We start from the raw sequence: 72089 nt of genomic DNA, 5'->3' as shown, positions 1-72089 counted from the left end.
GCGAAGTGGAAGAGGAGGACGTTGTTGGAACCGTGGAGACTGGATCCGATTCCACTTGGAGATGTATTCGGTTACGCGACCTTTATTTGATTCAACAAAGGTATTCGATTACAGCCTCTTGTATGCAGTTTTACTATGTGGTATTCGGTTCCACCATGTGGTATTCGATTCCCACATGCGTTAATAATAATAATAACAACAACAACAATAATAATAACAATAATAATAATAATAATAATAATAATAATAATAATAATAATAATAAATACTAATAATAATAATAATACAATTTTTTCATGTTAAAAATTAATTTTTATTTTTTCTCTCCTTATAATAATATTTACAAATATAAATAATATTAACAATTATCATTTTTTGTTACTTATACTAGTAAGGGTATTTTGGTAATCTTTAAATTCTACCAATTAAACTATTTTCACAAACTTTAGTTCTGAATCTATTCTCACCCACCTAGTACAAAAACAACGTACAACGTCGAATATTTTTGGCCTTTCACGTCCAATTCGAGAATGACGTCATATCGGAAGACGTTAAATTGACGTCAAATTTAAAAAATTTGACGTTAATTTAACGTCAAATTGTGTCAATATATGACGTTAACTTTACGTCGAATTTTGTCAATATACGACTTTAATTAATTGTAATCATTTTTTACAACTCTACGAGACCTGAAAAGCATAACTATAAACAGTAATATAGGATTAACAACAAATAACAATAACAAACAATAAACAAGTTCAATCAAACAACAACAAACAAGTTCAACCAAACAACAACAAACAAGTTAAATAAAAAAAAAACAACAAACAAGTTCAACAAATAAGTTCTTCAAAACGAAAACGAAAACGAAAACTAACCTTTAAAAGGTGGGTTCATCGGAATAAAGTATTGCCACCAGTGAGAGAGAAAGCAGAATGCGCTTATGAAGAACAAGAACACGAAAAAAATTGGTGAAAACAAATGAAAATCATACTTAAAGTAGTTAATTAACATGCATTTGTATCAAATGAAAGAAAGATTACATGTGATGGTCGTCAAACTTCGTTTGAAAAAAGTTTGAGCAGAGAAGATGGTCTCGCGCGCTAAGATATAGTGAATGAATTTTCAATCTCCCGCTCAATTTTTTATTGAATTCACTAACCTTTTGAAGTCTAACGCTGAGGCATTCAACGTTTTATATCATTTTACGTTGAATTATAATTCTAAACGACATTTAATAATTGCATTTAACATTACATATTATTACTCCATCTCATACCATTTACTTTATTTTAGGTTATGAAATGAAACAATAAACTATTTAAGAAAAATTGTCAGTTATGAGGTCAAAGTTCCCACATGCAGTTTTGTGGATAGATCAAATACTGCAAGAAAAGTGGACTCCAATATTTGATGGAGGTAAGAGGTGTATACATATGAATTAATGTTGTTAAAAGAATGAACTTTATTTTAAAGGGAACATTTTCGTTACCAATTGCCATGTGTATAATTTACAAAACATTTACAAGTCTTACAAGCTTTAATTTTATCTTGTCTCAAATCATGATTATTGGTCTATCTATACAAGTTCCAACATTATTCTAGACCATCAAATGCATCATAAAATATCAGAAAGACCAATTGCTACTCATATCCATAATAAAATGGATCAATTAACACAAAGTAAGAAAAAAAATGTTTTTATTATTGTAACAAAAGTCACAATCGAGAAAATTGTCTATATAAGCAATGATGTATCATTTTGTAATTTTTGTTTCCCCATTTTTTGTTTCCCCATTTTCGTTACCAATTGCCACTCTTGTTAAAATGATATTTGAAAGAACAAATATTGGTTCGTTAAATGAAGAATAAAGACATATTGTTTGTTGCGAGAAAGACATCGATACCTTAAAGATATCACAACATTATTCAAGAAAAATGAACAAAGATTGACCATGTACAATTATATGATCGATAAGGCTTTGTGTATGATGCTCAGGTGATAGTGACTCCCTAACTACGTCGACGACCAATGTCATACATGGTTAAGTGACATGTGAAATTATTATGGGGAGTTTCAAGCTCTAAGATCGTCATGTTTTCATGTTATTGTTGTTTATTCTTTTTGTCACTTATAACTGGTACCATTTATTGACCATGTGTATAATTTACAAAACATTTACAAGTCTTACAAGCTTTAATTTTATCTTGTCTGAAATCATGATTATTGGTCTATCTATACAAGTTCCAACATTATTCTAGACCATCAAATGCATCATAAAATATCAGAAAGACCAATTGCTACTCATATCCATAATAAAATGGATCAATTAACACAAAGTAAGAAAAAAAATGTTTTTATTATTGTAACAAAAGTCACAATCGAGAAAATTGTCTATATAAGCAATGATGTATCATTTTGTAATTTTTGTTTCCCCATTTTATTAATTTATTTTTTATTATTTCAAAATTATAAAATTTATTATAGTCTTATTATATTAAAATTTTCAGTTATACATTCTATTAATATAAATGACTCCATTCAACTAAATTAATTAAAATCTCAAAAATAAAATTACAACATTATATTATAAGAAAGTATTTGTTAAAAATATTCAATTAAATCAAATTTTAAATATCAAATCATTTTATAAAAATAAAAAATTTATATTATTTTTATAAAATTTTAAACATAAAAATATCAAAGAAAAAATGTGCTAGGTGCACAACTTTAGCAAAAAAAAATTTAAAAATGAAAATCATGAAAATAAGCATCACTTCATAGAAAAAAAATAGCTTATACTAAAATTGTTATCATGAGCATGATGGCAAAAAATATAAGCAACCACGACTTTACAATAAAAAGTAAAAGAAAAATATCATATGAAAATGAAGTCGTGTTAGTGAACACCATCTCAATTATGATAAAAAAATTTCTTCCAAACAAAAATCTTGACACATAATATGATTTTACTAAAAAAAATTCAAATAAACTAAAGTCTGCAATCCTTTACAACTTAGATAAACACATTTACAATTTCATTCTTTTAAAGTTGTGCGATCTCATACAACTCCACCACTAGTAATTTTCTACAAATTTGTCTTCTTAAGTAAATGCAAATGAAAATTATTCCCTTTCACGACATACCGCATCATCACGAAGTAAGAGCAATTCCAATATCACAAAAATTATTGTACCCACAGAATGATTTTTAATAATAGTTATACACACTTAAAACTAAAAAAAAAAAACACTTCTAGTCCACGACGTAATAATTTTTCATTGTGGTGTAATTTTTTCAATCTTGTTGTTTTTACGAAATGTTGTCTTTTTACCATCATGTTTTTTATTGTCTTTATTTTAGTTATATGTATTATCTGTATTAACCTTTTATAAATAATTAAATGTGCTTATTTTTTTCGATTATTTATATTTATAAATTTTGAAAGTAAGAATTCAAAATTAAACTAATAATTTTATTTTTATAAAAAAATAAAAAAATGTAAGTGATGTGTAAGTTCCTTGGAAAAATGTTCCATAGGTGCTGAGTTTTTTTCCCTTTTTGTTTCATATATGTTTACCCATTTTGTAATATGTCCATTAGAGAAATGATATTTTGATATATAAACAAATTTTTTTATTTGATATTATCTTTTTTTACTCTTTCATTTTTTTAAAATATAAAATTTTATTTTTTATGATAATTTTATCATTGTAACATGTAACAATGTAAATATTTATAAAAGTACCATTACTCTTACTATTATTGTTTATCCCGTTGTTAGGATACAATTTAGTTTCCGAAGAATATTTTATTTTCCATGTATTTTCCTCGACAAGAAGATATAATCTTTGTTTCTTATAGCGTTTTGTTGCCATTCACCATAATACATTACGTCAAAACAAGCACTACTAATCAAACCAACACAGCTAACACACAGTATCACTTTCATTCTCATAACATTGAAATGGATTTTGCAGATTCCAGTTAATAGAGAGCGACGTGGTGAAGCCAAAAGTTAAAACTAACTTTTAAGAAAGACAATAGATAAATTATTAAACCTTATGTGACTTTTCATCAACTATATTTGAAAAAAAAAAGACAAAAAATCATCTAATGACCTTAGCCATTCAAAAAGATGAAGGGGAAAACACTATTTTCTAGGATAATATACCACCCAAAGTTTGTATTGATGCAGAAAACAGTGTTATGAAATATATATACTAAAGTACTGCATATGTTTATCAAAATTGATCTCTTAAAGCAGAGTTAGGGGTGCATAAGCTACCTACCCAAATTTTGAAATTGCTACTAACGAGGGTGTGCTTGCAAATAACAAGAAGGAATCACATTTAGGCTGCTGATCCATCAAGTAAAAGGCAAAAAACAACAGGTAACACTAAAGAAGAAAGCAACATTACAGTATTTAATGGATAAACTATGTGACCTTAGGTGGCGAAGTAAACAAAACCCACCTTGATCACTCAGACTTTAACATATAAAATTTACATATTGTTCTTCACACCAGAATGTTTTTCCAAAGGGCCAAACCCAATAATGAACTAAGAGATATAATAATAAGTATTTGGAAACGCAACTTTCTCATAATACATAGAGAACAAGGAGGGGAAATAAAATAGAAAACAATGGAAAGGCATCCAGCAGCATTACAATTTTATACTCATTCTTGTGGCAACAAACATCCATATATAATACTATCACCATACGTCAGGATTCTTAATTAAAAACAAAAGTCACCATTTAAGAACAAAGTGGCCTTTACAATGATAATGACATGCAGAAAGAAGACAGAGATCGGTTATCAGGCTTTTAACTTGCACAACTGTGAGTTGTTGAATAGAGACGCCGAATAGAACAAGTCACCATTGTTTTTTACAGCACCACTTGGCACTTTCTCAGTAATTTAAGCCGGCCCTTCATACATACATACATAATCCATGCATATATACATATACCCTTTCTTTCCCATTACACCTTCCTCAAAATCCTTCACCTTCATGGCTTTTCCTTCTCCTTCAGAACAGTGATCGATCAGAAAGAGTGAGTGAGAACTGTAAAACAGAAGCATGGACAGGCTAATAAAAGTAGACCCGACGAACACTGTTTCGATAAGGATGGAGCCAGGCCAAAAATGCCATGGCAAAATCACCTTACGCAATGTTATGTACACGATGCCTGTGGCCTTCAGAATTCAACCGTTGATCAAAACGCGTTACACTGTCAAGCCTCAATCTGGGATCATATCCCCGTTAGCCTCGGTAACCGTAGAAATCCTCTACCATCTCCCACAAGGCTCCACTCTCCCTCACTCCGAAGACTCCTTCCTCCTCCACAGCGTCGTGGTTCCCGGCGCCACCATCAAAGAACCCTCCTCCATGTTCGAGTCCGTTCCCTCCGATTGGTTCACGGCCAAGAAGAAACAAGTCTTCATCGACAGCGGCATCAAGATCATCTTCGTCGGCTCGCTCATTCTCGCTCAGCTAGTCCACGACGGCTCCATTGACGAAATCAGAGAAGCTCTCGAACACAGTGAAGCTTCATGGAAAGCCGTTGACTCCGTTGACTCAAACGGCGACACGCTCCTCCACGTGGCGATTTCCAAGAGCAGACCCGACCTAGTTCAATTACTCCTCGAGTTCAACGCAGACATCGAAGCAAAAGATCGTTCTGGCATGACCCCTCTGGAAAAAGCCTGCTCTTTGGGCGAAGAACTGACCGTTGAGCTTCTGTTAGCTCACAAGGCCACCACAGAGAGAACGGAAACCTCGTCTTTGGGTGCGATTCATTTGGCGGCGCGAGAAGGGCACGTGGAGGTTCTGCGGCTGCTGTTACTCAAAGGCGCGAATGTTGACTCGTTGACCAAAGACGGCGAAACCGCGCTGCACCTTGCAGTGAAGCATGGCGAGAGAGATTTCGTGAGGATGTTGCTGGCGAACGACGCGCGAACCGACGTTCGCGACTCGCGAGAGGGTGATACGTGTCTGCACGTGGCGGCGGGTGTGGGCGACGAGGAGATGGTGAAGCTGTTGCTGAAGAAAGGGGCGAACAAGGACGTGAGGAACTTCGCGAGTAGGACAGCGTACGACGTGGCGGCGGAGAACGGGCATGCGGGCGTGTTTGACGCGCTGGGGCTCGGGGACGGGCTGTGCTCGGCGGCGAGGAGGGGGGAGGTGAGGAGCATCAAGCGGCTGATCGAGGGCGGCGCGGTGGTGAACGGAAGGGACCAGCACGGGTGGACGGCGCTCCACAGGGCTTGTTTCAAGGGGAGGGTGGAGGCTGTTAGGGTTTTGTTGGAGAGAGGCAGCGACGTGGACGCGAGGGATGAGGAGGGGTACAGTGCGCTGCACTGCGCAGTGGAGTCGGGGCATGCTGACGTGGCGGAGGTGCTGGTGAAGAAGGGGGCGGATGTTGAGGCGAGGACTAACAAGGGCGTGACGGCGCTGCAGATCGCGGAGGCGTTGGGTTACGTTGGGATTACGAGGGTGCTGGTTAGCGGCGGTGCGGAGAGCTTGGGACACGTGGCACATGGAGAAGAACTTGTGGAGGTGAAGACGAAGAAGAAGAAAATGGGAAGAAGGAGGGAGCGATCGATTCGGGGGAGCTTTGATCGGTCAATGCCTTTGGCTGTGCTCTAGTTATGGTTTGTGCACAAAAATTGTAGATTTCTTCAACATCTTCTTTCCTTATTATAATCATTCAATGCCATCACCATCACCATCACCCAGGTGAATGACACTGCTATATATCTTTTTCACTATTCTTTGTTTTTGCATGCTCACAACTACATATTATGAATTGTAAGAATTAAATCCCACTTCTTAGGCTTCATGGTCACAGAAAATTTACAAAATTCATGTATTTTCTTCAACTGAAATGTATAACTTCTAAATACCACTGTGACAAAGTTGCGTCTAGTTGCCACGACTTTATTGTAAATAAATAATGAATTCCCAAAATAAAATCCGATTGAGACATGACTTTGATTAGTTTAATCCAATTTCCTTTTTCTTTTCGGATTTATAATAAAGTCATGTAACTTCAGAATGACTTTAAGGTGTGGTTAAAGGTGAAGTCTTGGAGGATGCACAATTTAAGTGAATTTTCAAAATGACATTTTAGCTTTCGTAAAGTAATTTTTGGATTATCTGTTGTATAAAATCTTCCAAAAACACACTTTCTATAATTTTTGGAATATGATTCCGAAACAGTAGTTTTGAAATGGAATTTCTGGAATAAGATTTCCGTAACAAACATTTTATATATAATACAATCAGTTTTCTACAATAAACTTTCTAGAACACATGAAATGTGTTAATAAAAGAATTTTCCGAAATGAGCTTTTTTTTTTCACAATGAATTCTCTCTCTTCTTTCTCTGTATCATTCTTCCTCTCTTCTTCTTTTTCTGCAGTGTGGCAATGATAGAAGCTGCGGTGATTGGTTCAATGAGAAAGAGTATCTTAATATTTGTTGTTAGTATGGGGTGCATTTAATAATGGTGGGGTGCACGAGCAAAAGCCTTTAGAAGAATACTTTGATTTGTGTAGTTCGGCCAACGAAAACAGACTGCATCTATGTTACAGAATCACTTTCATTTATTGGGCCCTGTGACATTCCGAAAAATTCATGAAAATAACATCCAAAATTTCAAACAAGGTCTTAAATACTTGTTTCTAATTATCTCAAATAAGTTAGAGACCAAGAATTTTACTAACATTTGCCTTTTTAAACAAGTATAATTTCTCTGCTTTGCAAAAAATTCTCTCATTTTTAGCCTTCAATTTTCTCCATTTAACTTTTGGATCTAACTCTACAAAATGCAATATATTTTTTACATAGAAAAACGTATATAAAGTCATATTTTATTTTAAATGGATTGTCTCGTTGTAGCTATATTGCTTTTAAAAATAATTTTGTATCACTTTTTAAAACAATCAATTTATATTTACGTATAATTTTTGCTAAAATAATAAAGTCGTGCAACAACTGATACTTTTATAATTTTTATTTGTATTTTAATTTAAAAATTATTTAAATGATGAAAATAGTATTACAATGAAAATGGTATTGAAATATTATTTTTTATTATTATTAAAATTCAAGAATTTACTTTTAAGATATTTTACATTCATGACATTATGTACGATAGTTTTTTTCATTTCTATAGTCTTGACTCTTAAGTCGAACTCACCATTGAGTTTGTTACTCCTAAATGATGGAACTTTAGGTTGATTATTGGTATTTATATGGATATATTTCATTGAGAGCTGAATAAAAGAATCATAGATTGAATTTATTAGCATATGACTCTGACTTTTGCAATGAATATGGGAAAAGACAAAAATAGCAGGAAGATAAGAGAAGATGAAAAGTCTAATATTATATGCATGTAGTAATAAACTGAAGATTTGTGCATGAAGTGGACATTTGTTGGTTGTAGTAGTAAAACGTAACACTCAGCGGTTGGTACGAAACATGAAGAAGAAAACGAGAGCATGAGAAGTAGACGATTACCAACCACGCTATGCAAATTTTTATTCAAAAGTTGGGTTGGTGATCACTTAGACACACCATGTTGTGTGGAATGTAAACCAACACTTTGAAATTTTAACTTAGATTTTTTTTTTCCACGTACCTACTCTCCAGTCACCATTCAACTTTTTCTTGGCCTACAAGTCACAACTAAATGGAACTTCCAAATAAACCTAAGTCATGATCAATGAAATCATGGTTGGTTGCATGACATAAGCCTGCAGCACCTTGTTATTTTGGTGACTTTCCTTTTAACTCAAAGGTTTATATTAGGGATCACCAAACAAAATAAAATCTGCCGGAAGAGCTATTCGGTATTTATTATCCGCGGATATTTATTATCTGCTGATAATGGATAGCTGTTATTTTAATATCTGTTTCTAAACGGATCGGATGCAAGTATTAAACTATTTGTCCTGCAAATATCCATTATTCGCAAAAACTAAAAATAAAAATATTAATTTTTATTTTTTAAATTAAATTTAATTAAAGTAAAATTAATTTATATTTTATTAGGTTAAATTTAATTAAAATTAAATTTTAATTTATATTTAATTCATTTATATTATATTATATTTATTTTTTGTAATTTTATTTAAAAATGTATAAAATATATTTTTTTAACTTTTTGCGAGTACCCGCGAATTTTAAAATACTCGCAGGTATTTTCTAAGCAGATACCCGTGCGGGTAATGGACGGATTGCGGGTTAGATTTTTTTTTACGAGTCGAGTTGTGGGTAGGCACTATCCGTATCCGACCCGACCCGTTGTCATCCCTAGTTTATATATGGTTTAAACCCTCGTTTGGTCCTCGTATTTGTGTGCCAATCTCAAGTGGGTCATCGTTTTTTTTTTCGGTCTCAATCGGGTCCATAAACTTGTAAAAATGAGTCAATTAAGCCATCTCCGTTAAGTTATCACTGACGACGTCTAACTGTGATGACGTGGTGCACACATATGCATACATCTTATACTACGTGGAATTTTTTATTTAATTTATTATTAAGTCTTGTACAACTGTCCAAACGCCGCCTCATAGCCCTTGGCGAAAAACCTTGCACCAATCAGCTTCTTGTTACAGTTTGATGGGTTGAAGTTCTTATACATCCGGCAGCAAGAAGATCACACTGTTATGCCCAATTACACAGGAAATCAAACTATACCCATTTATAGTACATAGAATCATTAAGAAAATAAAAGGAAAATGACAAGAAAAAAGAAAGAACAAATCTGTTTGTTTCCAATCCCTTAATAACCCAGCAAATCTTTCAAATTGAATGATGAATTCACTCATGGAGTTCTCCTGCTTTAGAGCCAACAACGATTCAAAAGGCATCAGAGGGAGGAAGAGAGACATTGTTGAGTTGCTCGAGTACCAAAATCAGAGCCTGAGTACCCAAATATCCTTCACCATGAGCCTTAAGCGACAAATCAAGCTGTTGAGCAAGAGCCAAACCAGGCAAAGCAATCCTCATATTCTGACATTCCTTCAGACAAATCCCCAAATCTTTAACAAAGTGGTTCACGAAAAACCCCGCTTCAAAATCCCTCTTTAAGATCCTCTTTTCGTACAAGTCCAGCGACTTCGAACCGGTCGTGCCGGTGGAAATCGCCTCCAGGTACAACCCTACATCCAACCCCGCCTTGTGCGCGTACACCATTCCCTCCACGAGCCCCACCATCGTCGACGCTATCGTCACCTGATTCGCCAATTTCGCGAATTGCCCCTTCCCACTCCCTCCCATGTAGTTCACTTTCCCCATCACTGAAAACAAGGGTTCCAGATTCTTCACTGTCGATTCCTTCCCGCCGACGAAAATCGCTAGGGTTCCGTTCTTCGCGACTCGGTCGCCGCCGGAGACGTGGGTGTCGACAGAGTGACAGTCTTTGCCCGCGGCTGGTTGCTCTGCTGTTGTTCACTTTCAGTCTTGGAAGGTTTACAGCAGTTAATAAGTAAATTGGGCACCAGCTCCTTCTCCAGAGAGGACATGTACACTAAGACAGCAACATCGAGAAAAATCAGATGATAAAATTCTTCAACTGGTTCGTGTTCTTCATAAGTTTGGGGACTCTGACAGCAGTTACCGTTCTGGTTTACATTCAAGATCACATAGGGAGACGACGGTTGTCGGAATCAGGGCCTAAGGGGATCGACGCAGGAAGAAGAAACTAATTAGGTTTTCATTTTTACACAAACAAGCGTCAAAACCGGTGTCGTTTAATAGCTCATTTAAAATGGTAGGTGTCATACAATTAAATAGTATAACATAAAGACCACGTCATATAACACTTATACAAAACATAATAATAAGTTAAATATCAAATTCCATGTAATATAACATGTAAGCAAAGTTAGACGGCGTCAATAATAATTTAACGGAGAGAGCTTAATTGACTCATTTTTACAAGTTTATGGATCCGATTGAGACCGGAAAAAAAACTATGACTTACTTGAGATTGACACACAAATACGATGATCAAAAAATGATTTAAACCTTTATATATCAAATCCTATACAAAAGAAAAACAAATCTATAGACAGAATCAAAGGTAAAAACACTTTGACTTCACGAGAAAAAAAAACATACTTAAATGTTCTACATAAAAAATTTAAAATTCTTAAAAAAATAAATAGTACGATGTACTTTTGTTTCTAGTGTTTGAATCAGCTTTGTAGTTTTCATTAAGTACCCCACATTAATCACAGTTTCTTTATAGTATATTCCACCACTTTTGTTCCAAATTATAGCTTCAGGCAAATGCATGTGTTCCAACAACATTGAGATCTAAGAGTGCAAATTCTTCATCCTCCGTTGAAACTTGCTTAAGAAAAAAAAAATGCACACTCTGTTACTGTAACGTGCACCAACTATTTCCCTGTAGGAGCACCTAACTACAACCAACCATATGAGTAAGAGGGTTTGTTGAACGTCCATTTTCATATTTATATTATCATTCATGGAATTATAAATTACTATATAATAAAATACAATATTGTTGTTCAAATATTGTCCTAAGGATGTACTTCCACTTTACTAATCCCCTCAAAAATAAGTTATAAAATTTGTTGATTAGGCTATGATTTGGACTACTAAATTTTACTATTATTACGATCCTAATTTCTTTGGAAGCACTAATCAACCTAATATTTGTTTGCTAGAATTTTTCACACAAATAGCATCCTCTCATTTTTTTCCTATATAACACAATGTACGGTTTATTTATGTATATAGCACACTTTTATTTCGTTAATTCAAGATTTGGTTTTCAAACAATAGATTTTTGAACATGTTTTTTTACAATATAACCCTACATGTAGGTGCTGAACACTTGAATCATAAGCAGGAACTACGAAGTTGTCGGCTCTGGTTACAACACCACAATTACGAATAAACACACGCTTGCTTAGCCAAGTTTGTTGTCAAGATCTAAGAAATAGTGTATACAAGTCAACCAAACATTAAAATTAAGATTATCAGCCTCAGATTATTTTTGTAATGAATATTATTGAACGATTAGACCACAAGATAAGAAATAATGTATACAGGTCAACCAAACATTGAAATTAAGATTATAAGCCTCAGATTATTTTTGTAATGAAAATTATTCAATGATTAGACTACAACTAGGTGTGTCAAAAAGTAAAAATATATTAAGGTACTATAAATTAGAGCTGTCAAAATGGGTCATAACCCGCGAGCCAACCCGGCCCACCACGGATTTAAGCCGGGTTGGGTTAGAAAAAATTGTATTTTTTTTATGCGGGTCAGATTTCAACCCGGCTCGTTTAAACCCGGCTCATGCGGGTTGAACCCGCGGTGGACTAGGTTGACCCACCAACCCACCTACCTAATTTTATTTTATTAAATTTTAATTTTATAAAAAAATATTTATTATTTTGTTTTTGCTTGAAAAAATTATTTAAGTTCCTTATTTTCAAAATTAATTAAACACCCAGGTTGGGAGTGAAATTTGTTTAGATTTGTATTATAGAAAGTTTGTAATTTTTTTTATTTAAAAAAAATTATAATTAAGGGAACTAGTGAGCCAACCCGTTTACCCACCAACCCGTGGTGGGTTGAGCCGGGTTCGAATTTTTTTGGCTCGCTAATAAATGAGTCGGATTAGGTTGGCTCACTAAGTGACCAACTCGTGATGGGTCGGATCGGATTGGACCGGATGACCCGTTTTGACAACTCTACTATAAACAGAGAGTCCATATAAGATAGTTGAGATCTTTTTATCTAACTCAATGCTGATTTGAGTGTTAGAATACCTTGTGCATATCCAATTCATGAAGACAACAAATATTAAGGACATTAGATTGATAGAAAAAATCAATAAAATAAGAATGAACTAGAGAATCAATACTTAACCTTGATTTTGTAACAAAATTTTTATATATTTGATAAAAAAAAGTCAAAATATGATAGTTAAAATAAATTCAGAATTCGATATTTTTAAGAATGGAATTCAGAACTATCACAACAAAAATATATTATTTATATTAATTAAACTTACCATTTGTTGTTTAGAGAAAAAGTAAATGAAAGAATGTGCTATGGGAAAATTCTTGTTTCATAACGTCTCCAATCAATTACAATTTCCTCTCACAAATTTTGCACCTATTACGTCACCTTCCTCCATGCCTAATGCGGAATTTTATGGTTAATCTCTAGTAAACTTTTTTTTCTTTGTAAGTTTCTTTAACTCAAGCAACTATGTCATAAAAAAAGTACACATTTTCAACGCCAGAAAATCCACAAAAATGGGCATGAATCAAGGAAAAAAATAATGACATTTTTTTATATTAAAATTAGATGAACTATTATCATCACTGAGAAAACAATACAAAATTTTTATTATTCTTAAGAATAAAAATTTCACCAAATATTATTCATCACATTAATTTTCTTTATAATATCAATCGCATTTAAAATATATATATATATATATATATATATATATATATATATATATATATATATATATATATATATATATATATATATATATTTCTAAAAAACTCTACATATATCATGTTTGTTTTTAAATTCTCTAGTGATGAGGATTTAGGACTAATGTTCCCAACTAAGTCATGTCAAGGTTAACTTCACTAGTCTCTATGTATGATATCTTTCGTATCATATTGTCTGTCATATGGAGCCTCTTTATCCTCACACCACCTAGAGGTGTCATACTCTATGTAAGTGAGACACTAGTTGAGTCAGGATAATTTGATCCTCGAAGTCTCCTTCAATACACTTTGACATCCTAAGCATATTTTTCCAAAAAAAAATAGTTATTGGAACTCAACCATACATCATACTTCAAACAAGGTTCTAAAATTAATGATTTACAAAAGTTTAAGTTAGAATTGTTGCCCAATGCTCCAAAATAGAAAGCTTCTTATAAGGTTTTCGAGTTAGTGCGCCAATGCATTGCCCAATGCGATTGAGTGCAAAAGTTGTGTCCAATGCCATCTAGGCACCATCCGACGCCAGCTGCACTAGAGCTTTCTATCAAGAATTTTAAACATTTCGTCTAACACATAGGAGGGTCGCCCAACATCAAACCCATTAGAGCTCTTTGTGAAAACGTTATTCACTGTCACTCAACGGTGGGTTTATGCATCCAACGGTATATACACTAGTAGGAAAAATACCAATGCAAATATAATATTTTAGCACCCAAGACAATCACTTACCTACATTTCTCAATCCTCATACATCTTTTATTGCACTAATTGTTAACAATTTTCTCCTTTCATTAAACATATATCATTACTCATAACAAAACATTCAAAAGTAACACATAAAAATCCACACCAGCATAACACAAAACAATTATTTTCTTCCATCATCTCAAAAACTCAAACCAAATAAGTTATGTTCTCAAATTTCAATTGCATAATTTCTATTCATTTTTCTACAATTTCTACAAACTCAAACTTCAAGTTTGAAAAACACAATAGTCCCTCTTTGCACAACAATACATTAGTTATCATCCTCATCGTCTCTTTCCAGTTTTTGCATGATAACATTTATTCACAAAAAATTTCATCATGAACTATTATAGTTCACATTTATAGGTCATTACATAGTTCATCCACAACATTTCACTGCCCGCACTAATACAATAAAAGGAAACGATAGCAGTTATTTTCGCTTATACGCAGCAATTCCGCAACCGAGGCATATGCAGGCGAGGCAAAAAGGTGTGTGTTTTTGCCTTAGTTCAAATCCAACCGAGGCAATAGAGGAGTTTTTTCTTCTTCTTTTTGGTGTTTTTTTTTTGTTTTCACATAACCAAAACCGAAACCCTAATATCGCAGAACCAAAACCCCAAATCATAGTGTCATTTTTTATGTTGTCATCGCCGGATACTCAACCATTCTCCCTCGTCATCGTCACTAAAGGTCACTCGTGACGCGTTGTCGTCGTCTTCTCTTGCCACCGCGACGCCGTTCGCACATAGGCTCGATCAGAACTTAACCCATGTTTGCTTCGAAGGAGGAAAGCTTCCGCGATCCCACCACCACGAGAACGCCCACTTAGACGCCGGAAAAAGAAAACCCTCCTTGCGACGCTTGAACTAGGACGAAAGAAAAAGAGGAAAAGGGGAATTAGAGAGTGGCGTTATCTCCTCTTACATTGCAAGCCAGAAAAGAAAGGGGAAAGGAGAAGGTCGACCCGTGCAACGAAGGATCCTGGAAGTCCACCGCGAGCTACCATCGAAGGCGAGAACACGCTCTAGTCGTGCTTCTACAGTGTCGCTATTCTCGCCACTGTGAGGCCATGGTCTCTGCTCGAGACGCAGAATGTTTCTCGTTAACTGGAAAAGAGAATAGAATGGGGAAGAGTTTTCATTGTGCGACCCTAAAGCAGGGTTTTCTTAGTGAAATCTGATTAGTGCTACGATCTCGGTTCTATAAAGAACCGATGCATAAACCCTCTAAACAAATCAGCTATTTTATGCCTCGGTTCTTTAAACAATCGAGGTAATAAACCTTTGCAATAATTACAAACATGCCACCACGCCAGTTTTAGGCATCGGTTCTTTCTGAACTGAGGCATATAGGTTTGTGATAATTAAAAAAATGTCACCGCGCCAGTTTTAGGCATCAGTTCTTTTTGAACCGAGACATATATGTTTGAGATAATTACAAAAATGTCACCGCGCCATTTTTTTGCTTCGGTTACAACTAAACCGATGTCAAATGCGCGAGTTAAAATCTTTTTTTAGTAGTGTCGCACTATGTTTCATCCACACTTCTCACGTTCATCAATAGTCTAAATTCATCATAGTTTCATAACATTCATAAACATACAGTATATCATTTAAGGTTAACGTCATTTCTCTCTCTTCATATATTCGTAATGTTAAAGGATTAACATCACAATTCACCAAACATTACTAAATTTCTAATATCATTGATCAATCCACCCATACTCGTATCAAAACATACTCCAAAACATAGAAACTCCAAATTTAATTTCAAAATAAAGACTCAACCGTTCAAGATAATTAACAATTCATTAAAATTAATTGTTAAGAAAAACTTCTAAGTAATCAGCTCCATTTACCTTAATGTAAGTTCCTAAAATATAACTTCTTTTTTTATTTTATCATTCTATACATGCAATGTGGCCCAAACAAATATTAGAATGTAATTCTAAGATTGCATACGGATAAAATATTCTCTAGAAGGTAGAAAAACATAATGTAACCCAAAAAAAGGCTACATGAAAAGTGAAAAGCAAATTAATTTAAAGAAAAGTGGTAGAAATAAACATATACTCAAAAGAGAAAACTAATTAATTCAAAATGCTCCTTGGAACTTCAATTTCTACATGGTGCTATTTTATTTTTGAAATGGATGAAAATAGAAGATGAATTTGAAAGTAGAATAAAGAGGAGGGAGAGTTTAAGAAAGGGAAAATTGGAGAAACAAAATATGAGGAGGTTGTAGTTTGTTTTCTTTCTCTCTTTGACTACTTATTATATTTATCTATTAATATTTATTTTAGGAATTTGTCAAAGTTAAGAAATATTTATTGATTAAAGGAATGTTCTTATTACTATCATTGATGTATGTGACAAAGAGGTCTATTGTCATCCAACATGTTTAAAAGTCAGTTGTCATTTTGTAACAATCGGATCATCGTTTTGTATATTAATCATAAATAATTAGCATTTCTAATGCATCTTATAATGTCTAATTATATATATTTTTATTCGTACAATTTTTTTTTAATTTTCTATACTTTCATATAATACTAATAATAATACACAATTCTACTAACAATTCATTTATAATAAATATTTAATATTTCATTAAATTATAATTCCCGGCTTGATATAAGAGATTCCCATATTCAAAAAAACCAATCCTTGTATTATTATTGTAAAAACCTAAAAATCAACCAAAAATAGAAGCAAACTCTTACAAATGAAACATAAAATTTTATTATTAAAATATAAAGATTATAGGAAAAACAATCAATTTTTCGAATTTTGTTTTAAAATGATCATTATTTCTCTAAAAAACAATTATTTCACTACTGTGTAAGATTCTATAAAAAAAATGTAAAACACTAAAAATAGAATATAAGTATATTCTAAGAATAAAACATATTTAAATTTAAAACTATATTATAATTAAAATTCAAAAAACAAATAAATACTTTAAATATAAAATTTCTTTTTAGTTGAAACATACGAAGGATAAAGAAAATAAATTATGCAAACAAAAAATGCTTGTGTATAATGTCTTCGACAGAAGAAAAAACATATAGAAAAAGAATTTGTTTATGGGCAGCATTAAATGAGCTTATTCAATACATAAATATACTTGTATAACTAACTATCGATACGATCACCGACTGCTTGTTACTTGGAGTGGGCCCCACGTCACGTGAGTGGTGAGCACCTCAAATTGCCTAGGGTACCACCGACATTAATATGGTACCGACACCACAGAATATTAAACTGCAACTGAATCTACCCACATTTCCGTCACCAATTACATCGTATATACTTTCCCATTATATATTAACATATAAAGAATTAGTAAATATTTTATTTATTATTATGTGACCTTAGTTTAGGGTTGATCCAACATTATCCATCATATACATATAAAATTTTATACTTTCTCAAAATTTAGTTAGAATTATTAGTGGCCGGTTATCATAATACAATTTTATTTGCTTAATTTCACAATAACTTAAATTTTTGAAGAAGTTGTTTAATTCACGCAAGTGGTTAAAGTGGTAGATTTATATTCAACTTTTACACTGGATTGAGTAATAAGATTTTATTCTTGTTTTTCACATGAAATATCTCCAATGAATACACATGGTGTATCTTTTCTAAAAATGATAACCAACTAATTTGTATAGTAATATATTATAATTTAAGTATTTATCTTATTTTTTACCATAGTTTTGTCTTGAACCATATTTGATAAATTATAGAATGTAAATTACAACACTTCAATAGTTAATGTTAATAGGAAGACCATGCATATAGTGAAATAAATGAGTCGTTTACTATAGTCTCCTAAAAAATTCTAGATCTAAAAAGGTTTACAATGATCCGTCATTAATTTTTGACTTGAGTCAATAGGATTACAATTAATATATATTGCTAATTATGCCTATACTAGAATATTATGAGCATATTTTGTAAATTAATAATACCTTTTGGTTGATTAAGTCATTTCAACATTCAAAAATTTTCACAGTCAAGATCTTTGATCTAAAAAAGTTGAATAAATGCTCTTTCAATTAATAAATTCTAGTATCATCATATTCTATAATAAACATATAATTAACATAGATTATTACATAAACACGCTTCCTAGGAGAAAAATTGAATATCTGTCTTAATTTATTTTAATCCAAAAATATATAACATATTTACCAAACCAAGCTTAGGTTGACGGATCTAGTCTATAAAAAGTAATGTAATTTATTCATTATACCATTCCCTAAACAACAAATCTAGAAAGTTTCTTCATGTTAATTTTTTCCTTGAAATTGCCATATAATTAAAAGCATTTTTATTGTCAAGATGATAAGATGTCCAATTGCAAATAACATCCATAAGAAGGAAAAGCCTAATTGTATGAAATTTGCCCAAGGGATAAAAAATATCACAATGGTTAAATCCATAAATTTTGATATATTGTTTGGTCACTAAGCAAATTTTAAAGCGGACAACTTTAGTGCTAGACCTAACTTTAACAACATAGACTCATTTATAGTATACATTTATATTTTGTACTATAAAATATATAACTTAGTGATTTATGAAATTTATATTTTATGACTTACTTTCGTATAATTTTATAATATATATGTGTGTTATGTATAAGTTTAAGAATCAAATAGAATGACATTTTATTTTAGTATTATAAAAGTATGATATTATATACTATTTAATTATTATTTGTTTAAATCAATCCAATTATAATTCGACCATTAAATCTTGCTAGGATAATTTAACAAAGTTTAATAGCAGGTTTTGTTTTTAAAATATTTAGTTAGAGATAATACTATAAACCAACCCAAAGATTATTGTCATAACCGTCTAAAAATTTTATACACATCCTTTCTTATATACACTAGGAATCATGACACATAACACATTCCTTTATTTGAGAGGGTACATGTGGCAAATTTTCGTGTTGGTAAGAAAATAAATGACCTCTTTCACGTGTTATAAATATTTTCTTATACGTTTTCTGAAAATAATTTTCTTATATAATGAAATATTAGACATAAAAATATATAATATCTAATAAAATTCCTTGTGCCATGTGACACGTGTAATGGATGAAGGCATTTTCGTACCAAAAAACGAAGGAGGTTTCTTGCCACATGTACCACTGAATCAGTCAAATAAAGGCATATGTTCTCTATCTGCAGTATTAATGTCATGTATCATGCTTGTTGCATACAGGTTTGAAATTTATACTAAAAATAAGAGAAATTCATTTTTTTTTGTGTTGACAACAATTGTTATTAAAAATATAATCCTTAGTAGTTAATTAATTACATTTGTGAACCATCTTTGTGTTTTAATTAAAATCTCAATTACTTACGTAATTAAATGTAATTAGAAATAAAAGCTGAGATACAAATACTTGGTTGGAGGTAATGACTTTTATTGTTATTAATTAATTCAAAGTGCTTGATTTTATTATTTATATTTTAAAATAAATCTTATTCTCAAATTGGAAACTTACTTTATTCAAAGAGCTATGGTGAAAAAAAAGTACATGAAAAAGAATGGTTGAATTATTTGAAACTTTTAAAGTTTCTTATTTAAAAAAAGAAAGAAAAAATAGTGTTTAATGAAAGCCAATAAACGAGTTTTAACTTAGATGTATTGGCAAAAAAAATTCTTAAGATCAACATAGGATGAAAATAGTCAAAATTGATATATGCATTGTAAAAACACTTTCGTAAATCTTGATTTATGAAAAAAAAAGTACTTTATTTTGTTAAAGGAAAATCAACAACTCTTGCAATTTAAGATATTTAAGAAGAGAAAAAAAAATTATTTTGATATATTAAGTAGTTTTTGTTAAACACTGTTAATTCTTACAAATAATTGGTTATTTGTGCAGGGAATTTTCTAGTGATGCACCACCTGGAGACCTCTCACCTTTACAAGGTGGGATGAGATTCGTACGCCTACTCAAAAAAAGGGTTGGTCTAGGATTAGGCTAAAAGAATTGACAACTACTTGTAACTTTGATTGTAGGTTGTCTATCCACTTGAATATGTATATCTTTAAACCCTTGGGAGAAAATAACACGAAATTCATTAGTTAAGTGGTTTTCCTTGGTAAAAGCAAGACATTCATTATTTGTTATGATTGTGACCATGTTCCAAAGATTATGAAGAACTAGATACGACAAAGTATTATGATATAAAATCTTAACTTATAAATTTATCGTCAATATATATAATTGATATTTAACGTGTCATTGAATCTTATTGTACAGGTCACATATGACGTCTTGAACATTAACGTGTTGAGGACGAAATGGATTTCATATGTTGGGGAACGATGAAATAATTTCAAGACTATGCTTACAAGTCATTATATTTATGTTTCCAAAGGTGATAAAAGCCCTTGTGAAAAGTATCAATTTCTTGATGAGGAAACATGGCAAACCTTTAAGGAGAAGCGATTAGATCTTACCTTTCAAGCAAATTCATTTTATATGATAGTTTAACTATTTATATTAACATATTGCTAACATAAGTCATTCTTTATAGACTTATGTCATAAGCTAAGAGGAGAGCTACACAAGAGATTACAAAGAAAAATCACCACCCCCACAAATTGTCTCATGGGTATTATGAGAAATTGGAGCAAAAGATAATGAAATGAGTAGTTGTCTCTAATCTTAATAGGGCCTCCGATACGAGTATTATAACTCGTCCTTCTCGCCATGATACATGGAAGAGAGCTCGCTAAAGACCATAAAGGGAATACACATATGGGGAACCAACAGGCATAGATCGGCACATTGTAAGTACCTAAATTAGAAACATATGATCTTCCATATTTGGTTAACTTAGCTTCAAATTTTTGGTTTGGGATGAGTTGTTGGAGTAGAGCAGATAGGTTACCTTCACTCTAGAGGACCATGAGAACATATTGATGGTTGTCATTAGTCATCTAGAGTATCTTGGACATGTTCGAGATACTGTAAAATTTGTTGGCATCCGTTAATTCTTTGGTCCTCCATCAAATCATCATATAAAGCCCATGTCACTAAGGAGGTCCTTAGGAGTATTAAAGAAGAAACCAGATAGGAGATGATGAGGAGATCAATGAGATGAAAAATGAGTATGGTGATATGCAGGCTCAATTGAAGGAGTACTCTAATATGCAGCCACAATTGTTAGTAAGAGTGTGAGTAGAGTTAGTTTGTCCCTTAAGCCATCCTAGGAATCCCCTTCAACCTTCTCCTCTTTGTATAATCACAAAGGGGAGTTGTGATGCTTCCCCTCGATAGGCTTCTCCCAATGTTGATGCATATAAGTTATTTAGTGATTATGCCCTACAATGCTTGGTGGCCTTAGATAATTTATCTAATTATATCGTCTAGATGTAGTTTTTTTGTTGAATTATATTCTTTGATATATTTTACAAATATTATTTGGTTAACTTAGGTAAAATGTATACATTAGGGTTAACCATACACCATGAAACCATCACAGTTGATATGATGAGGGTGATGGTTTTAGACATTCAAGATGTTATTGCTTGAGCCACTGTGCCCACTCAGGAGGTTCAGACAATGGGGCAGGCCCCTGAAAATTTTATCCTTTGGCAAGTTAGATTATCAAAACCAATTTTAAATGAGGTAATTATTTTAATTACGCACTTTGTTGTTTTTATTGGTAATTATGTACTAATCTTATATAAGTTTTTAAATATATATCAGGTTGGAGCACAAGGGGAAGAAGATGTGAATGAATCACTTCCACAACTGTCACAATCGCCACAACAAATAATTCTATAATAACTTGGTGTGTTGGAAGCGAAGATCTCCCTTTCTCCTATAAAGTTACAAATGCCTCCTGAAGTCACAAACCAGACAACTTCCCTCTCTTTTTTTATATGCCAGTGGGAATGTTTTTGAAGTTATATTTGACACTAATATGTTATGTATTTTAGTCTTATAACTTTGGTTATTGTAAGTAAATTTTTACTTTTATGAAGTATAAATATATTCAATATGTTATTCTAACATTATTCATTTTCAATGTTTAAGGTATTTATATCGGTTGAAAATTGAGAGGAAAAATGATCACATTTATGGATTTATTAACCCTATTGTCATTCAAGGATTTGGAAATAAAGGTGAAGACTTTCAAAAGAACCTCTTAGAGACCTTTAAAAAGGAAAAAAAATTCTTAGCACCTTATTTTCAACCGTAAGTATGTTTTTTATTAATAAAACTTTATTTGTGTAAATCTTATTTAACATATTACTTTTTGAATCTACAGGGGGTCACTAGAAATTGCTAGTAATTCTTCTTCAACAGTCTCTTGTGGTTCTCTTGTGTTGATGACACAAGAAACATCGCACTTTGGCAATTAAAAGCACACTAATATAGTAAGTGTTTTGATAATTTATTTGTAATGTACACATAATTTAATTTTAGTAAGTTGCATACTATGCATCATTTCAATGTACATTTAACTTTTACAAAGTAATTAAGACTTATTTGAGGTTGCAAGCAACACATATCGCCTCTAGAAAGAAGTTACAGTTCATTGTAACAATTATAAGTCATTAATCTTTCAAACTATTGATTATAATTATATAATTTATGATTCTTTATGAATTTGACTTATAGTGTTCGTGTCAACCAGGGCACTTTGAGTGCAGAGTCACAAGACACATGTAGAAAATCATATCTATAAATGTTGTTGACTTATAGAATTTGATAACATGAACATTTTATAACTAACACATTAAGCAAATATCATTATAAGTTGACTCAAATTGTTCCTTATGTAGATATTCAATAATGCGTCTCCGATGGAGCAAGAGGTCCTAAAGGATGTTCAAGAGTAGTGAGTTGCATTTCTTTTAAGTGTTTACAAATGATGTTAGATAAATATTAGATGTATTCATTATACATTGAAGTTAGGAACTATTATTTTATGAATAAATAGTAAGAAGTATATCTAGATTGTATTTTTGGATTTAATTTTATGCAAGTCTGTATGTAGATTGTAGCAAATACAAATTTGGTATTGAGAAAAAAATGTCACATTTTATACTAGTTCATGCAAACACCGGTATGAAAAGTGACTTTGTATACCAGTTGTAATGATAACCGGTATAAAATTTTTGCGTTTTTTATACCTGTTAAAGTCGTAAATGATATAAAAACTCTAGATCATATACAGATTTATCCCTCCTCTAGCAAACTTTTTATACCGATTTTGAAACCATTGTAGAAAGTCGAATACTTTCTATAATCCCTCCTTCTAATAGGTTCAAAAAGAGTATAAAAAACTTCTTTTAAGAAAAAAAAAAGACTTTTTTGACATAGTTTTTGGATGTAATATTAATTTTTTTTAGATATATAAGTATATTCTTAATTTAAATACTAAAAGAAAGAAGAATTAAAATATAAATTTTTAATTATAAAGTAGTATATAATAAAATTTATAATTTATGATAATTATCTTAATTTTAAATTGATAAAATGTATGAAAATTGGAAAAAAGTTATAGTAAAATATGAAAGAAAAAAAATTGAGGGAATAAATGTGTGAAATAACGGTAATGGAGTTGTAAAATGTTTAATTAAGTTTTTTGTTGCAATTTAAATGTAATATTATTCAATATGAATTAATTTTTAGATATTATATATTCAAAGTAAAAAAAAAAACTATTTAGTACCTCTAAATGCAAAGAGAAAAAATCGTTAAAAAAATAATTATCATTTATTATTTTTTTATTGAAATGGACTGAGAAAAGTTAGCATTATTTAGATATGAAATCTATGTATAAAATAAAATAACACTGTTTTATATATAAAAAAAAACTTTAAAACTTAATCTTTATGAATTTTTACTATATTACTCAGTTTTTATTTCTCATTTGTAGTCTGTACTCTCAACTTTCCTTAAAACATCAGAGTTAAAAAAGTGTGCAGTATTAATTATGAGATTTTATTGGTGTAATGACACTTATATTGCTTTTGTAATTACACCAACCCTCACACGTACATGACAAAACAAAGGCACATTAATAAAATAATAATAATAATAAAAATAAAAAAACCTTACTCACCTACCCAGTGTTGAAGCCGCGATTTTTGCAAGAAATGCAGGGCAAATTGGGTATTCCACCTAGAGTTGGCCAACTAAATAATAATTACCATCATTTTTAAAATTCAATCTTAAAAAAAAAATCGTGCAAAGAGGTTCTAATTGTGGGGCTCACCACCAATTCTCCACCAACCCCCCTCCTCCCCCACTCACTTCCCAAATACTCATTCCTACATTAATTAATTTACACAACTTAATTTACCATTAATCAAACATTTCTTTTCATTTTCACATGTCTTTTATTACTATAATAGTCATAATAAAGTTGTTAAAACAAGATTACTCATAAAATATTGTGATAGAAAACATGTAGAGATGAAATGAAATACCCCATGTTTTTATTTTTCTTGAATAAAATTCTCAAGTCATAGTGATGGTATGAAATTATTTAGAAATGAAATATTTGATTATTGTGCATGATTTTGTTGTGGAGAGAATGAGGGAAGTGTGTGTTGGTGGTTAATGAAGGTGTGGCAGAGCAGTGATAGATAAAAGAAAATGAAGTGTTGTGGAATGAGTATGACCACACTTGTCACTCACATGTGGGTAGCGGATGAACTAAGAAAGAAAGAAAGTGCATGCGTTATGGTTGAGTCTTGTGTAACAAATGAATGACAAAAATACATGTCAGCCACCAGTATTATTCTGTTGCTAATCAACAACATAGTCTTCAATTGTAATGAATTAAAGTGTCCGCTAGGACCGATCCACGTACATCTAGGGAGATAATGAACTTTTAACATGTAAATATAATATTACAAAAGTTAAACTTATTCTTTATTTTAATTACAATTATATAGAAGTATTTGTCGTATGTCATATATAATATATAAATAAAAAAGTACCACTTTATATATGTATACATGATGATCATGATTTGTAAATTTCAAAATTTACTCTTGATCTAATCCAAAACTAATAAAAGAGAATGATCTATAATTCAAATTTATTTTAATTAGATTAATTGATTTTTTTTAATTTAATTTAAATTACTTTAAATTCATTGAATTAATTAGATTAAATTTAATGAACAATTAACCTAATAAATACAATATGAGATTAATCTTACTTAGTTTAATATGATCCTAATTTAATCTAAGCATGATGTATATATTGAACAGAAACCCAACATGATTAATCTTTGGTCCTAGTCGACTCGACTAGACATAGGTCATGGTCAACTCGAGCAAACTTAAGACTAGATGACTCAATTAGTCCTTGACTTAGGTTGGCTCACCTCTACCTAGGTTTAGGTTGTCTCAACTCGATATAAGTTTGAGTCATCTCGATTCATCCTAGACTCGAGCTGACCTGCTAGACTACGGCCCGACTGACTTGGCTCAACTCCAACCTACTAACATTGGATTCAATTCGACCGACTCACCTCAATGTTGTCTAAGGTTAACTCAACTCCTCCTTAGCCCATATCGACTTGTCTCAATTTTGAACCTAAACTTAGGTGTGGGTCGACTCAACTAGACCTAGGACTGTGACAACTACTAACTCATCTCAACTTGGACTTGGGTTGTCTCAACTCGATCTAAGCTTGAACCCTCTTTATTCAACCTAAACCTAGGCTGAACACTAGTACAAAAACAACGTATAACGTCACGCGTTCAACGTCCAACCACTGAATAGCCAACGTTAAAAATGAGCGGTGACATTTTTGTAAATAAATACAATTATTAAACATCGTTTAGAATTGTAATTCGACGTAAAAAAGATATAAAACGTCAAATGCCCTTTAAATTTGACGTCAAAAGGTTGGTGAATTCAATAAAAATTTGAGCGGGATATTGAAAATTCATTCACTTTATATTAGCGCACAATACCCTCTTCTCTTCTCAAACTTTTCTCGAACGAAGTTTGACGAACATCACATGTAATCTTTCTTTCATTTGATACAAATGCATGTTAATTAACTACTTTATGTATGATTTTTGTTTGTTTTAACCGATTATTTTCGTGTTCTTGTCCTTCATAGGCGCATTTTGTTTTCTCTCTCACTGGTGACGAAACTTTATTCCTATGAACTAACCTTTTAAAGGTTAGTTTTCATTTTAGTTTTGAAGAACTTATGTGTTGAACTTGTTTGTTGTTTTTTTTTTTGTTGAACTTGTTTGTTGTTGTTGTTTGGTTGAACTTGTTTGTTGTTGGTTATTATTGTTTATTGTTGATACTACACTACACGTTCATAGTTCATGCTTTATAAAATACCAAAAACTGAAATTTGTTGTTTTTCTGCTTTTCAGGTTTCGTAGAGTTGTAAAAAAGAATCACAATTAATTAAAAAAAGTTTATTAACGTCGAATATTGACAAAATTTGACGTTAACGTTAACGTCATATATTGAGAAAATTCGATGTTAATTTAACGTCGAATTTTTTAAATTTGACGTCAATTTAACGTCTTCTAATATGACGTCGTTCGCGGTTTTGCTGTTAAAAGCTCAAAATATTCGACGTTGTACGCGATTTTTGTACTAGTGGAATCAACCTAACTTGGGTCTGAATTGACTATACTCGATTTTTGACATTAATTGACTCAATTCAACCATTGTCTTGTGTCAAATAAGGTTGACCTAATATAGTTTGACTTCACCTCACCTAGGTTTAGACCAACATGACCCAATGTTTAAGTAGGACAAACTCATTAACCTTTGGCCTGGGCGATTAGGCTCGACCTAGACCCTGGCCCACTCAATCAGACATGGATGCAGGCTAACTCAACTAAACTTAAGTTAATATTGACTTCGCTCTATTTCCCATAACCCTTGCTTAGGTTGGCTCGCCTCAACTTGGACCATGGTTGAATTGTCTTGACCTTTAACTTGGGCCTACTCGATTGGACCTGGTCGTAGGTCGACTCGATTCGACCTTTGACTTGGGCCCACTAGGTTGAACATTTGGCTTGGATTAACTTTGCTCGATGTTAGATCCAATTGACTCGTATCAACCTTTGACTTAGGATGACTTGGATGAACCTAAGATTGAGGTGACTTGACTCAACCTGGATGTAATTTGGATTTTGATTTTCAAAATTCAAAATGTTATCCAACCTACATTTGACGTAAAATCCAAAAATATGATTTTAAATTTAAAAGTAATACATTTAAATATACTTAAAATAACATGGATTTAGATAATTATAAATTTGATTTCAATTTTTTTTATCATTATATGCATATTCAATATCCAATGTCATCTTGCATTAACATAACCAATGTCATTATTGCATTAACATGTATGCTCAATTGACAAGTTACGTAGCTCAAGTGATGACTTGAGCGAAAAGGGATCTATACAATTCTCTCTTTTTTGGAGTGAGTGATGTCAAACTACAAGAGGTCGCTCTTGAGCATTGAGTCATGACAATTGTGCATGGTTTTTGAAACATGAGAGATCATGCATCTATGATTTATTGCTCAAGCGACAGTATAATGGCTCAAGCATTGATCAAATGATGGAAATGAAAATTTTGAAACTTGTTAAAAATCACAACAATTAACATTGCCCAATCTTCGAGATGGTGTCATTATATACATATTCAATATCCAATGTCATCTTGCATTAACATAACCAATGTCATTATTGCATTAACATGTATGCTCAATTGACAAGTTACGTAGCTCAAGTGATGACTTGAGCGAAAAGGGATCTATACAATTCTCTCTTTTTTGGAGTGAGTGATGTCAAACTACAAGAGGTCGCTCTTAAGCATTGAGTCATGACAATTGTGCATGGTTTTTGAAACATGAGAGATCATGCATCTATGATTTATTGCTCAAGCGATAGTATAATGGCTCAAGCATTGATCAAATGATAGAAATGACAATTTTGAAACTTGTTAAAAATCACAACAATTAACATTGCCCAATCTTCGAGATGGTGTCCAACTAATGGTTGCTTAAGCAATAATTAAATGTTTCAGTGAGGGAGAGGCATAAAATTATGTAAGGTTATTGAAGTAAGGAACTCTTCCTTTCTTTAACGAGCCAGAGTCTTTTAAGGAAAAAGTTTCTGGTGCCTCTATTACTACATCTGCCGCTGCCGGCGATGACGCTATCTACTACCGTCGGCGGTGCCATCGTCTACTGCTGCCACTATCAGAGTTTAAGTTTTGACCGACGATCACATGGTTTTGATCATCTCGGTTAGACGACCACCATGTCATCAACGACGCCTTCATCGGAGCTCCTACGCGCTCTTAGCGCCTTTTGAAGTTGTGGATCTGCTTCCTTTTTTCGTCATGCATGGTAGCATATCTAGTAGGTATTCAGAGCATAGAGGTTGCTCTTTTCCTTTTTTTTCAGGTGCCTTGATTGGAGAATTTTGGATTTTTTTATAGTTTCTCTCTTGTTCATCCATGGCTTCTTCCGCTAGTGTCTCTTCTAACCTTATTTTTTTGTCACCATTGTATTTGACCCGTCTATATATGGTTTTTTTCCCATGGAAAAGATGGTTTTTATTAGTTTATTTATAGCCGTGGTGACTCTCCAACAATTAGCTCTTTATCCACTGGTGGCATTCTTCAACGGCGATTTGCAAGAAGAGATTTACATGAAGCAACCTCCCAGATTTGTTGCTCAGGGGGAGTCTTTTGGGTTGGTATTTCGTCTTCTATGTCGTATTGCAAATCATTAGCGATTTGGTGTCACTCGAGTACAGAAGTAGACATTTTCACTAAGTCTTTATGGATTATATTAGTAACAAGCTTGGTACATACAATTTGTATGCACCAGCTTGAGGGGAGTGTTAGATATATTATCTTTATTTTATATTTATCTTTTATTTTTAGTTAGTTTGTTATTATTATTTATTTGTATTTTGAGCTTAGCCTATATTTCTTCTATTATAAATAGAGGACCCTATGTGTATATCTAACACAAGGGAGATTAATCTCAAATATAGTTTTTCACTATATTCAACAATTTTATTAATAATAATATCACTGAAATGATAATAAGAAAATAATAATAATAATAATAATATTAACATTAAAAAATTGTATTTCAAACAGAAAAATTACACTTAAATAAAATATTATTTCAATTTTTTTATTAGTTTTTAATTTTTTTACAACTTCAAATAGTTTTTGTCAATATTATTTAAAAACATTATTTGCTATTATTACTAAGGATAATTTAGTAATCTTTATTTTTTATTATAAAAACATTTTATTTATCTATCACATTGGTTAAATCTTACTCAAACTTTACTTTCAAATCCATTTTCAATCACTTCTAAATCTTTTCAAAAAAACAACATACAATTTATTCTTAAATTCCTTCAAATTTATCCATTCTCTTTCTCTCAAATCCACTCTCGCATGTGAAGACCCTTTAGAGAACACACCAAATCCCAATGTACAAAATTTATAAAAGTACTTGGAGAAGATACTACAAAATAATATTTTTAAAAAGTTAATTTAATTATATCTCAAGGATTTTTCCGATGGACATTCACTTCTTAGTTTTTGTATAGAATAATTATCACATGAAAAAGTAAACCTTACAAAATCACAAAACTAATCGTGACGGTGATGGGTAAAGAAGAAAAGATAAAGAAAAAGGGAAAATGATAGAAATAGTTTCATATTTTAGCTTGCATGCCAGAGTAATGTGACTTTTTCTTTTAATAAAGTACCCAGCATATTCCGTGTATTTAATTTGAACTATTTTGTAAATCTTGTAAAAAAACCTATTTTTAGATCAACTTAACCAAAAAATTAAATGTACCAAAAATGAAAAACTTTTCTAAATCAACTTATACTGATTAAGAAATGGCTGTTTGCTTATTCTTTTTCTTATAAAGTTTTAATTTGACTTTTATTTCGAGACAATTTGTGATACAAAATATATAATTTTATAATATAACGCAGTTGAAATTAATGTCTTTTTTCTAAAACGAATTGTTTAAATAGTAACGAGTCTAATTTCTTTAAACCAAATTTTGAATAGTGAATAAAAAAAGCGATTTCAACTTGATTATTCAGAACAATTGTCCTTAGTGTACTTGAGGATATAACCACAAATAATATAATCATCGATTCAATAGTCTAATTTTACAATATTTTTGAAATAAAATTTATTTTGACATTATTAATTGATTTAACTATAATTTAATGAATTAGATATTTATATATGACAAGAGTTTAGTGTTTTCAAACACACTCATTATTAAGATTAATTGGAATTTATTGAAAACTATTATTTGAGTTTCACTCCAAAAAGCCAGATTACCTAACCAGAAACGTTTAATTTAATTATATCAATAAATCCATCTTAAGTTTATATATAATTCAAAAAAATCATTATCTTATTTATGTTTTATAATGTCTGTCTTAATTAATATTAATTACTACTATCACTTAATTTTTTGTTTTAAATAATAACATAAGAGAGGTAAAATTACCATAAAGGTTTACAGTAAGACGAAAGATCCATGATTGTTTAAAACTTTCAACAAATTCTCCTTAATAGAAAATGTGTGGGAAAGTGCGTTTGTGGCTTTTCTGGCAAGTTCACAAGACTGCACAGTGATATGTGCATCTATCACGTTTTCACTAGCTGCTGATAGCCACAAAAGCGCTTAGATATAGAATCGTTTCTCACCCACAAATTCTTCACCATTCAGCATGTAACAAACGCAACACAGAAAGAAAATATATATATATATATATTACCTTTCAAAATGAATTTTATTAATTGATAATTAATAATAAAAATAATTAACACGGAGAGAGAAGAAAATGTGAATAGAAAAGGAAGCGACTCAGATCTGGCTTGAAACGCCTATAAATAAACCCGTAAACCATTGCTTATACCTCGCACTCTGTTCTCGGCTTCAACTTGCTCCATAGAAGCTAAGAAGAAGCCACAGAGAGAACCGGTCTCCTACACTCATTCTCAAGGTACGAGACTCTCTCCCTCTTAAGCCATGCTATGCCATGCCTTCTTATCACTCTCTGTTTCAATTCTCCTTTTCTGTTACTCTGTTTTCTTCTTTCAACCACTTCAATTTTGCTTCCTAATTCTCCTCAGATCTGCGCATAAACGTAATGCTCTGTTTCTTTCAATGCTTGTGCTAGTACTAGATCTGCAGCTATTTCTTCTCCTAATGCCTAGATCTACTGGATCTGAATCCATTTTGCTATGATTTCTCGCTTTTGTTGTCACTCTGTCCAAATCTGCTACTTCATTGCATGGAAACCGTTGTTGTTCTACTAAATCGTGAGGTGTTTTCATGCTAGTTGAACTTCTCTTAAGTTGCTCAAACTCATGTGTGTTATAACGTGCTTCCGGGGAATGGGTTTGAAATGATGTCTATAGGGAATGAGAGTCTTGCTTTATAGTCGTCCACGATACCGTCTTATTGTCAGCTTGTTATGATCTACGAGTGTGGTTGTATGTGTCATTATGGAAATGCTTGCACGCACACACATACACACTCATACACTAACTAATGTTTTCTGTTATTGACCGAAATTTAGTGTAAATCATGAATTTCTATGTGTTTTATTTCTTATATGATGAATTTTGCTTATAATTTTGTGTTTTTCAGTAAATTTTTTAAGAACTTTTAGTGAAGAGTGTTGTTATAGGCAGTGTGGTTCTAGCATTTGATATGAGAAATTATAGCTATGATCTATAAATATTGCAAAATGTGTTATTACGGATATTAGTGCAATGATCTTTGGGTATTGTTGCATGCGTGTGGTGTTATCGGTTTTGGAGTGTGTAGAAGTAAGAGCTGATTTGGGATTTGATCTGTTCCGACAGAACAATGGCATCTCATATCGTCGGATACCCCCGCATGGGTCCCAAGAGAGAGCTCAAGTTCGCTCTCGAGTCTTTCTGGGATGGCAAAAGCAGCGCCGAGGATTTGCAGAAGGTTGCTGCTGATCTCAGGGCATCCATCTGGAAGCAGATGGCTAATGCCGGGATCAAGTACATCCCCAGCAACACTTTCTCTTACTATGATCAGGTGCTTGATGCCACCGCCACCCTCGGCGCCGTCCCACAAAGGTATGGCTGGACCGGTGGTGAGATTGGTTTTGACACCTACTTCTCCATGGCCAGAGGTAATGCTACCGTGCCTGCTATGGAGATGACCAAGTGGTTCGACACCAACTAGTAAGTGATGATGCCGACTGATAGCGACTGTTGTGATATTAATGTTGTGTTTTAATAATCCGATTACTGAACTGTTGTGGTATTGATCCAGCCACTTTATTGTCCCTGAATTGGGACCTGATGTGAACTTCACCTATTCTTCTCACAAGGCTGTTGACGAATACAAGGAGGCCAAGGCGGTATGTGTTAAAATAAAAGGCCATTTGCTTTATTTTATCATAGCGAAACACTGCTTTTTATGAGATGTTATTTAGATCAGGGTAAAATATGAGAAATGACTATTAATTTTCCTTGTTTTTGAGTTTCTCGTTCATAGTAGCCAAGCCATTTTCCCTTTTATATATTTGTCTATATCAACATTATCATCGAATATTTGTTTGTCTTTCAGCTTGGAGTGGATTCCGTTCCTGTCCTCGTTGGCCCAGTCACATACTTGTTACTCTCCAAGCCTGCCAAGGGTGTGGAGAAAACTTTTAATCTCCTTTCTCTCCTTCCCAAAGTTCTTGCTGTCTACAAGTAAGAGTTTTAATTGGTCGGGTGTTATTATTTTCTGTGTAAATTCATGCTATATATCTAACTTGCTTATATGAATAATAAAACAGGGAAGTTATTGCTGACCTTAAGGCAGCCGGTGCTTCATGGATTCAATTTGATGAGCCTACCCTTGTCTTGGACCTTGAGTCTCACAAGTTGCAAGCATTTACCGATGCATATGCAGAACTTGCACCTGCTTTGTCTGGTTTGAATGTTCTTATTGAGACCTACTTTGCTGACGTCCCAGCTGAGGCATACAAGACTCTCACATCTCTGAACGGCGTCACTGCATATGGATTTGATTTAGTCCGTGGAACCAAGACTCTTGATTTGATCAAGGGTGGATTTCCTAGTGGAAAATACCTCTTTGCTGGAGTGGTTGATGGAAGGAACATCTGGGCTAATGACCTTGCTTCTTCTCTGGCTACATTACAGGGTCTTGAGGGCGTTGTGGGCAAAGGTATAGATTCGGCATACATTTCACTGTGAGTTTTGGTATGCTTTTACGGTCAATGTAGTTGTTTGATATATCTATTGTTTAAACTGTATGCAGATAAGCTTGTTGTATCTACCTCCTCTTCCCTTCTTCACACTGCTGTTGATCTTGTTAATGAGACCAAGTTGGATGATGAGATCAAGTCATGGCTAGCTTTTGCTGCCCAAAAAATTGTTGAAGTTAACGCATTGGCTAAGGCCTTGTCTGGCAACAAGGATGAGGTAATATTCATCTTACATTTACGAAATATATATATTTTATTAATATTATGTGATTACGTTTGTTTACTGAGAAATGCACTGTTATTTAGTGTGGCCAAACATTTTAACATGCAATCAGGAGGTTTTCGTTATAAATATGAAGTTAAAATAAAATCATATTTTATTAAAATAAGTAAATATTATATGATTTTATATATAGTTTAGTAGGATTTATTATTATTTCGAAAACAATTGAAAGAGCGGATCTAGCATTACAATTAAATAAAGAGAAAAGAAAGGTATGTATTACGTGCATTATAATTACTTAAGAAAATTCCATTATTGGGTACCTTAATTTCTGTAAATAGAAACAGCATACAATTGTGTGTAATGTGCAGTGCCAGTGGCAGGCCAAATGTCTAGCACTCGTCATGATTAATTTTGGAAACACACAAAATATTGTTTCATCACACAATAAACTAATATCAAATATCTCATGGTTTCATTTTCAGGCGTTCTTCTCTGCTAATGCTGCAGCTCAGGCTTCAAGAAAGTCCTCTCCAAGAGTGACTAATGAGGCTGTTCAGAAGGCTGTGAGTGCTTGTTCTCTTTGTTAATATAGATATGTTGTAAGATGTATTCTGCTGTTACTCATGGCTTCTAATTTTCTTTCCTCTCAGGCTGCTGCATTGAAGGGCTCAGATCATCGTCGTGCAACAAATGTCAGTGCCAGACTGGATGCTCAACAAAAGAAGCTTAACCTTCCAATCCTTCCAACCACCACCATTGGATCCTTCCCTCAGACTGTAGAACTGAGGAGGGTACGCCGTGAGTTCAAGGCTAACAAGTGAGATGCTGAGACTGCTGATCTTTGCCTTGTTTTCATTTATGATGTGCCTTTCTTTTATTGACCATCATGCTGCTTTCTTCAGGATCTCCGAGGAAGAGTATGTTAAGTCAATCAAGGAGGAAATTCAGAAAGTTGTTCAACTTCAAGAAGAGCTTGATATTGATGTTTTGGTTCATGGAGAGCCAGAGGTCAGCTCTCGTCTCATAATGTTTTATATATTGACTTGAATGTTTCGATATATCCAGCACCACTCTTGCTAGATTTTCTGTAATTATTATCACCTCCAACTAATTGTGAAAGCCATTCGTTGCAGAGGAATGATATGGTTGAGTACTTCGGTGAGCAGTTGTCAGGCTTTGCCTTCACTGTTAATGGGTGGGTGCAATCCTATGGATCTCGTTGCGTGAAGCCACCAATCATCTATGGTGATGTGAGCCGCCCCAAGCCAATGACTGTCTTCTGGTCATCTGTAGCTCAGAGCTTTACCAAACGCCCAATGAAGGGAATGCTTACCGGCCCTGTTACCATTCTCAACTGGTCCTTTGTTAGAAACGATCAACCTAGGTAAGTTAAAATCCACACCCTTGTAATATGAGTAGCGACAATATTCACCAAATTGTTGTTTCTAATTATGTTTGTGAATCCATCTGCAGATCCGAAACCACCTATCAGATTGCTTTGGCCATCAAGGACGAAGTAGAAGACCTTGAAAAGGCTGGCATTACTGTCATCCAAATTGATGAAGCTGCTTTGAGAGAGGGTCTGCCACTGAGGAAATCGGAGCAAGCTGACTACTTGGACTGGGCCGTTCATTCCTTCAGAATCACCAATGTTGGCGTCCTGGATACCACTCAGGTACTTTGAGATCACCACAAGTCACTGGGTTATGATCATTATTTTTTCATCCTATTTTGCACCATGTAATAATAAACTTTTCTTGTTGACAGATCCACACTCACATGTGCTACTCAAACTTCAACGACATCATCCACTCCATCATTAACATGGATGCCGACGTTATAACTATTGAGAACTCTCGTTCTGACGAGAAGCTCCTCTCAGTCTTCCGTGAAGGTGTGAAGTATGGTGCTGGAATTGGCCCTGGTGTGTACGACATCCACTCCCCAAGAATACCACCAACTGAGGAAATTGCTGACAGAATCAACAAGATGCTTGCAGTGCTGGAGAAGAACATCTTGTGGGTGAATCCCGACTGTGGGCTCAAGACCCGTAAGTACACAGAGGTGAAACCAGCCCTCACAAACATGGTTGCCGCAGCAAAACTCATCCGCAACGAGCTTGCCAAGTGAATGGTATAAGAAAAGTAGAGTCTCACAAGTCATTGGTTCTGCTTCATATACACCACCAAAGAGGATTTTTCTATATTGGTTTCTTCAATAACTGTGTGCAATATTTTAGATGTTTTAGCATATGCTCTATGAGCAATTGATTCTCCCCTCATCCCTCCCCCCCTTTTTTTTCCCCATTCCCGTTTTCCTAATATCTGTTGTATTTCTGCGGCTCTGCCGCGATGCTTATCGATATGGAATTTTACCAGTTTTGTGCAAATAACATGACTATCTAAATCCAGTATTTCAAAATACAGCTTTCTAAATACAGCTTTCTAACTGGTTGGATAAAACCTTTTGAAAAACGTGTCGGAGTTTTTTTTTTTTTTTTCTTAAAAAGAAAGCTCAAAATACTGTTAATTGTTTTTCAAAATAAGAAATAGTTCAAATTGAAATATGTATTTCACTGTTGGAACAGTATTCTCGGGAAGTGAAAACCAATCAATGTCCGGTCATGATTCTGCAATGGAACCGAGGGCATTTTACCCAAAGCATAGTCGTTACATGGAAGGGGGGAAAAAGCAGCAATTTTGGCGCTAAGAAAAAGCAGTTACTAAAGTGATAAAATGAAGATAAATTAGAAAGGAATTATTAATTGCGTTGTTTTGTTCCGATTACAATTGACTAACAATGTTTGGATATGGTGTAGATATAAAGAGTATCTGGTGTTCCCCTAGGACCAAGACAATAATATTGAGCACATATTGGAGTTCTTACCACTTCTGTTTATTTTCTCCTTAAAATTACCTTAACACATTCGATCTCGGAAATCTTGTTAGCCTTGCCTTTACAGCAAAGGCATTAATACGAAGGCTAACAAGCTTTTCGAGCACGATTGTCTTAAAGTAGCGTGGTTCCCTTTTGTTGACCAATATGTTTTTATGTTTTTAGACATCATGTATGTTACATCGTGCTCAAAATTTCGGGAGTTTGGTAATACAGTTTCTTTTTCCAATTTCAATTACTTGGGTTAAATCTCGTGGTTCTTAATGTATACCATGCATGACACATTCACAGCCATCAGTCTTGTATAAAAAAACTGTATGTCGAATTACTTTACAACATTAATATTTAATATTCTTATTTAGAATTAAAAATATGATTACTAAATAAATGATAATGAGTTTATCCTAAAGTTTATGTTTTTTAATATATATATATATATATATATATATATATATATATATATATATATATATATATATATATATTATATAATAATAATATAATAGATACCCGTTAAACAAAAAGTTCTTCATAAAATACATTAAAAAAAATATAATTAAGAATATAGGCAGTTTATACAATATAAACATAAATCTTACTTTCTTATAACTAATTTTATTCCATTTTCTTCTTATTTTTATTTATCTTATCGTCAAAACACATATCACATCTATCACTTTCAAATAAATATTATATGTAATGGGATGAAAAGGGTTATTTTGAAGGACCAATAATGATGCGAAAGTTTTCATTAAAAAATACTTGGCAAGCTTTAGCATGCTCTGCACTTTTCATTAAAAAATACTTTACAACAACTAATCAAGGCAATGACAGTAAAAACTTTCAAAATCATCCTCTAAAATAACTGTTCCTCTTTACCTTCTCGTGAAACAAAAAAGCATAAAGTTTTTAAGCTACAAAATTGGGTAGAATCCAAATTTTACTTTCACCTCAAAACTCCTTCCACATTGGTAAGGGCTTTTTTTGCTAACTTGAACTTTTGAGTTAGATCTCTATTGGTTTTCACAACGTACTCCTTTATGAAAAACTCAAGGCCTTGCCTAAGACTTTCAAGTTCAGGAATCACTGCTGCACGTGTGAATATGTTCCATACCAAGTTTTCAGGATACTCCAAAATGGCCTCAAACAGGATGCGGAAATGCATGACCCTTTTTGGTGTCAACAAGGTGACATCATTCAGATCCACAGTCTTCAAAAGAGTAAGGGAGAGGGTGAAAGTGGCAACCATTTCAGCCACAAATTTTGCCAAGTGCATTGACCTCATAAGAGGCATTGACTCCAGCTCCTTAAGCTGATCCCACAGACAAAACTGAAAAAACATGCATAGGAAAAGAATATGTCAGCTCCTTTTGCTTCTTTCTCATTCATACATCATGCAGAAATTCAATACCTGTAGAGTGAACTTGTGATTTTTGTCATGCTCGCATAACTTGGAAGCCAGCACCGTATAATACTTGTTAAAAACTTTCTCTTGCAAGCAACACTCCACGAGAACACGCATGACATCTCTGTCCTGTATATCATCACATAAAGGAAAAACCATGTAATTGAAATGACACATTACTAAGCTGAAGAAAAAAAGGACAAAGGAAATAAAAGCTTACCTGCTTGCCTGGTAATTCCAATCTTAGAAGCTTCTCAAATGCATCAATATAGTCCTCCCCACTCATTATTATACAAAAGATTGCCCTTCTGGCATCTGTGTTCATCTTTTGAGCAGCAGCCAGCTGGAGCATTCTTTGGGTTTCAAGAACATCTTTGTCTATTCTGTTGGCAACTTCTTCAATATTGACTGTTGAAGATGCTGCATCTCCAGACAACCACCACTGGCCCTTCTTGTCAGGATCAAGTAGCTTGCTCCATTTAAGCCCTCTAATCAAAATGTCGTCAACTCTTAACTGAAAACAAAATTTTAATTATGTTTCTCAAATGACCAAAGTAACCTATATCCAGAAAAACAACAAAGGATTGTCTACGCAAAGCACAGTCTACATGTAACTTCACTTTCCATTTATTTATTTTATTTTGAAAAATACAATAGAACTGTTAGGAAATGGAATGTTTAAGTAAGAAGGAAAAAAACTAAAAATTAGTTAGTTGGTTAGGAGGGTATATAGGAAGACTATATATAGGTTGGCTTTTGTTTGTTTGGGGTTACGTTTTTGGTTTGTTGAGAGTGTAGACAGGATCCTTGGTGTCCTGTGGGAAGGAAAACATTATCTCTGGACAGTGTACAGATTATGTGGCTGTTTTGAAGTGAACTTTAAGTCTAACTTAACCCCAAAAAACCAGCTTGTAAGGTGAGATTTGCACCCACTTATATACTCTAAATTAACCTTATCTCTAGTTGATGTGAGACTTCCCACACCCCCTCACGCTGAGGTATATACATCTCGTGCATGAAACTAGACATTAATGATGATCCGATAGCGGGTGGAACAATGTGCTAAACAAACAACAAATTTTGCTAGGATAGAATCTAAACCATGACTCTGATTCCATGTTAAAAAGTAGACTTTAAAACTAACTCAACCCCACAAAACCGGCTTGTAAGGTGAGGTTTGCACTCACTTATATACTGTAAATTAGTCTTATTTCTAGTTGATGTGAGACTTCCAACAGAATCAAATAGACTTGGTATTTCCATTGTCATTGTGAGTGTGGATTACGATTCTGTGTGTGAACCTCGTTAACCAGGTTTCTTGAGAAGAAACCTATCAATTGGTCTGACCAGCCGAATCCGAGGAGGAGTCATGGAAGGCTGAATAGGTGCTTTGGAGAGGTCGACCAGTGAACAGGTAAAGGTGAATGCAGAAGTAAGAGATAGCATTCAAGAAATCCAAGAAATACTGAGAAATGCGAAAGACGTTAAGAAACAAGTGAGAATTATATTAATGGAAAAAGGGGAGAAAATGTGGAACTCAATGATGACTCAGAGGAGGAAACGGAAGAGGTACAAAGGCATTGGATTAAAAGGGTGGAATTACCCACCTTTGAAGGGAATGATCCCATGGGCTGGAAAGCGCGAGCTGAAATATTCTGAGGTTCAGAAAATTATTTCAAAGGAGAAATTGCACCTCGCATTTATCAACATGGAGGGTAGTGCCAGCCATTGGTTCAGGTTCTGGAAACAAAAGACCAAGAACCCTTCTTGGGAAGAATTAAAAACTCTAAATAGGAGATTTGGAGGGAAGGAGCACAACACAGTTTTTGAAAGGTTGGCTTTAGAAGTCAGGAAAAGGGAGTGGAAGAATATATCAGGAAATTGAGATGTTGGTATCACAAATTCAAACTTGTTAGAGGAGCAGTTCCTAAGGTATTTCTTTGCGGGACTAATGAGAGCTATGGAGATCACAAGATCCCAAGGACTTGATGAGAGCTACGGAGATCACAAGAGATGTGGAGGACTCGTTAAAAGAACCAAGTTCAAGAGCAGGAAGTGCATACCAAAATAATAATTCTAATTTTTTATATAAAGGAGGAATGTGACGGTATCTTGAACTGAAACCTTCAAGGGAGCTGGAAATTCCCAAGGGTCTTCCAGCAACATCAGCACTACAAGGAAGAAAGGAGGAGGAACATTTGTTGGTTCCAAGATTGGAGGAAATTCGGCTGGAGGAGCCAGCAGTCGAGGAGTGTGAAACCTTCCTTATCCACAATACACCAATACACCAGGAGAAGGGAAGGGAGGTGTTTTCACTATTGGGGAGCCTATAGCCCAGGACATGGTGTCTGGAGGACAGCTTAATTGTGGTTCTGGAGGAGGACGAGGAGGAAGGAGGAAGTAGAGAGGAAGAAAATGAAGAGGAATTGGAGGACACAAAGCACAAGTGGATGGAGCTGTCCTTATTTTCAGCAGGTGGGTTGACACAAACCAATACAATGAAGCTACAAGGATGGGTTAATGGAAGGAGAGTTCTAATCTTGATAGACAATGCAGCCAGCCACAATTTTGTTTCCACAAAATTATTAGTTGAACTGGAGCTGCAGGTAGAAAACACATCATCATACTGTGTTAAATTGGGAGATGGCCATAAGAAGCAAACCAGTGGGTGCTGCAAGATGATAGAAATGCAGCTGGAAGAACATAAGGTGAAGGGGACATTTTCCTGAGTTGGGAGGAATAAATTTGATTTTGGGTGCATGGTTGGTTTCTTTGGAAGTGGTTAAGGTCAACTAGAGGACCTTAACCATGTGTTTAATGTGGAAGCACTGCAAATACAGATTAAAGGAAATCCAACCCTCACTGAAAGGGTTGTAATACAAGCTCTGTTGAAGGAAACAAAGATAGAAGCTGTAACACTGGTGTTGGAATTAGGTGTGACAGATGTGGAGAATGAGGTTAAGGGGAGACTTGACTCCAAGACAACAAGTGAGCTGGAGGGAGTTTTGGATGAATGTAAAGGAATTTTCTAGGATGTTCTGGAACTGCCACCACGAAGAGAGATGGATCATAAAACTCCCTTATCAAGGGTAATGAAAATCTGGTTAATGTGAGGCCCTAAAAATATCCTCAATTGTTGAATTCTGAGATAGGAAAACAAGTGTCAGAAATGCTAAAAACTGGTATAATCAAGCCTAGCAACAACCCATACTCAAGCCCAGTTATCCGAGGTAAAAAGAAGGACGGGAGCTGGAGGTTTTATATATACTGTCGAGCTCTAAACAAAGCCACAATTCCTGATAAATTCCCTATACCCGTTATTGAGGAGTTATTGGATGAGTTGCATGGAGCCAAATACTTTTCAAAGGTGGATCTCAAGTTTGGTTATTTTCATATCTGAATGGATGAGGCTGATATTCAGCAAACAGCCTTCCACACTCACCATGGGCATTACGAGTTTTTGATTATTCCCTTTGGGCTAACTAATGCCCCAGCCTCTTTCCAATGTGCCATAAAAACTATCCTACACTTGTATTTGAGGAAGTGTTTTGGTATTCTTTGACATATATTAAAATACAACAAATCTTGGGAAGATCATATAGCTCACTTGAAGCAAGTGCTGGGAACATTGCAGCAACAACAATTTTTCGCAAACAAGAAAAAGTGTAAATTTGGGAAGGAAGAAGTGAGATATTTGGGCCATGTGATTTCATATAAGGGAGTTGCGATGGACCTTGAGAAGCTAGCAGCTATCCATCAATGGCCCACGCCTAAAACAATCAAGGCTTTAAGGGGTTTCCTTGGCCTTACAGGTATTATAGGCACTTTATACAAGACTATGGGAAGATAGCCAAACCCTTGACTAGGGATGAAGCCCTTTAAACAGCCTAAGTTTCATTTAACTAGAGCACAACAGCAAATGACTAAATTTGCTAATAGACATCGTAAACCATGACCAATTAAAGTGGGGGATTGGGTGTTTTTGAAGATTCGCCCTCATAGGCAAGTTTCAATGCCAACAAGGTTACTTCCTAAGCTGTCAGCTAAATACTATAGTCCCTTTTTGGTGCTGAGACAAGTAGGGCCAGTGGCTTTTTGTCTGCAAGTTCCTGAGACAGCACGTATCCATCATGTTTTCCATGTTTCACACCTGATGCGGGCTGTGAGAGCACACCATGTGGAGAAGGAGCTGCCAGAGGAGTTATAAGGAAGATCTTCAGTTTGTCTTCCCAGCAAAATGTTAGAGAGGACTATTCAACAGCCTGAGCAAGGAGAACCAGTTCAACAGGTTCTGATTCAGTAGCAAGATGGAGGACCTGAGGCAGCTACATGGGAGGATATAGCCACCATTAAATACCAATTTCCAGACTTCAACCTCTGTACAAGGTTGCTTGTACAGAGGAGGGCAATGTTAGGAAATGGAATGTTTATGTAAGGAAGAAAATTAAAAATTAGTTAGTTAAGGAAGACTGTACATAGACTGGCTTTTGTTTGTTTGGGGTTATGTTTTTGGTTGGTTGAGAGTGTAGACTGGATCCTTGGTGTCCTGAGGGAAGGGAAACATTATCTCTGGATAGTGTACAGATTGTGTGGCTGGTTTGAATCAAATATACGAGGTATATCCATTGTTATTGTGAGTGTGGATTACGTTTCTGTGTGTGTGAACTTCGTTAACCAGGTTTCTTCTATCACGAAACCTATCAGGAACATAACAGATAATATTTGGAAAAAGAAACTTCAACGATAGACAATGCCACAAAACACAAATTAGACTGGGACCTTCTGTAACCACTTCTTAATCCGAGTGTGATGTGCAGAGTCCTCATTTGGTTTTCTTTTGTTATTCTTGATGTCACATATGATTTCAAGCATGAAGTCCATCTACAAGAATTACCAAGTAATCAGAGTTGAACTATTTGTAGGAAAAAAAAGTAGTTTTCTTTTCTATTTATGATAAAAAAAAAGCATGCTCACTCTTTTACTATTTTTCTTTTGACTGTCATCTCCAGAGGAAGCCTTCAACTTATTTGATGTATTCTGAACGCATAGAATGAAATCTTTCATGGCAGCAGGATCATCAACCCTTATTTTCATCCCACAACCTATTCAGACAAATAAAATAAAAATAAGTCACAGATGGTTCACTCGTTGATCCAGTTTCTATGTAAAGATAAGGGGTAGATAAAGGAAATGAATGCATCAATTCAAATATATTAGACATTTATAATTACTAGATGTTAAGATGTGTGTTTATGTTAATTGGGCTCAGCCCATTCTGTATTAAGGGCCTTGGCCCATATCTTACATTATAAATAAACTGTCCATATCTTACATTATAAATAAACTACCCTATGCGTATGAAAAGAACACAAGGGAGATTTCTCCTAATCTTCTCTATTTATAACATGGTATCTAGAGCTTAGGATTAGTTCCAGCCAACTCCACGGTCTCCGGCACACATCACCGCCGCTGTCTCTGCCGCCGCTGCCGGAGTTCCAGAATCGACCGACGACCACACCATCGGAATCGTCTCGGCCGGGCGACCACCGTGGTGCAAAGATTGCGGCGAACGGACCACCCACGCGTCGCCGCTCGTCGTGATCGCCTCCTCGCCCTCTTTCAGGATCTGTGGTCGTTGCGTCAATTGGAGCACTTTGGATTTTTAGGGTTTCTCCCTCTCCATGGCGTCTTCCTCGTCTACAAACACCTCTTTTGGTGGCTCATCTTCTGATCCCTCAATCTACACCAATTATGTGAATGTACACTTGTCCATTGACAAGTTAGATGGCAAAAATTTTGCAACATGGGCGTCTGACATCAAACTTTGGTTGAAGAGTCAGGGATACGTAGATCACCTTACTCAAAATGTGACTACTGCTACCACAAATGACACTTCCCGCTGGATGAAAATTGATGCCCAGTTATGCATTGTCATAAAGTCCACCATTCACTCCTCACTTAAACAAATGTTTCGATCATATGAAACATGTTCAGAAGTATGGGCACAAGCGAAGTTGTTATACACAAATGACACTCAGCGTCTTTATGGTGTTTGTCAGGACCTATTCACTGTTATTGGTCCGCGCAGTCCTGGTCCCATGGCAGAATATTTGGGTAAAGTTCATGTCCTTCTTCATGATTTTAATGAGCTATTACCTCCTGCTTCCACTCCTGCTGAAGAACTGGAACAACGATCAAAGTTCTTCATGTTGTTGGCATTATACGGACTCTCTGATGATTTCTCTCATGTCCGTGATCAGATTTTGGGTTCTCCTGTCATACCCAACTTTACTTCTACTTGTTCTGCTCTCTTGCGTATACCGAGCAAACCAGTCACTGAGACACCTCCTCATACTGATGATTCCTCAGTTATGGCTGCCCAACGTGATGATCGAAGTCGATCTCGCAAGCCAGGTAAAGGACGTCCAAAATGTGACCATTGTGGCAAGTTAGGCCACAAAATTGATAGATGTTATGCGCTTCATGGACGTCCTCCTCGACCTGTAGCAATGGCTAATTCTGATCCACCTCCCCGATCATCGTCTGCAAACCATCCTACTTCATCTAATACTGTAGAAAATGCTGCAATCTTTCACGAATTTCTCAGATGGTATGAGGATCGTCGGCACTCTAGTTCCACTACATCTACATCTGTTGCACGTACAGGTACACCTTTTGTTGGTCTGACTCACTCTCACTCCCTCGGACCTTGGGTCCTTGACTCAGGCGCCACCGATAATATCACTGGTAACAAGTCTTTGTTTTCTTCCTTGTCATGTCCGGATAATTTACCCTCGGTAACAATGGCGGATGGGTCTAGAGTCTCATCTCATGGTGTTGGTACTGTTCATATTTTTCCGTCTATATCCATTGATAATGTACTTTATGTCCCTGGGTCTCCCTACAACTTATTGTCCATAAGTCGTCTAACTCGTACCCTTAATTGTGTTATTTCATTTACCAAAGATTCTGTTTGGTTGCAGGACCGGAGTTCGAAACACATGATTGGCACAGGATGTGAGTCTCATGGCCTATATCATCTCCGCCCTTCTCCACATGTTAGCGTAATCATGGAGTCACCATCCCTTCTTCATGCTCAATTAGGTCATCCTAGTCTTGCCAAACTGCAGCAACTTGTTCTGAGGTTGTCGAAATTATCAAGTTTGTCGTGTGAGTCTTGTCAGTTAGGAAAGCATACTCGTAGTTCCTTTCCTCGTAGTGTTTCACAACGAGCGTCGTCCCCCTTTTCATTGGTTCATTATGATATTTGGGGACCTAGTCGTGTTAAGTCCACTTTAGGTTTTCAGTATTTTGTTACCTTTATTGATGACTATTCCAGATGTACTTGGTTGTTTTTAATGAAGAATCGTTCTGAGTTGTTTTCTATTTTCCAATCATTTTTCAATGAAATAAAAACACAGTTTGGGGTTTCTATTTGAACTTTACGCAGTGATAATGGCCGTCAATACCTTTCTCAACCGTTTAAACATTTTATGGCTTCTCATGGCATTCTTCACCAGACCTCATGTGCTTATACTCCTCAACAAAATGGGGTGGCAGAGCGCAAGAATAGACACCTTATTTAAACAACTCGTACACTTCTAATTCATGGTCAAGTACCCTCGCGTTTTTGGGGTGATGCAGTTCTCACTGCATGTTATCTTATAAACCGCATGCCATCTTCAGTCCTAGATAACAAAATCCCTCATTTTATCTTATTTACTCAAGACCCTCTACATCCATTACCTCTTAGAGTTTTTGGGTCTACATGTTTTGTTCATGATTTTAGTCCTGGTCTTGATAAGTTGTCTCCTAGATCTCACAAATGTGTCTTCTTAGGATTTCCACGGTCACAAAAGGGCTATAAGTGTTTTTCCCCTTCCCTCAATTGTCATTTTATCTCTGATGATGTCACTTTTGATGAATCTTTTTTTTACTTTTCACATCTATCTTCTAGTTCTGTACCTCCACCTGCTACTGTTGATATTCCTATTTTTTGTGATCCTCCTCGTGATGCTCCATCCATTTTGCCTCCTCCTTCTTTAGACTCTCATTCACCACAGGATCGTCCTTCACCACCACCCCTTCAGGTTTATAGTCGTCGCAATCGTCTCTCTCATGACTCACTTCCAGTGTCGTCTCCTGTGTCTCCTCCGGCTCCAGCAAATGAGTCTAACCTGCCCATTGCCCTCCGTAAAGGTATACGCTCTACCTGTAACCCTTCCCCCCATTATACTGTTCTTAGTTACCACAGATTATCTCCATCTTTTTACACATGTCTCTCATCCATTTCTTCTGTGTCAATTCCCAAGTCTGTGGGTGATGCTTTAAATCATCCTGGCTGGCGTCAAGACATGCTGGATGAATTAAGTGCTTTACAGGAAAGTGGAACTTGGGAGCTTGTCCAATTACCATCTGGAAAGTCTATTGTTGGTTCCAGGTGAGTGTATGCTATCAAGGTTGGCTCTAATGGCACAATTGATCGTTCGGCTGGTTGCAAAAGACTAAACACAGATTTTTGGTTTGGATTATGGTGATACTTTTTCTCCAGTGGCAAAAATGACCTCTGTTCGCCTCTTCATTGCCATGGCCGCTCTTCGACAATGGCCTCTTTACCAACTTGATGTCAAAAATGCTTTCCTTAATGGTGATTTGCATGAAGAAATTTATATGGAGCAACCGCCCGGCTTTGTTGCTCAGGGGGAGTCATCTAGATTGGTATGTCGTCTTCGCAAATCCTTATATGGCCTAAAACAGTCTCCTCGGGCCTGGTTTGGTAAATTCAGCTGTGTTGTTCAACAATTTGGTATGTCTCGCAGTGAAGCGGATCATTCAGTGTTTTATCGCCACTCAAGTGCTGGATGTATCTACTTAATAGTGTATGTTGATGACATTGTTCTCACAGGAAGCGACTATCTTGACATCTCTCAGATGAAACAGTACCTTTGTCATCATTTTCAAACCAAAGATCTTGGCAAACTCCGATACTTTTTGGGTATTGAAGTAGCACAATCCAACACTGGTATTGTCATATCTCAGAGAAAGTATGCGTTAGACATCTTGGAGGAAGGAGGCGCGTGGCAGCGCGTGCAGCGGAAACAGGGAAAGCGACCACCAGGGATGGGTCGCGCTCGAGCAGGCGCACAAAACCCCTAACTTCGCCTGAGAAAATGAGTCACCGGCGACGGCGGCGGCGGCGGCGGCGGCGGCGGCGGGGCGGCGGCGGGGCGGCGGATATCGGTAGTCAGACAGAGAGCCCCGGTGGTTGGCTCTGATACCAACTTGAATATTTAGAGAGAAAGAGATTAAAACAAAACCTCTATTATTTCTTCTTATTTCCTAATACATCACTAATCATACTTATACAAACATAATCAACAGTGAAAGTAGGAACAGTGAAAACAAAGGAAAAACATAGAAGACTCCTAAAGAGTCTATATCTAAAACATATTACATTTCAACAAATCCTAACATCAAACTCCTACCAAATCAGGGGGAGCCTTTCTCAGATCCTGAACGGTACAGAAGATTAGTTGGTAAATTAAACTATCTTACTGCTACGCGTCCTGACATTTCCTTCGCAGTTAGCATGGTGAGTCAATTCCTAAACTCCCCATGTGAAGACCATTGGGATGTTGTTGTTCGCATACTGAAGTATATTAAAGGATCACTTGGAAAAGGTTTGCTATATGGTCCTAACAACGATACAAAAATCGTTTGCTATTCAGATGCTGATTGGGCTGGTTCCCCTTCCGATAGGAGGTCTACTTCTGGATATTGTGTCTCTATTGGTGGCAACCTGATATCTTGGAAAAGTAAGAAACAAAGTGTTGTGGCAAGGTCCAGCGAAGAAGCAGAATATAGAGCTATGGCATCAGCTATTTGCGAGCTTGTGTGGCTTAAACAATTACTTAGTGAATTGAAATTTGGAGATGTCACTCACATGACACTTATATGTGATAATCAAGCTGCTCTCCATATTAGCTCTAACCTTGTCTTCCATGAAAGAACCAAGCACATTGAAGTTGATTGTCATTTTATTCGGGAAAAAATCATATCCGGAGATATCAAGACTGAGTTTGTTAACTCAAGTAACCAGTTGGCAGACATATTCACTAAGTCCTTACGAGGACCTAGAATTGACTATCTTTGTAACAAGCTTGGAACATATGATTTATATGCTCCAGCTTGAGGAGGAGTGTTAGATGTTAAGATGTGTGTTTATGTTAATTGGGCTCAGCCCATTCTGTATTAAGGGCCTTGGCCCATATCTTACATTATAAATAAACTACCCATGTGTATGAAAAGAACACAAGGGAGATTTCTCCTAATCTTCTCTATTTATAAGAATAATATATGCATCAATACCAAAGTGCCTATGGTATAAATAAAGCACAAAAAGCTTAAAAGGAAAAATTGTCCATTTCACCAGTAATCACTTCAATGTGGTACTTCTAAATGCTCAAGAATAAAATGATCTAGTAGTCTGTTAGAGATGAGGATCACCAAGTAACTTCTCTATAAACCTCTACCATTTACATACGTGGAAGCTCTAACTAGACCTAAGCACACACACCAAAACATGGAATTAAAAATGACAGAACACTTACATTGTAACAATGCCAAAATGATAGAGACATCTGTCTCAGTTAATCGCTTGCTCAGCATGACCAGAAAGTCATATATTAAATCACTGAAAAGCATTACAAGATATATTTTAAGAAAAATGTAGTTAAAATAAGTTCATATCAAGTGATTGGTGCAGTCCAGTTTACCAACCTAGAACAGACTCCAAATATGCATAAATATGATAAAAGAAGAGTAAGATTCCGCAAGGAGAGATTGTCTTCTTTATTGTACTCATCCTGGCCAGAAAATATTGGAAGATTGTAACTTTTGTAATTTCTAAAACCCTACGCAAAGGGAAGAAACAAAAACTGGAAAGGGAAACTAATAAAAAACACATTACAAAATTGGTTTTTAAATTTTAATTTATTTGTTTGCAGTTTATACCTCAAAACATTTAGCAAAGGAAGCTAAAAACTTTGCACTGAAGTCAATGCCAACCAAACATGCCATCCCAGCAACAAATGCAGCAAAAGTAGCAGCATACCTTGATAAGAAAAAATGTCAGTTACAATGAACACGACATCATAGAATGGTTTGAAAGCTAGACACCATGAAAAATTACAGGAGTTGGGATTACCATAGGGGACAACACAGTATTTAGCGAAGGATCAAGGAAGAAGAATCTAACATATCCAAAGACCAAACAATACTTTCTGAGTCCCTTATGCATTCTTTTTAAATATAACAATGCCTCGACCTTGACACCCAAGATTAATTATTCTAAACTACAAAGAGTCCTGGACAAGGGCATCTAATCATATCGTATACATCATTGTCAAACAGGCACTTTCAAGCATGTTATCCCTTCTCGTCTGGACAAAAAATATCCCCAGCCTCTTCCTTTTCCTGTGTCATTGCTTTTGTATTTCTTCACATTTCCTGATTGGAGCATCTGAATCTAAGGCTCTATCCTATCATTAAAGACTTAAACTAAATATGATTGAATATCTTCATTTATTTTCTGACCTTCTCCCATAACCAAAATAAAGATTTAAATATTGCTTTGAATGTAGAAAACAAAAAAAAAAATCAATGATTTAGCAACTCATTGAGGGAGGTAAGAGTAAAATACAACGACAAAAATCCTTACTGTTGATTGCCACGGGGACCACCAGCACATGATGCCAAAACTTCCTCAGTCAAGATCTGTGAAGCAACACTACGAGCAACAGACTGCAAAAGATTACATCATAGAAGTTAAGTAACTGCAAAAGATTAGTTAATATGATGCTATATGATTTAAAGCAACACTAGGGAAAAAGTAGTAGACCATATGATTTTACAACGATCACCATTTTTTGTGTGGGAGAAGACAACCAAGGTTTTTCAGAAATAAAAAAATATGAAACATGATGTAATTTATCAAAGTTATCAATCTATGCCCTAAAGTGATTTCAACCTCCATGCTAGTGTTTGCTAAAGGTCTTGGCACTTCACTTCCAAACTAATTCAAACTTGAAATGGCAAACTATGTCAAATTTCTTTTACAAGATTAATCATGTTATATTTAGAAATGGGCACATATGATACCAAAAGGCATCCTCTTTTAATTTAAGACATGTTAAATGCAAAAAATGAATAGGAATAGAAAGGGAAAATAAACTTTTTTTAAGACTTCCTAGAATCATTTGCATTCTCTTTCTCAACTCTTCTTCTATCAATTTCAAAACAAAATCATATGATGTTTGTTAAAAGAAATCAAACAAACATTCATTTCAAGACTACTATATGCCTATGAGTGACATACCTGAAATATCAAGGACAATTCCCCAGTAACTGACTCAACATTAGATTCAGAAAGCCTGTTAAGAAGCCCTGAAGAAACAAGTTCAAGTAGAAATTAAAATAATCAATGATAAATATTTAGAATGCGAAAGTCAAAACAAGCCCCACCTCCCTACCTCGCACTCGTCTTCGAATTTGAGTATGCTCTTCAGGCTCATTGCCAGCACGAGCTCTCAGGTGAGGTGCTATATACTTTCCTTTGGCTTTCTTTTCCGAAACTTCAGCAGGAGTGTTGCCCAATTTCCCCTCCATTCCACAAGATTCCAAAGGATTGGACATGCCAACAACATCATCCTCTTCATTGTCTTCCTGTTGCCCAACTGATGATTTCCTTTTCTTATGCTTCTTCCTTGAAGGCACACTGTCTGGAACATCATCCAATTCCACATCTTCATTAGAAGTTTGTACATGCCCTGATACATCATCCATTGCTTCCAGTTTCATTCTTTTCCTTGACAACTTGTCCTTCTTATTTGACAAGCTTTTCTTCAATCTCTTCACAGGAAATTCATCAATACCATGAACCTCCCCCTCTCCCATGAAATCAAAAGAAGAAGACATTCCTTCAAGTAATATGTTAAGCCCATCATCCATTCCCCTCAATTTTCCTTCCTTCACCTTTAGCTTCTTGGAAAGCTTCTTTTCCAGTTCTAGATCTTTTTCAGCAGCTATAGAAACATCCTGCATGCCCATCTCCAACATGCTCTTCCTGGAACCTTTGCTCGAACCCTTCTTCACTTTCCTCATTTTCTTTGCAACAGAACCACCCTTTTCTTCCTCTGACACTACGTGTTCTTCATCTATCTCATGTTTCCTAGAGTAAGAGTCTAACTTCCCAACTTGTATTTCCTTGACACTAGGACTAACTGATGTGTCAGGTGTGTTTTTAGTTTCCATAGCTGAACTACTGTCATGTTTTTTCGTAGCTCTAGTTTTCTATAAAACAACAGATTAAAAATAAAATTCGCATTGTTCTGGTAAGAAAACAAGACATAAAACTTAAAAAAAAAAAGATACAATAGAATTACCTGGTGTAGGAGCCAGGATTGGTGTTTTGATGCATTCTTTGCCAAGCGAGATTCTTTCCTTCGTTCTCGACGTGATTTTTCTGCGCTTTGTTTATCTGAAACGTAGTTTGTTCAAAAACACACAATAAATTGAAGTTGCAAAGAATTGAATGGAAAAGTGAAAAATTAAAATTTTTGAGAGGTTCTAAGGAATGAAGGTTACCCATAGTTTGGTTCGGAGATGAAGTAGAGAAAAGGGTGTTTAGAAGAATGGTGGCGCAGTGAGCGTATGGCGCCGGTGCGGACGGAAAACGGAGAACAATGAGTCAGAGAGGGGATTATGGGTGGGTTTGAAATTTGGGCAATAGGTCACTTCATTGGGCCCAGAATTGAAGGCCCAATATGAAATACGGCTTAGGTGAGTTTCATCTTCAAATTTTTGCTGTTTCTCCCTGAAACCTATCAGTTTTCTTCCTACACCCCATCAAAAAATTTATCTGAATTAAAAGTGGGTTAGTGTCTTACAAATAAATATTTCCAAAATTAATTTAAGATATTTCAGAAAATTAAATCCTAAATAATGGTCTCCAGGGAGAAATTTGATAAAAACCTCTAATTTTTCAGGTGCACCTTCATAAGTCATCATCCTCGTTTTTCTTTTAGTATTTTCAAAATTTCTAACTAAACTTGTACATATGTGTGATCTTTTTCCATTTTGATATTCTCTTCCATTTAGTTTAACACATTCATAATGATATTTTTAATGTGTTAAAAAAAGAAGTTTTTTTTTCTAAAAAAAGAAAAACTTATTCTATCACAATATCATATTTTTGAATCTTGTGTTATATAGTTCCTTAAAAAGTAATTACAAAACATATAATATGAAACAAACAATGCCTTATAAAAACCTTTGACGAATATAAATGTAATCCATAGTCACTTATTTGTTTTTATTAATTAATATTATTTTATATTTAACACAACCTTTTAACTAGTTTCTAGTTTTTTTACTAGTTTAAGAAATTGTTTACCTTTATTAATAATATATGGTAAATGTTATTTTTTTAATAATTTTTAGCATTTTTTGAGATATTATTTTAAGTAATATTTTATATTCTAGCTTTATATATTTACTTAGTTTGTTTTTCTCCAAATATCTATTGAATTTCTTTTTACTCTTTTCTCTCATAGCAGGATTTTATTATATAATTTTTTTGTTCTCTTCTTCCTTTCTTAAAATAATATTTTATTATTTTTTACTTTTTAAGATGAAATCTTGTTTTTTTTTTCATTTTGTTATTGATGATTATATATAATAAGTTCATTTTATCATGTTAGATATTTTTAATCATACTATTTTTTTATTACATATAAAAATATTGATATTAATAAATGATAGATTTAGTTTATTTATCGTTTTAAATCAATTTTTAATATATGCCAATATGACTTTATCTCCTTTTAGTCACTTTAAAAAACATGCCAGTTTTAGATCCTTCATATATTTTAAATGATTTTTTAGTCATTAGTAAATATCGTAAGTTTAAAGCTAAATATTGTCATAATATTATCATAAAGGTTAAAAATAGTGGAAAAATTCTGTGATAGAAAAAATAATGTCTCAATTTGTGATAATATTTATAACATAATTATAATATTTGTGACGAATATTAATCTATTATAAATGTTTAATTAAGTAAATTTATGACAGATTTTGTGAATCACTGTTAAGTTTTCATTACAGGTAATATGGTAGAATTGATAAACATTCATTAATAATAATAATAATAATAAAGTTTGTCATAGAAAATACTTATCTTTAAAATATGTTGTGACCCTATTTAAAGTTTTCCTCACAAATTATAAATAATATAAGTAATATTTTCTTGTGAAGGATTTTGTTCATTAAAAATTTTAATTTAATAGTGTAAACACTCTTAAATAAAATAAAGACATTTTATAACTAAAAGTAGTACATATATAATCATTCCAAAATATTAACATAATAATAATATATGCACAAGGAAATTACTAAACAAAACTAAACATAACCGGATATCTTAAAGATTAATCTTCAGGCTCCTCAAAGGTACATTAATTTCTGCATCATCATCTGTTCACACCATAATTGTGATTATCGTAAAAGAAAGAAATAAAACACAACATCTTATTACACTACAAAAGAAATGTATTTTGTGGAGTTTTTTTTTTTCGATTTGCGGGGTTTTTACCCTTCACAAAGTAATTTCGGGGAGTTTTTCAAACCGCTGCAGTTTGAGTCGCCACAACCTATCTGCGAGAGTTTTCTGCGACTTTGCTTCACTAAATGCATCTCTTAGCAAATCTAGGATCATAATCATTGCCTTGTCACTTAATCCACACAAAACCTTGATATGATATAATTTGATTACATACTCTAATTTTGTGTACTTGCTCCCATCACACAATATTTGATTTCTGTCATTGAGAAACTCATTAAATTTATTATGATTCTCCCTTGGCCTTTCATTACTAACATCATCTTCACCCAATTGTTGTGATCTGCTTATATTAGTACATTTTTGCCTATAATATCCAAATGCTTCATTTATCATTGTTTCCATTGGATTTTCAAAATGAAATGTCTCTTGTGACTCATCTTCATTTCTAGAAATATCTTGTCTTCGCCTCTCCCCATGAAGATTCCAAATAACATAAGTTATGGGAAATTGTTTTAAAATCAAGTGTTCCTCAACTATGTCTTTAGTTTGCCATTTCACAAACCCACATTTGGGGCATGGACATCGATTTGTGTCTCCAGAAGCTCCATTCTTAAAAGCAAAATCTAAGAATTTTTCTAAACCAACTGAGTATTCAACTGTATTTCAAGGCTTAGTTATCCAAGACTTATCCATTCAAAAATATTCATAAACAAAATAAAATACACTAATACATGAAAAAGAATACAATATTCATGGAAAATACAAATAAATAATGAATTAAAAAAATTAAACACTTCTTTCTACTAACCTTGACAACTGTGAGATTGCAATACTTAAAGAGAAACATGCAACATCAATTGAGTGGTGTTTTGTTATGGCAATTTCATTCCGAAATATAACAAAAAATACACAATCATAAGCAATCATTTTCCAATTTTAAATACTATACTGAATAATTGTACCTATCTCCTGAATTTGTTATTAGTGAAAATTGTGTTAGAAACATATGTAAAACATGGGGTAACTTGTCTCCGACACAACTTTACCAAAAAGTAAAAGTTCTCAGTAACGGTCCTGTGATCCTCTTTATCATAATATAGAAAATGCTTTCTCCATCTAAGGTAAAATCATATACACAAAACGTAGTTATGAATTGTGAAAAGTATAAGGACTATATACACTAACGTAAATATATTCATTTATTTTATATATTTCATTTATTCAATTTAATTAACAACTTTGTAATGAAATCAGTACTGCACAAATTAAATAATTCATCTAATTTAATAACACGTTTCAACGTAATCTAATTCATCTAATTTTCTTGGGCATCCAATACTTTTTTATCCACCACTGTTTCAACGTAATTTGATCCTTCTTGTAAAGTCCAACCATCTAAATTGGAAGCACTCAATAGCCTTAATGGTCCTTCGTGTGAACAAGTAGCCACAGTTCTCATCTTTCCAGAAGCAACTGCTGCTGCAACATTGTCCTTAAAACTCCTGTCATTTTCTATATCTAATTTGGAATACTTTGGACTTGAAGATAACCTTCTAACATGCAGTTCGGTATATCAAGTAAGAGCTAATTACTTGACTCATTTTGTTTGGCACACAATTGTCTTAAATTATGACAATCCATGCAGAATAAATTAGTTGGATGTGATTAAGAATAAGTGTACATTAATCCTGTTTGACCAAACAACCATCTGAAAAGAAGAAAGCATACAATCCCAGTAATGACCATGATCAGGAAATACTTTAGACTGGTAAGGATATTTTGAAAAACCTCTACAACAAAGGAAGAATATCTAATAAAACATACACCAGGCAATGAAAGAGAATCCCCAATCAATAACAGTAGAAGGGTCACCAGATCTAGCTTCAACCTCAAGCACTAAAAAAACTGACCAGCTGCAAAATACTGCTACCCATTTTCTCATGCCAGGCACTAAACCAACCATATAAATACTCACACGGTCCAATATATAAGTGCATGCGTAATTTTTTTTTCAGAGATAAACTTCCATCAGGACAACAAAGATAAAATAAAACATTGCACCAAAGAGAAGCACGAAGGGTTGTAGAACCATGTACCTCAGGTCGACCAACACGTTATGAGCTTCGCCGTCTGCCGGTCCACAAAACCACCGCTGCAGTTCCGTCTGCCTGTGGTTTCGCGACTGCGAATCTGAAAGAAAAAGGAAACACGGGCAATCCAAAGGAGAAATTAAAGAAATTAATGACAGGAGGAAGTAGAAGAAGGAAGAAAGGAAGATGGCGTACATGCGAGGGAGAAAGCGGGTGGAATGAAGGGAGAAACTGATTTTAGGGTTCAGAAGGATTTTTAGAGGAAAAGAGATTTTTAGAAGAATGAAGGGTTTAGGCAGAGATGGGTTTTAGAACGGGAGGGAATAAAATTTTACAATTGGTAAAAAAAACTTAGTCTAAAAATTTTAGGGGAAAGAAATATAAAAAAAATAAAAAATGAAGAAAGAAAATATATTATTATTTTAAGAGGTTATAAATCTCTTTTAAAAGAAATTAAAACTCCCACAAATATTATCAGTTAGATAATTTAAATTAAACATCTTAAATTATGTTAATTCGAGGGAATTTTTTTATAACTTCTGCAAATTAACCCCCTCTAAATAAGTTTTTTTTTAGTGTCAAGCTATTTGATTATAAAATGAGATATAATTACAATCATCACACAAAGTCACACATATAACTAGACTCTTCTAAAAGATATATTAGTATTCTTTTTATTCCTTGCTCATTCATGGTAGGTGTGCTTGTGTATTAAGTGAGTTTATTGATCGCAAAAGCAATGTTTGGCCTTGTGTTAGTCCAATATTTCAATGCACGTATGACTTGTTTGTACAAAATAGCATTGGTCATTGATTCCTCTTATGTAGTGAATTGTCTACTAGCCACCATTGGTGTTGGACAGGCATAAACTGTCTCCATATTGAACTTCTTGAAAAAGCATTACATACACGTTCTTTGATTTAGTCAGATCAAAATTTTAACAAATAAATGAAAACAAAACCACACATTCAAGTCAAAATAGAGAAACTTGAGAGTAACCATGCTATTTACAAACAAAATATTTCCAAATCAAAGGTAGTATAATAGTTTGTTTACTTACATGGACAAAACCAAGGTGTTAAAACCTAACTTCTTCCCAACTATAGTAATTCAATAGCTAAACTACTCATTTGAAACAACACATACATGGTTAATAAAGAAAAAGAAAATCTTACATAAGCTTATATAAAAATCAAATGAAAGAATTGAGGTCTCGTTCGACTCACAACAAATCTTCCACAATGTACTGTAAGGTTCAACTCTTGTGATAGGTGTGATAGATCTATTTTGTTCTATTCAAGTCTCCTTCATTCTGCTCAAGTCTCATACACTCTTCACGTTTGACTGGAGAAAAAAGCATATGTGATAATTTAAAAAATCCCTAAATTTGAATGGGACCAGGTTTCATAATTTCTAGGGTTTTCAGAAGAGGGTTAAGGGATGGAAAAAGGAATTGAGACAAGATTCAAGCGACGACGAAATTAAGAATTGTGTGAGAAGATAAGTTAATTGTAAGGGACGGAACTCAGGCGACAATGACAGATAAGAATAGGGTGAACTTAGTAATGAAAGACGAAGAACGAATCAATTTCAGGAAACAACTAAACTAAAGCTGAATTGAGGGTGATAAGGGTGAACAAATTGTTTGCACATTTTTGGACAACAGGTATACAAAAGAAATGTCAGAAAGAAGTGAAGAAGAAGAGCGTTTGATTAGGGATTGCAGTGAACAAAATAATATCGATACATTCAGAAATTTCTTTTGGATAAAAACTCCAAACTAAACTACAATTTTAATAAAATCGCATGAAAATTTCGAAAGTTTTCAAAACCACTAGAAATAAATCCTTCCTATATTACATTATTTTTGTAGTGTTGTAAGTATCGGAATTTTTTAACATGATATTAAAAGCTAGACTAGGAAAGAACAATTAATAAATTCAACTCTAAACATCAATATTTAATCATTGGTTTTATTATTAAGGTTTAGAATTGTTTATAAGAAATCAGAACTTGTTAAATAGTGATATAAATGTTAGAGTAGAAATTAGAGATATATTATTAAGTATTTTTACACTAAATTGGATGAGGAAGTTCAACTCTATGAAGTCTTTATTGTATATTTTAATTTAATAATTTCATTGTTTTTTTATAAATAGATTTATTTTATTTATAAATCAATAATTTTCATTCTTTCAAATTTCAAAAGAGTTTTTGTTTAAATTAATAAATAATCATAAATTTTCTAAATAATATGAATATCTTAAAATAACATGTATCTAAACTTATCTACTTTATTACTTATTATGTATATTTATTTGATATAACAATAAACCGTTTTTATAAGAAGAAGAAACTTTATCGGTGCCAAGAACTTTAAACCGTTGTGGTGAAGAGGTAAAACTTTTGGTTTTGCATATCCATCATTATATATTTTGAAATTGCAACTAGGAATTTGGTCACTATCGAATTAGTTCTAGCGGTTCTTCATTAATTAAATTCACAATTTTTTCATATAAATTATATGTAAAAAAATTTCTATTAATATTATATTTATATAATTATTTTTTAATTTTAGTTAATTTTTTCTTCAACCAAATCCATATATTTCCACTTCATTTCTGACCATTTTTTATACCTATTTACTTCATCTCCCATATTACCAATGAAAAGGCAAAACTTATCTTGATCATGATCAAGCGGTAGCTATTGTTCGTGTGTCTATTATGTATGTCTGCAGGCAAATAGTACGACATAGCAGAAAGCAGGCCGCCGGAACAAATATTCTCTCTTCCAATGCTTTATCCATTCCCCTCCTTCCACATGGCATACATCCACCTCATTCTTTCTAAGCAAAAACAAAACAAAAATAAATATACAACATATTTTTTAACACTATTTCTTTTATTTATTAGAAAAAAACAATATAATTTGTTTACATTTTATTATAATTTTAGACGTTTATTTATAGTAAAACATTTGATGTTTTAATGTCAAATTAACTAATATTTTTTTCTCAAATATATTAGTATCTAACAATATGAAAAAAAATTCTTTGAGAAAAAAAAAACATTCATTTGATATTGATGGGTAAAATAATCATAAAAAAATTAATATTTTATATTTGTAAAGAAATAAAAATTAAAAGATGATGAAGGATAATATCAAAGTGTAAAAATTTATTATATGTAAAAGTATTAGTTTCCTAATAATATTCATCGCTCGAGATGCAAAGCATCAAAATATGCATATTCTTGAGTTAGAAAACATTTTACATAGTAAAGATTTCTTAATTTATGTATATTAAGTCTAAAAGGGAGATATATATATAATTTACAATGTCTAAAGATTAAGTCCAAGAAAAGTTGTATTTGGAAGAGTAAATACAACTCAGAGGGTAAAAGCCGGCCAAGAATGTCGATAAAATCAATATTACAACTCCTATATATCTAATCGTCATTCATTTTCAAATCGGTGTGACCTAACAATTCATCTAAGCAAAAACATTTGCATAGAAAACATTTGTTAGTTCTTCCCTTATTTACTCTAACTCCTTAGTTCAATAATCAAATGGCTTCTTCTTCAGCTAGTCTTGCCTTCTTTGCCATCTCCATGGTTCTGCTTTCCTCGGTTGCTTTGGCTACTGATTTTGTTGTGGGTGATGACAAGGGTTGGACTCTTGATTTTAACTACACAGTTTGGGCACAAGACAAGGTTTTCCGTGTCGGTGACAACCTTTGTATGTTCCGAAAAACCCTAGCTATTTCTTCTCAGTTAATTTTGCTTCCCACTTTACATATACTTCTCGAAGTTATCACTATGATTTGCATGAATGAATGCTCTTATAAAAGCTTTATCTTTTTTACCGTTTTATTAAACATAAAAGAAAAAACAATGGTTCTTCACATGAATATTATACGTGTTTGGAGTTCCTTTGCTAAGATGAAGATGCTCTTATGGCAGTGTTCAACTATGACAGCTCGAAGCACAACGTGGTGAAAGTGAGCCAAACAGAGTTCCACGATTGCAGTTCCACGGCAGCGAACGATGTATTCTCAAGCGGAAAGGACGGCATCACGCTGAAATCAGAAGGGAGGAAGTGGTACATTTGCGGCAAAGGCAACCACTGCAGCAATCATCAAATGAAGCTCGTCATCAACGTCGAGTCTGCAGCTCCGGCACCGGCTCCCACTTCCTCCGCTCCTTCTCTCGTCGCTTCTCTCTCTGCTGGGGCCCTCATCGTTGCCGGAGCAGCAATCCTTGCCTGAGATCAACGCACCTACCATTTGAGCAAAAACTTTTATTTCCTTGCTGGATGCATTATCATCATTCGTTTTATGTTGTTTTTGTTATAAGCTCGTCTCAATAATATGTCTGATTTGATTTGGACTGCAAGATAAGTGTTTGTGGAAAACACGATGCATGCTTCGTTACCCATTCCTATTAATTACCTCTTATATTCATAAGTAAATCGTAATTCTTTCTGCTAATTATGATTTCTAATGTATTTCGTTAATAACACATAGTACTGCAAATATTTAGTATTGTGCTATTTTGCTAAAACTTTAATTTGTGAACTAAATGTTTTAAGTCTACTTTACATTATTGATTTTTTTTTCTCTCCCTTAAATTAAAATAAAATCCACTGTATCTCTAGATTGCAGTTACTTTATTTTTTTCACTCTCGATTGAAGTAATTGGAGAGAAAAGTCTTTGTTTTTTTTTACTCTATTTCACCTATTAATTGTGTAAATTTCACTTTTATTTTACACTTTTTAAGGTTAAATTCGTTACTCATGCTCTGTTGAGTGACAAAAGAAATGGAGCGAGATAAAAAAAAGACTAAAAAAATGAACTAGAGTAAAAATTAAGGTTATTTAGTTAAAAAGAAACATGTGATGAATGGTGAAAGTGGAGACGTTTGGTTGAAGATAAATACATGAAAAATAAAGTTATTTAAGTAAAAGGAAATATATTTCTAGTTTTTATTATTATTAATAAAAAAAATTATTTTTAATACCATATCTCTCTCTATATATATAACAAAAAAAAGAGAGAGAGGAGAATATAGAATTGGGGATGCGTTGACTGAGGAGACATACTTCCGTGAGACCGTGCCTTTTTCGTTGTGTTTGTTTGTATTTCCTATTTCCTTCCTTCCAAAGATCAATAAATTTGAACAGGTTAAATATTACAGATATAATTCAAATTCAAATTTAAGGCTATTTAAATATTCATATAAATTATAATGTTTGAATCGTTTGAATGAACTTTTCGATAAACAATGTTATATTGCAAAATTATAATACAACGAATTGTAAAATATAATGTTATAGTCTATATGAATTGGATATAATAGAGAAATTTATGCAACATGGGCAATTCAAATGCGAAATATATTTGAAGCTAAGTTGGCTATAAAGATTAAACATTCCAATGAAAAAGTCCATTTGACTTTATGTAAACAAAATTTATAAAAATACAATAACATTTTTAAAATTATTGCAAATGTTTTAAGCTTCAATTCTTTGAAAAATTGAAGCCTTTAGATGAATAGGCTTCAATTGTATAAGAAACGGTGTTTAAAGATACTTAATAATTTAAAAAATATCATTATATTTAAAATATTTTATTTGAGTGACAAATTTTAGGCTTTGTTTTTTCTAAAATTGAAACCTATAAAAATAGATTTGGTTTTATAAAAAAATCGAAGTCTAAAGTTCTATATAGGGATAATTTTTAGAAATTTTATATAGTTGTCAAGTCCCTACTCTATTTTATTATTACAGTAATTTGTGTTCTCTTCTCCTCCACCAGTGGGAACATTGTTCTTCGCCAATTATTAAAAGGTGTGTTTAAGCCTAACTCAACCCCATTTTAGAACTTGGTAGGATAGACTCTAACTATGACTCTGATATCATATTAGAAGTGGACTTTAAGCCTAACTCAACCCCACAAAACCGGCTTGTAAGGTGAGGTTTGCATTTCACTTATATATTATATGTGAGACTTCCAACACACCCCCTTCACGCTGAGGTATAGACATCTCGTGCGTGATAGTAGAAATTGGGTGGTCTAATAACGGTCCGATAGCGGGTGGAATAGAAGAATATAATGTCCACTTAGAACTCGGTAGATAGGCTCTAATCATGAGTCTGATACCATGTTAGAAAGTTGATTTAAAGTGAGTTTAATGATGGAAAAGGGAATTCAGCCGGATATGTACACATGGAACATACTTATTAATGGAATCTGCAGAGGGGGAAGACTTGAGAAGGCACAAGAGATCTTTCAATTAAAGGCTACCCTTTAGATGTATGTAGTTATAGTACTATGATAAGTGGTCTTTGTAAAAAGGATTTGCTTGATGAGGCATTGACCTTATGGTCCAAAATGGAAGACAATGGTTGCTTGCCTGATGCAGTAGCTTTTGAAATAATGATTACCGCTCTCTTGGGAAAGGATGGCACTGATAAGGCAGAGGCATTTCTTCGTGAAATGATCTCTAGAGGCTTGTTGTAACAGTAGAAGGTGAAATCTCATTTATTAGAGGAGTTTTACCTTTCTTCAACTTATTCCTCACATGCTGCATACTGGATGTGGAATTGATATTTTTTTATTTTTTATTTTGTACGCTGCATTTTGATTGCTATAGAGCTTCTGTTTTCTTTGACATTGCATTTTTATTATGGAATTTGTTTAAATTATCATTACAGGGTTTGAAATAAATGATTTCATTGTCTTTCTAGACCAAAATGGTGATGTCACTCCCTGTGTCTAAAATCTTCATGGCTTTTTATTTCTAACCGTTTCATATTCCCCATTCATGTTCGTGAGAGCCAAAATATGTTTTTTCTTTAGGACAGTGTTGCACCTAACTGAAGCCATATATCTTTCATTATTTAATTACTTGTAGGATTAGTTAGTGGTAGTTAAGTCGAACGAAGTGTAATGATTGATTTTTTTATAACTCTTATTTTCTGGACAGTTTTTACGTTTTTTTTGTCACAATTAGTATTAGGTAGTTTAGTTTTAGAGGGAGAAGCAGCTTTAGTTTTCATTTTCTTTCAAGTTCTGGACAGTTTATTTTCTGTCCATTGGCTCCAAATTTCGTTTGCAATTTCATATTTGTATTCTTCTCTAATCTCTTTTACTTTCTTTGTTTGGATTGATTCAATTTCTTTACTGCTTTTGCTATTGGAATTAAGTCCTAAATCTGTTCTTCATCTTTGAATGCTGTTTTAGTTTCTTTACAATGCAATTTCATCATGCTTTTACTTTGTCTATTGCTTTAAACTCATCTACAATTTTACATTTCAGATTTATGCAAATTTCACATAGTTAACTCTGTTTCCGGCCTTGCATTTTTAGCTTTCCGTCACTGTTTCTGATTGAAGCAATTTTTAGTTTTGCGCATCAAAATTTCAAAGTGATACATACTTTAGCTTTAGATAGATGATCGAAACAGAAGTTTGATTTCAATTCTGCACTCATTTGACAGCTTTGCCAGTTTTAGTAATTAGGTTTTACTGCTTTGATGGTTATTCCAGTTTTCAAAATTTAGTTCTGCACCAGTTTTAGTTTGCTTTTATGATTTCAATTGGCCAATATTACTTTCAATTTTTGTTTCTAATTTATTGTAGTCATTGTACTCCAATTTTAATATATTCATTTTGCAATTCCATTTCACTGTGATAACTGACGCAGCTCATACTGTTTTTTCGTTTTCATTACTTTTATTTATTGATTTTTTATTCCTGCGCTTCGCCAAATCGATGTGTATGTCATGTTTACTTCTTTCCATTCAAAATAGTTTTACTTTGTTAAATTTAATCATTCATTATACCACTGTTTTCACGTTCAATTTTCACCGAGATATTTCATCAAACAGTTTTAGGCACTTATCTGTTTTACTAAACCTCTTCCTTCTTCCATGTTTCATAATGAGTTCCTTGTTTTTTAACACTGCCTTTTCAAATTACTGAGAATTTCTCTTTTTGGGTCTCCTTTCCTTCTTTTCTTTTCTTTGCTTACAAGATTCCCGTTAGTTACTTGTTAATTCCGGAAGTAATATGGCTCTGCACTATAAAAGATGAGTACGGTTTAGTATGATCCAAATGGGAGATACATTATGTTCTTGAGTTTGATAGATCTAAATCTTCAGTACCATCAATTTTTTTTTCTCTTACAGATATTTGGTTTCGAACATGATGAAACTTCAAAACTTACTCATGTTTCATTCAATATTTTCTGGAAATTCTTTACTATCAGTAGGCATACTTGTACCTTGAAATACCCATCTTTGATCTAATCATTACTCTATTTCTCTCAGTTGTTTTCGGAGTTTTTAATCATAAATTTTACATATTCCAAATGAGAAGGTTAAGGTACCTTGTTAGTACGAGAAAAAAACCAACCTATTCCCTTTACCAAAAAACTTCCAAATATAAATAATTTATTTTCTCATGACTATAGAACTGTTTTGGAACATAAAACTCTTAGTGTTTTAGAGGTAGGGAGGTCACGTTTTGGTCTCCACAAATAATGAAATCATTTATTTCAGTATCAGTTAGACAAATTCTACAATATAAAATACATGTTAAAGAAAACGTAAGATATAAAGTTTACTTTTGTCATTCTATGGACGGTTTACAGAATACTTGATTTCCCTTATGTGTAGAATTAAATTAAGTTCTTAATAATGCTGAAAATATCACAAATTGATTGCTGTTCTTTATAGTGAAATGATGTAGTTGAGTGAAAAATGTTTTGATCATTGTAGCTAGCTGATTTAGTGATTGCATTCTACTTTATATACTATGAATACTCATCCCATCTACATTTGGAACCTAACTTGTGCAAATGTTACTGCGTATACGGCCAATTGGTTGGTGGTCTGTTGGGGTCATTTTATTTGAGTTGCTGCAAAGCATTCTTTTTTTGAGGTCAAACATTTAATCACAAATAACAACTTGACAATTTTTTTTTGAGACATTTGTGCTTGGAAACCTCATCTCTTCACTTTTCAAAAATTAAGGAACATTAACATTATTAAAGTAAAAACACAAACCTTTATACTGACATAGATTTGTCTTCTCAAGCTTATTCTTGTTGTACAAATGATCATCGAATCCGTCAAAACAAATAAAAATAATTTAAAAAAAATTATGAAACTCATTTATAATAAAAAATAATTATATTAAAACTTAAAATAGTTGAGTTTTACTATTTTATAAATCACTGTTACTCTTAAAATATTATTTTATAGGTCTTTATACATATTAAATTTATTTATATAGTATTAAATATAAATTATGCTACTACTAATAATAATTTCAATTAATAATTAAGAAATAAAATAAAATCATAAAAAGCCTTGACGATCTAGAATTTGATCTTGACTGATTGTCATTGAAAAGCACAGTAATATTATAAATTGTCTTCTTTAAAACTTAAAAGAGAATCATGATTTAGAAGAAACTTAATTCATTAGTATAAAAATCTTGTCCCTAATGTACTTTTTCCTGTGATTACCAACTTTTGGTATTTCAATAATGCTTTTGCCATTTTCGCTTAAATTTATTTGTCCATCTCCAATTTTCAAAATAAAATTTGCAAATTCTTTAATATCTGCTGTAATTTCATTAGTGGCAGCACTTAATCTTATGTACTTAGTAAGTTTTAAGACTTTACAACCTTTTCACAAGTTAGAATAGTTATTATTAAATTAACATCATATTTGCATTTTTTTTAAAATAGGCAAGATCTATTTAAAATAACCTTTCAATACAAAAACTTCATCACCAAGTGGGTTTTCTTAACTTATGTCATTAATATTTTTTATAATGTCCCTTAATATTTTATCAAGAAATTCAAGACATAATCTATTCATCATTGATGCTTCATCCCATATAATTAATTTTGTTTTCATCATAAGCTTAGCATGAAAATTATTTTGAACTATTTTACAAGTTGATTCTTCATTAATCAAGCCATTTTAACAATTATTCTAACCTCTTTTTTCTACATTTGAAATTCTTTGCCCGAATATTGTTGCAAAGGTGTTCTATTAAATAGTTTAAATTTGAAGTTTTGGAAATAAATTTTTTAATTTCTAGGGAAAATGTTAGAATTATAAAAAGAAATATTTTGATATGATAAGTTACTAATAAAACTAATATATCATATTATAAGTGTTTGATAAACTACCTCGTGAACTAATATATCATATTACTTAAATGAATTTATGTAATGTGCATTAATTAAATTAATTTTTTATTTATTTTTTAAAAATTTAAATTTTTATTTTTTATTTAAACTATTGTTACATGAAATATTTATTAATTTGTAATCTTATATTTTTTAATTTAAAATACATAAAAAATTAAAAAGTAACCAACCAAATATTTAAAATTGAATAATGATTAATTAAAATTATAAGATTGAAATAGATAACAATAATAATAAAAATAAAATAAGATGATAAAAATATATATTAAAATACAAGAGATAGTAATAAAAGAAAATTAAATAACTTATAAACTAACTCAGATAACTTATACACAAACTCATTGGAGAATGCGGATGCACAAAAGAAGGTAATATCGCTTTCTGCCCTGTTAATAGTTTTTTTATTTTTATTTGGATTTGTCAATTCTAATAATTCCTTCTCCCATCACATTTCGAATCCTCTTAGAACTCACTTCTCCTTATTTACCTTCTTTGGCTGACTGTTGTTTGGCCTTTGAATTGCCAACTTCACATAACATTTGAAACGGTTAAATAAAATACAAAGTAGAACTTATTAGAAGTTTATTTTTTTAAAAATTGAAAATGTGATATGAACATTATAAAGAATACATATTATATACTTTATAACCTAAAATTACATTTATAAAACACCAACATCGTTTTTGTATCTACGACTATTTTATTAATCTTTTTCAATAAATAATCTAAATCAGTTATTTAAAACTTAATAATTTTAAATTATAAATAATTGAATTATAGTACAACAATTCACCTACAATACGAAGTACTAAACTTTGCCATTAACACTCCATTTCAATGAGGCTACACAATAATGTTCATGATGAACCCTATCTAATTATCCAGACAAAAACAGATAACAACAAAATAAAAGACAGTAATTAACGAAAATTCAGAAATTGAACACCGAAAGGCTTGTGGACACAATAGTTGGACTGAGGCTCTTCATGGCATCATTCAGAAACCAAAGCTAAGCTGCAAATGATCCCTCCACTTCATCTCCTATTTCAAACATATCCACATTTCCAGCCTACTTCAATTCCAGATACAGTTTTTAACTTCAATTTTTGGACATAAATAATCTAAATAGCTTCAAAATAAACACATGCATGAATAATTGTAACTATTAGATAAATTGAATACAATTTCATAACTTCTTTCTTTGAAATTCAAGTGCAAATCTTTATCAGTGCATTCGAAAATGTAGTCTATCTTTTCAGCCCCGATGACAACATCATAATACTCATTTAATTTGGTAGATTACACTAACTAACTCTTAAGTATATGCCATAAAATCATATTTAAACTTATTCTTTCAACTTGATGCAGACAGTTCAGATTGTCGTCACAATATTTAATACTGATCGAGGATATTTTCTCCTAAACTAGCATAAATAACAGAAAAATAAATAACTAAAATTATAATGTTAGTTTTACTAACCTGAAGTGACTGTTGTGTTTCTCAGCAACGGAAGTTATTGAATTTGAGCATGTAAGTAACATAAAGTTGGTCATACAATTGATTGAGCAACATGTAGTATTTGTGTCTCCATTTCCTAAAAATGAGCAAAGAACCAAAAACTCCCCAAAATCCAACCGCAAACCCAACTCCCATTCCAAGGTAGAGTGATTCTTCATCAAATTCACTATCTTCATTCATTCCATGTTGGATTGTATTCACAGCATCTTTTTCCATGTTACACTTTTTAAGAGGATCTCCACAAAGTTCCCGGTTCCCATCATAGCTTGATACGTTGAAACTTTGAAGTTGAGTCCCTTTTGGAATTTGTCCAGAAAAATTGTTGCATGATAGATTCAAATAACTCAGAAAAGACAAGGTAGCCATGTTTTCTGGAATTTCTCCAAAAAGCTTATTATTAGAGAGATCAAGAGATTCCAGATTTTTCATTCCTCCAATTGTGTTTGGTATTGTTCCAGTCAAATGATTATAAGACAAATTTAATGTTTGAACTCCAATCAGCTTAAATAATTCTGAAGGAATCTCTCCAGATATCTTGTTAGCTGAAAGGTCAATGGTTCGCCTGTACAAGTCAAGTTTACGTTCATAAACATTACCTTTTTCATAGAAATTAATGTTGTCTTCCTCAGCTATGAGATTTGTTGAATAACCATTTGCTATCATGAGTGTAGTGTTATACGTAATATGAGGAATTGATCCTGAAAGCTTATTGTGGGGGGCAAGATCCAAATGAATCAAATCAGAGAGAAGGAATAATTGAGGTGGAATACTTCCCTCAAATTTATTAGATCTTAATATCACCACTTCTAAGTCTTTCGACATGTTGTTTGGTATAGCTCCAAAAAATTCATTTTTTTCAAGGTTGATAACTTTCAAATGCGTCAAACATGAGAGCATCATAAGAACTTCACCGAATAAATTATTATTCCACAAATTGATAAAATACAAATATTTGAAGTTCTTCCAAGCATGTGGAACCGATCCTCTGAAAGAGTTACGAGATAAATCCACATAATTGACCTTTGGTGATAAATGAGGTAGTGTTCCTGTGAAATTGTTATGGAGAGAATTGGAAGACTGCAAAACACAAGAAATTGCCTATTGAGATTACTGTCAAAAGACAGTAATCGGCTATTTCAGTTTACCATTCCCGTTGTTCCCCCTTTTCCCAAAAGAACTCTATAAATATAGTTCTCCATTTTATTTTCAGTAGTAACATGTAACACACAAACAGATTTTATTACAGTAAATAAAGTAAGAGCATTTTCTTACCTCCGACGAAGCCTTTGTGCCGATTGCGTCTCTTCCCAGACGTCCATGCACTGGAGCATGCCATTCCACTTTTCTTCTTAGCTACTGGAAGAGCCCTAGGCTCTGTCTCTCTCTCGGCTGTCTGAACGAAGGATGTCTCTTCGTCAGCACGCTCGTCCAAGAGAGACATTAAGTCTTCTCACGGGCTTTTGCCACAATTGGGCCGCACAGTGCTCAAAGATATGTTGGGCCATATTTTAATATGGTATCAGAGCAGGTTTTAAATCTGCTCTGCTTCCGCTGCCCCTGTTTTCAAGTCTTGCATCATTTCTTGGACTGATTCTTGATTTTATCTTTTGATCGTTTTCTACTGCTATGGAGCACATAGATCAATCTGTTAATCCTACCAGCCCTTTCTACTTGCATCCTGGGGAGAATCCAGGACTCACTCTCATCTCTCAAGTTCTAAATGACAACAATTACTCTTCTTGGAGCAGAAGCATGAGGAGGGCTCTCCTTTCCAAGAATAAAATCAAGTTTATAGATGGGTCAATCAAGAAACCTCAAAGAAGTGAGGTTCTGTTTGATGCTTGGGAGAGATGTAATATGATGGTTCTTTCTTGGATGATAAAGACTCTCTCTCTCTCCAGAAATTGCAGAAAGCGTAATATACGTAGAAGAAGCCAAGGAGCTATGGGAAGAGTTGAAAGAAAGATTCTCTAAAGGTGACTATTTCAAAATTTCTGATCTACTCCAAGACATCCACTCCATTAAACAGGGAGAGAGAGGTGTTAGCCAATTCTTCACAGATCTAAAAATTCTATGGGAAGAATTAGAATCCCTTAGACCTATACCCACTTGTACCTGTGATATTCCCTACAGCTGTGAGCTTTCAAAGATTTCTCTGAAGTACAGAGAAATAGAACATGTAATATGCTTCTTGAAAGGTTTGAATGACACATACAATACTGTAAGAACCCAAATCCTTTTGATGGATCCTCTCCCTAACATCAATAGAGTTTTCTCCCTCATCATGCAATAAGAAAGGCAAGAGATACAATATTTGGCTACTGTCAGTCAGAGCCAAACTGTTGAAACCAAAGTTCTGGCCAGCACTGCTGAAAGAAACAATAACTGGAAAAACCAAGGACGTGGTAATGGGCCACGTGGTCAAGGAAGGGGGAGAGGAAGGAACCCTAACTATGGAAAACAGTGCTCCTATTGCAATAAAATGAATCATACCGTTGATGAGTGCTATTCCAAACACGGTTACCCCCCTTGGTACAAGAAACCTGACAACAATCCGAACAGGAAAGGAGACTGGAGCTCTGCCAACGTCTGTCAAAACAGTTCTGGTCTAGAGGGTGTTCAATCTGCACACCAGGTCAGCACCAATGCTGCCCTCCATTCCTTTACCCCTGAACAGATGCAGAAGCTCCTCAAAATGATAGAGAAGGTTGATGAACCCACTCACAAAATTAACCAGGTGCAGAGAGACAACACAGAGGTTAAACAAGGTATTTCTTCTTGGATTCTTGACACAGGGGCCACAGATCATGTGACCCATGATAAGAAAAACTTTGTTACTTTTTACAAAATTAAACCTATTTCTATCAGATTGCCAAACAACACTATTATCACTGCCGAACAAGCAGGGACTGTACAATTTTCTAAAGTTTTGGTTATTTTTAATGTTCTGTATATCCCAGATTTTTGTTTCAATCTGATTTCTGTCCAAAGTCTCATCAGAGACTCAAATTGCAATCTAACCTTTTCTTTTGAGGTTTGTCAGATAAGGGAGAATTCTACATTGAAGATGATTGGGTATGCTAAACCGTCCAAAGGACTCTACTATCTACAAGCCTTTCCTAACCCGGATCAGAATTACATTTTTAAATCTGTTTTCTCTTATGAACATGTTGATGTAAATTTGTGGCACTATAGGTTAGGCCACCCTGGACATAATACTATGAAATAAATATGTGCAAAGTTCCCTTATGTACAAATGGGTCCTGATATTGTTTGTGATGCTTGCCACTATGCTAAACAACATAAACTACCTTTTCCTAGAAGTAATTCTTTGACTACTGATTGTTTCCAGATTATTCACTGTGACATATGGGGCCCTCTTTCCACTTCTTCTGTCCATGGCCATAAGTATTTTCTCACTATAGTTGATGACTACAGTAGGCATACTTGGGTTTTCTTGATGAACAATAAAGGTCAGACAAGGGATTTATTACAGAATTTTATTGTCAAAATTAAAAATCAGTTTGATAAAATGGTCAAAATTGTTAGATCAGACAATGGTCCAGAGTTTAACTGTGCTAATTTGTATGATTTATATGGCATTGATCACCAAAAAAGTTGTGTTGAGACCCCTGAACAGAACTCTGTTGTGGAGAGAAAACACCAACATATTCTTAATGTGACCCGTAGTCTTCTTTTTCAGTCTAATATGCCTAATGCCTATTGGTCCTATGCAGTTAGTCACGCTGTTTACCTGATAAATAGGTTGTCATCTCCCATTCTTAATAACAAAACTCCCTATGATCTTGTTTATGATGCCCCTCCTACATATTTGAATCTCAAAGTTTTTGGGTGTTTGTGCTTTGCTTCTACTCTTGAAAACAGCACAAATAAGCTTGACCCAAGAGCTAGAAAAGGAGTTTTCCTTGGCTACAAAAGTGGTGTCAAGGGTTATGTTGTTCTTGATATGAACACTAAAGAGCTTTTTATAAGCAGAAATGTTGTCTTCTATGAAGACATTTTTCCCTACAAAGACCAGTGTAACAGCAGAGATGTTGTTGACAAAGGAGAAGGTGGAGCCCCCTCTCTTAATGACCTCCTGGGCACTCATGACCTTATTGGTGATGCTAGACATCCGGAGCTGGATGCCACTGAGCAAATAGAGACACAACAGAATGTCACCGAGAACAATAACAGTGACCATGCTGCTCATGGTGAAGAGAATCATAACTGTAGGAGATCTAATAGGGTTAGAAAAACCCCTGAATATCTCAATGACTATGTGCATCAGGTTAATCAATCCTTGTCTGTGAAAAACACTTTTAAAACCCCTTATCCCATGTCTAATCTATTGTCCTGTGAATCTTTGACAGCAAAACACTTAAAGTATACTATGGCCATTACTGCCAATGATGAGCCTCGGTCATATAGTGAAGCCAAAGGCATGTGCGTATGGGAAGAAGCTATGCAACGGGAAATCAAGGCCTTGCAAGACAATAA

The 72089-nt window shown here is 33.7% G+C and overlaps 6 protein-coding genes across 9 annotated transcripts; 3 read left to right on the top strand and 3 right to left on the bottom strand.

Annotated features, from left to right (window-relative positions):
- The first annotated feature begins 4651 nt into the window (after positions 1-4651).
- On the top strand, positions 4652-7696 carry LOC108328604 (protein VAPYRIN). 2 transcript variants are annotated; one of them, XR_008246739.1, is made up of 2 exons: positions 5090-6748; positions 7434-7696. XR_008246739.1 is itself a non-coding variant. In XM_017562487.2 (1 exon), the coding sequence occupies exon 1, from the start codon at positions 5090-5092 to the stop codon at positions 6656-6658; it is 1569 nt and encodes a 522-aa protein (XP_017417976.1). In that variant the 5' UTR covers positions 4652-5089; the 3' UTR covers positions 6659-7009. The 2 variants fall into 2 exon arrangements, 1 of the variants encoding a protein (XP_017417976.1); XM_017562487.2 differs by lacking the exon at positions 7434-7696 and having other exon boundaries at positions 4652-7009.
- A 2184-nt stretch (positions 7697-9880) lies between these two features.
- LOC108327520 (probable 3-hydroxyisobutyrate dehydrogenase-like 1, mitochondrial) lies at positions 9881-15289 on the bottom strand. Its single transcript, XM_017561214.1, has 2 exons — positions 15208-15289; positions 9881-10464 (listed from the first exon to the last, which is right to left on the bottom strand). The coding sequence occupies exons 1-2, from the start codon at positions 15287-15289 to the stop codon at positions 9881-9883; spliced, it is 666 nt and encodes a 221-aa protein (XP_017416703.1).
- A 15898-nt stretch (positions 15290-31187) lies between these two features.
- On the top strand, positions 31188-36205 carry LOC108328999 (5-methyltetrahydropteroyltriglutamate--homocysteine methyltransferase). Its single transcript, XM_017562951.2, has 12 exons — positions 31188-31346; positions 32215-32568; positions 32660-32747; positions 32957-33084; positions 33171-33562; positions 33656-33819; positions 34311-34391; positions 34479-34645; positions 34731-34836; positions 34962-35212; positions 35302-35503; positions 35596-36205. The coding sequence occupies exons 2-12, from the start codon at positions 32219-32221 to the stop codon at positions 35956-35958; spliced, it is 2292 nt and encodes a 763-aa protein (XP_017418440.1). The 5' UTR covers positions 31188-31346; positions 32215-32218; the 3' UTR covers positions 35959-36205.
- A 1263-nt stretch (positions 36206-37468) lies between these two features.
- On the bottom strand, positions 37469-56169 carry LOC108329092 (uncharacterized). Of its 3 annotated transcripts, XM_017563111.2 has the most exons (15): positions 56036-56169; positions 55847-55940; positions 51773-52023; positions 51571-51665; positions 50659-51478; positions 50505-50572; positions 49848-49930; positions 49142-49241; positions 48908-48993; positions 48739-48821; positions 43103-43230; positions 42908-43009; positions 38349-38642; positions 38135-38257; positions 37469-38053 (listed from the first exon to the last, which is right to left on the bottom strand). In XM_017563111.2, exons 3-15 carry the CDS (start codon positions 51774-51776, stop codon positions 37670-37672), a joined length of 2370 nt encoding a protein of 789 aa, XP_017418600.1. In that variant the 5' UTR covers positions 51777-52023; positions 55847-55940; positions 56036-56169; the 3' UTR covers positions 37469-37669. The 3 variants fall into 3 exon arrangements, with proteins under 3 accessions (XP_017418600.1, XP_052728743.1, XP_052728744.1); XM_052872783.1 differs by lacking the exon at positions 56036-56169 and having other exon boundaries at positions 51773-52046; XM_052872784.1 differs by lacking the exons at positions 48908-48993; positions 49142-49241; positions 56036-56169.
- Positions 56170-59410: 3241 nt separating this feature from the next.
- On the top strand, positions 59411-60108 carry LOC108327519 (blue copper protein 1a). Its single transcript, XM_017561213.1, has 2 exons — positions 59411-59579; positions 59804-60108. Exons 1-2 carry the CDS (start codon positions 59411-59413, stop codon positions 60106-60108), a joined length of 474 nt encoding a protein of 157 aa, XP_017416702.1.
- Positions 60109-67571: 7463 nt separating this feature from the next.
- LOC108327518 (receptor-like protein EIX2) lies at positions 67572-69030 on the bottom strand. The gene is made up of 3 exons (XM_017561212.1): positions 68862-69030; positions 68735-68751; positions 67572-68666 (listed from the first exon to the last, which is right to left on the bottom strand). The coding sequence occupies exons 1-3, from the start codon at positions 69028-69030 to the stop codon at positions 67572-67574; spliced, it is 1281 nt and encodes a 426-aa protein (XP_017416701.1).
- Positions 69031-72089: the final 3059 nt, after the last annotated feature.

The sequence above is a fragment of the Vigna angularis genome, chromosome 2, assembly GCF_016808095.1.
Source record: "Vigna angularis cultivar LongXiaoDou No.4 chromosome 2, ASM1680809v1, whole genome shotgun sequence".
Classification (NCBI taxonomy): Eukaryota; Viridiplantae; Streptophyta; class Magnoliopsida; order Fabales; family Fabaceae; genus Vigna; species Vigna angularis.
The sequence above is the reverse complement of the archived record's forward strand: the minus strand, read 5'-3'. Positions and strand labels throughout refer to the sequence as shown.

Bases quoted from the DNA above. Each gene is read 5' to 3' on its own strand.
- LOC108328604 (XM_017562487.2), top strand. From the start codon at position 5,090: ATGGACAGGCTAATAAAAGTAGACCCGACGAACACTGTTTCGATAAGG.
- LOC108327520 (XM_017561214.1), bottom strand. From the start codon at position 15,289: ATGGTAGCTCGCGGTGGACTTCCAGGATCCTTCGTTGCACGGGTCGAC. The intron at 10,465-15,207 runs GTAAGAGGAGAT...AGTGAACAACAG, and splicing joins TTTCTTTTCTGGCTTGCAAT to CAGAGCAACCAGCCGCGGGC.
- LOC108327519 (XM_017561213.1), top strand. From the start codon at position 59,411: ATGGCTTCTTCTTCAGCTAGTCTTGCCTTCTTTGCCATCTCCATGGTT. The intron at 59,580-59,803 runs GTATGTTCCGAA...CTCTTATGGCAG, and splicing joins CCGTGTCGGTGACAACCTTT to TGTTCAACTATGACAGCTCG.
- LOC108327518 (XM_017561212.1), bottom strand. From the start codon at position 69,030: ATGTCTCTCTTGGACGAGCGTGCTGACGAAGAGACATCCTTCGTTCAG.
- LOC108328999 (XM_017562951.2), top strand. From the start codon at position 32,219: ATGGCATCTCATATCGTCGGATACCCCCGCATGGGTCCCAAGAGAGAG. The intron at 33,085-33,170 runs GTAAGAGTTTTA...ATAATAAAACAG, and splicing joins AAAGTTCTTGCTGTCTACAA to GGAAGTTATTGCTGACCTTA. The intron at 33,820-34,310 runs GTAATATTCATC...TTTCATTTTCAG, and splicing joins TGTCTGGCAACAAGGATGAG to GCGTTCTTCTCTGCTAATGC.
- LOC108329092 (XM_017563111.2), bottom strand. The intron at 48,822-48,907 runs GTTGGTAAACTG...AATGCTTTTCAG, and splicing joins ATATTTGGAGTCTGTTCTAG to TGATTTAATATATGACTTTC. The intron at 38,643-42,907 runs GTCCCAGTCTAA...TTTTGTTTTCAG, and splicing joins TTAAGAAGTGGTTACAGAAG to TTAAGAGTTGACGACATTTT.